The sequence below is a fragment of the Adelges cooleyi genome, unplaced genomic scaffold (genome assembly GCF_023614345.1).
Source record: "Adelges cooleyi isolate 19-005CV unplaced genomic scaffold, UGA_ACOO_1.1 ACOO_flye_CR_arks_rails_tigmint_CR_PRNA_1, whole genome shotgun sequence".
Lineage (NCBI taxonomy): Eukaryota > Metazoa > Arthropoda > Insecta > Hemiptera > Adelgidae > Adelges > Adelges cooleyi.
Genome location: NW_026095751.1, coordinates 407,381 through 479,469, shown reverse-complemented (window position 1 = coordinate 479,469; position 72,089 = coordinate 407,381). Strand labels below are relative to the sequence as shown.

General features: G+C 30.2%; 5 protein-coding genes across 9 annotated transcripts; 2 read left to right on the top strand and 3 right to left on the bottom strand.

Annotated features, from left to right (window-relative positions):
• Positions 1–466: 466 nt before the first annotated feature.
• On the bottom strand, positions 467–9,610 carry LOC126833228 (sphingomyelin phosphodiesterase-like). Its single transcript, XM_050564429.1, has 11 exons — positions 9,417–9,610; positions 7,501–7,590; positions 7,223–7,425; positions 6,263–6,580; positions 5,496–5,660; positions 5,194–5,421; positions 4,706–4,878; positions 4,251–4,619; positions 2,630–2,822; positions 1,545–1,729; positions 467–1,460 (listed from the first exon to the last, which is right to left on the bottom strand). Exons 2-11 carry the CDS (start codon positions 7,574–7,576, stop codon positions 1,340–1,342), a joined length of 2,031 nt encoding a protein of 676 aa, XP_050420386.1. The 5' UTR covers positions 7,577–7,590; positions 9,417–9,610; the 3' UTR covers positions 467–1,339.
• Positions 9,611–17,983: 8,373 nt separating this feature from the next.
• Positions 17,984–31,149, top strand: LOC126846796 (alpha-tocopherol transfer protein-like). Of its 4 annotated transcripts, XM_050586712.1 has the most exons (8): positions 25,009–25,238; positions 27,316–27,513; positions 28,248–28,448; positions 28,539–28,716; positions 29,371–29,623; positions 30,008–30,118; positions 30,180–30,285; positions 30,848–31,149. In XM_050586712.1, exons 3-8 carry the CDS (start codon positions 28,301–28,303, stop codon positions 31,003–31,005), a joined length of 954 nt encoding a protein of 317 aa, XP_050442669.1. In that variant the 5' UTR covers positions 25,009–25,238; positions 27,316–27,513; positions 28,248–28,300; the 3' UTR covers positions 31,006–31,149. The 4 variants fall into 4 exon arrangements, with proteins under 4 accessions (XP_050442756.1, XP_050442840.1, XP_050442669.1 ...); XM_050586799.1 differs by lacking the exons at positions 25,009–25,238; positions 27,316–27,513; positions 28,248–28,448 and adding exons at positions 17,984–18,152; positions 21,798–21,998; XM_050586627.1 differs by lacking the exon at positions 27,316–27,513.
• Positions 31,150–37,363: 6,214 nt separating this feature from the next.
• On the bottom strand, positions 37,364–39,469 carry LOC126835152 (uncharacterized). The gene is made up of 4 exons (XM_050567466.1): positions 39,327–39,469; positions 38,592–38,612; positions 38,316–38,469; positions 37,364–37,733 (listed from the first exon to the last, which is right to left on the bottom strand). The coding sequence occupies exons 1-4, from the start codon at positions 39,429–39,431 to the stop codon at positions 37,543–37,545; spliced, it is 471 nt and encodes a 156-aa protein (XP_050423423.1). The 5' UTR covers positions 39,432–39,469; the 3' UTR covers positions 37,364–37,542.
• A 4,461-nt stretch (positions 39,470–43,930) lies between these two features.
• On the top strand, positions 43,931–45,983 carry LOC126835536 (uncharacterized). The gene is made up of 4 exons (XM_050568200.1): positions 43,931–44,038; positions 44,895–44,915; positions 45,040–45,196; positions 45,778–45,983. Exons 1-4 carry the CDS (start codon positions 43,934–43,936, stop codon positions 45,981–45,983), a joined length of 489 nt encoding a protein of 162 aa, XP_050424157.1. The 5' UTR covers positions 43,931–43,933.
• Positions 45,984–49,584: 3,601 nt separating this feature from the next.
• LOC126847986 (uncharacterized) lies at positions 49,585–56,853 on the bottom strand. Of its 2 annotated transcripts, none has more exons than XM_050588473.1 (11): positions 56,743–56,853; positions 55,156–55,222; positions 54,878–54,928; positions 54,764–54,790; positions 54,008–54,058; positions 53,407–53,436; positions 53,271–53,294; positions 52,904–52,954; positions 51,857–51,889; positions 51,201–51,296; positions 49,585–49,951 (listed from the first exon to the last, which is right to left on the bottom strand). In XM_050588473.1, exons 2-11 carry the CDS (start codon positions 55,214–55,216, stop codon positions 49,716–49,718), a joined length of 660 nt encoding a protein of 219 aa, XP_050444430.1. In that variant the 5' UTR covers positions 55,217–55,222; positions 56,743–56,853; the 3' UTR covers positions 49,585–49,715. The 2 variants fall into 2 exon arrangements, with proteins under 2 accessions (XP_050444430.1, XP_050444438.1); XM_050588481.1 differs by having other exon boundaries at positions 51,201–51,290.
• Positions 56,854–72,089: the final 15,236 nt, after the last annotated feature.

Genomic DNA, 72,089 nt, shown 5'->3' with positions numbered 1-72,089 from the left:
AATTACTTTAAATAAATAAATAGAAAATAATAAATTTGTAAAAAAAACTGGTGTCTAAATTGGCCAAGAACCATTTTGTGTTTTTGCTAATTTCAATTTGTATCGAAAAATTTGCTAAAAAAATCACACAAGTGTTTTTTTATGTAAATATGCATCTTATACAGTGCCGCCTTACCTACTCGGCCACTCTTCCTCCTAATACTTAAATATGAAAAAAAAAATTGAAATCGGGTCGGTAGACACTTTAGAAAATGACTTTGCGTTTTAGTCTTTATTTGTACAACATTTGACGCTTTCCGTTCCTCCTAAGAAACATTTATAGCTATATTAAAAATTATAATTTGGTTTTGTTTTAAAAAAGTATTTAGAAAAAGAAAAAAATGTACTATACAATTGAATTAATAGCTTGAATTGTCATTTGAAAAATTGTTTATGTAAATACTAATTGTATTCTTTCTTGGAGACGTTATATTAAATTATTATAGTGCTAGTGTGTATCATAACGTGTACACGAAAGATAAACGTTTCCAAACTTTTTCTGTAAGATTTTTGTACATGCAATAATAAGAACGATCGGCGACTGCCGTTATACAACACACATATATATTAACTTTAATAATGAGCGGATTCAGAGTTTTTTTACAGCAGTTTTATAATGTAGTTATGACCGACGACTCCAAACCGCATCCTTATTTGCAATCACTATCAGTCACCAGTAATTTTATGATAATACTGCCGGCTAAATAGTGCTTGTGTGTTTTCTACCAAGCGATAAGAAATTTGTCTTTATGACACCTCCTATTTATGGCAATGACGCTAAATTGTTTGATTTAATATTAGTTTTAAATCAGAGAAATTCGCGGTTTATTTACGATCGTTACAATATAGTTGCTACGTCTATTGAATATTTAATCGAATAGTTAACTATTAGAATATATTATTAATAATATAACATATTTGTATACTCGTTTATACAATTTACATGTAGGGACATTTAAAACCTGAATTGGTTTGTAGGTGTATACAGATTATAATATTTGAACTTGCTGCTGAAAATTCTACATATTATCATAAATAATAAAAATAAAATAAACATTATAAAAACACATAAGTAAACTATTTTATAATTAACTTAAGAAGTCAACGGTCAAGCAGCATTTTCTACATAGTCCAGGTTCTGGAGGACTACTTCATTTAAATATGGGTTGTAAAATGAAAAAATGGGGGGCTGCATTTGATTAGTACACTGAATGTACCATTTTACCTATGTAAACGTCTTTCTCTAATGACGTTTATCTAATGAATTGAACTAACATAATGTATCGTGGTGGATCCGGGACTAGATTCCCTGGCACAAGGTTTCCCGGTCATGAGAGCGACCCGAACGGAGGTCGCATATCTTGCGCGTTCTGCACTCGGCGTTGCACTCGGGTCGGAACGGCGAGTTTTTATAATAGTGCCTGCAAAACAGAAACGGATATAAGGTTTAACATCGCCACACGTCCTTGTCAGTCATTGTCCACTTCTCCCGTGTCGTCGCTTACTTGTAGTACAAGTCGAACGTTTCCCGGTCGACGGCTAGCTTGTTGATGAACGCGTCCCAGTCTCGTGGCAACAGCGTTGGCAACTTGTACGCCGTCCGGGCCGAGTACAATTTCTGCCAGTGTGGATAATCGTATAGGTTCGCCTCTTTTAGATTCATCACCCACGTCTCGTGATCCAGCACTGTCTGTTTAACAGAAACATCGGTATTAGACGACCATCGGTGCAACTGGAGGGGGAGGGGTCTATGTGTAGATTAATAATGACTGAAAATCTATTTTTTTTTACTGTTAAATTTCAACCATATTGGAATGTTAATTATTATCAGTCGAGATGGTTGAGACTGATCGTATGTGGATCGGAAATCTGTTTGTGTTGAGAAATTGTTGTATTTTAATGAGGAATTATATAGTTTTTTCATTCAAAAATAACATTCAACAACAATTAAAAGTACATTGGTCTTAAAAGGCTGTTGTCAATGGATCAGTGATAAGGGATTAGTGAAAGACCGATTGGATCGATCAGAACACCATGGTGTAGTTTTAGGCGAGTATAAGAAGCCTTTCCCTTCGTAGTCCTTTTTTAGCTTCGATTCGAAGCTAAGTAGGTATTGTTTTTACAATAATGTTTTTACTTTAAATTTTTTAAATTTCTAATTTTGTGTATTTTCTAAGCCGCTGGTCCTTTTTTTTTGTGTAGCAACTCTACAGATCAAGAATCGTACCTGAAAGGTACTTCTTTGGTCAAAATTGTTAGTTCACCTCTCTCCTTCCTCAAAATTGAGAAAATCACCCTTCAAAATATTTTTTAACATAATGTTACAAAGCTCTGTAATTTTTTTAAAAACTTAGGAATTAGTTCCAAATTTTTATGGAATATTATTTGAACATAGTGCTACCAACAAACGTTTACAGACCAAAAAATATCAAAACGTCAAAATCTAGATTAAATCTAATCTCTTATCAAGTGTATGATGTGAAACATGTCTAAATTCGTGACGCAATTTTTTTTACTGACTCCCATTGGTCAAAAACTGATCTTAACTTATTAAAAAGAGCCAAGAGAAAGATACTTGTGTAATACATACCCTGGTAGATTGTTTTCGGTCGCCGTCCACGTAGTAAATCCGATAACCGGGATTCAAGTTCATATAGGTCGTGACGGACGGACCCACGTAAGCCACGCTCACTGGTCTGGTCAAGTTTTGCGTGTCGTAGAAAATTTCGAACTCGTCGTAGTGCGTGTGACCGAAGAACTGAGCGGTTATCGTACTTTCATATCTGTCACAAAATATAAAAAAAACATCCGTTGTGTTATTCAGTGGATTTCATGTTATAGTGTTTATCCTATCGGAATAATCGTTTCGGCTAAAACATAAATTCTAGTTAAGCCCTTAGTGACGTATGTCCTATAATGCGACCAAATTGGGGGAAGTGGGGTAGTGGGGTAGTAGTAAATGTGAATGAGATAGGGACGGGATGGCAAAAGGGGAAAATCGATAATTCCTATACTATAATTTCATATACCTCCGGTGTTAGCATTTCCGGGATTTTATTTTTTGGCATTCTGAAGGCCAAAATAAATTCCACGGACATGTGGCAAGTCATACATTGGACAAACCGGAAGGGCAATAGAGATACGAATAAAAAAACATGAAAGGGATGTAGACTATAAAAGGAAAGACAAATCTGCAGTAGCCGAAAACGCAGTGAACAGCGGGCATACCATCCAGTTTGACAAAGTTAAAACACTAGACAAAGAGGCTAACTTCGGAAAAAGAATATTTAAAGTAGCAATAAAAATCGAATAATGTGAACTACAATAGTGAAGATGGTTGGAAAATTTGTAGCACTCCTATTATTCAGAAAAAATGAAAGCAAAGAAAGAAATATCAACTGCAGATGCAGAAAAGGCAAACACAAATGTGAAGAATGCTAAAAAACATAAATAGTTAATACAGAACAACATGACTCATCATGATATGCGCAAAATGCGCACGACATCCATTGGTCGAAATAACACGGTCTCAAGGACACGAGTCGCATAATTAGCGGTAGGAAACGAGCGAGACGATCAGTACAGCCACGACAGCATGTCATTCGTAACTATCGCAGCCCTGAAGATGGACCAAAGAGTTCGAAACGTTGGTAACAACTATTGACACGGATATATCTGAAAGTCATCCACGTGATATTTCAACCCGTAAAAGCATCAACAGATTCGTTTTATTGTCGTTATTTATTATGGTAATTCGTATAATAGCTTTATGGTTTATACAGTCTACCATAACAACTTATTTAAAATTAAAAATTGTCCCGGAATTTGTGGTACTTCATCATATTTTGTTCTTGGACTAATTTATATTTGGTTATTTTTACCTTGACTCGTCAAATGGTTTAAGTCAGAACTTTTGCTTCCCTAGAAATTCCATTGAGTCATCAGACCATCCTCTCCCTTGGATCTGTTCTTCGGGTAGGTTATATTTGGTTAGGTTTGGTTAGGGTTAAACTAATTTAGATTGTTTAGTGAAGTTTTATCCCCACTTCCACGTGTTGTCAACTGGCAACAACCCTTGGTCGGGCTAAATGGTTAGGTACAGAGGTTAATTAAAGACTATCTGGAATTAGCTTTATGGCGATACTGGAAAGTGATGGGGGGGCGGAATAGATCAGGTTTTGTTGGGTCGCGTAAGCCTACGCTTTGGCTACCTGGAGATGATTGCGTAATAGTTGCGACTCCAGACTTTTAAACATTCCGAACTTCCCGGTGGTATGTGCCCGAGTACGTGTACTTTTTCACCGTTGAACTCTGCGTTCTGTAGCTCGTATATGAACCACTGGAGCTCATTGACAGGGTCGGTGCTGTTTAGGAGCAGCCACCAGTTTAAGTTGTTGCAATAGTTCATGTTAAGCGAGATAATCCGGAAACCAGGACGGACCAGGACGCTGTAGAACGCCCCTCGCTTGATGGTCCTGCTCGTCGAGTCCGGCAGCCATCGACGCCATTGCGTGTCCAGTTCGCTGTATAGCCAGTCGATACTGTATTCTGGAGTGTTCACCGCGGAACTAAACGGAAAGCTGGAATTCAATCACATACTATTATTACATATCACACAACAAGTACCGATTGCGGTGCCACCGTAGCTCTGTTGTCAGTCACTCGCCTGTTGACCGGAACCGATTCGTGATTGCCCAATGCCGGGAATATGGGCACTCCCGGGAACATGGTCATCATCTGCTGGACGGATTCCTTAAGTATCGCCAAGTTCCCCTCTTGCGTTTGGTTCCAGATGTCGTGAGCCGGCAAATCACCAGTCCATATAATGTAGTCGATGTCCTGTCGGGTCAAACGAGTCAAAGGTCAAGTTGGAAAAATCGCAGGTTATGTCCGCGGTTGAGTTCTTATCGCTAAACACATAAAATGACTCCACTACACGGAGACACGTAGAATCGTAAAATGAATATGTTTTTTCTTCTCGCCATGATCATCAAACGGTCTTCCAATCCCCTTCTTTTTCCACTCCCTGATCTATCCAATAGTCTTCTCCTAACCTCTTAATATCTGATCTCTTATTAGGAGCCATTACCGTATGTCTCTTTTTACCGATCTTTTATCATTTGTATGTTATCAGCTGTCAAAATCAACACTTACGGCGTGATTAGCTACGATGTGCTGCAGCATATTATCCACAGTGCGCTTGGGGGTGTCGCATTTCCCGTAGTCTCCCCATCTCCCAGCTTTGCTCTGGTTGTCGGCTGCCAGCCCATTGGTTAGTCGGCAGCACAGCGGTTCCTTGCAATCGGCGTTCGTTCCCTCCTCATAGTGAGGGTCGAAATGATTGTCGGACAGGTGCAACACTTTGAACTGAGGTATTGGTTCCTGTGTAGAAGTCGAAACACTCGTTACAAACATGTGTGGGCTAAGTTTGTAAGAAAAAATTATCTGGATGTTACTTTTGGAATTTTGATTTCGGTGGGAGTTGGTTTGGGCACCGGTGGGAACACCACATCCCAATCGTGAGTGGGGTCGTACTCGTCTCCGCAGACGTCTCCCATGACAAAACTGCATATTTGTTTGGGCTTCATCTTTGTTCTCATCAGAATATATACAACTTCACCCTGGGTTCAAGAAATAAGAATAGAATGCCCAAATAGTAACCAATTTCAAAAATATAAAACTATATGCGGTAAATTAAGTAGATGAATATCAGTATTTTGGATTACTTATGTTCAATGGAATGGAGGAATGAAAAGAGTCTAGGCTAGTGAAACAAATGATTATGGTGAAAGAAAATTCCATATGAGGTGGAAAAAAGAGACAAAAAGTGTCGTACTTCTGTAATGTGAATATAAGTGTGTTAGACATTGCCGATAGCTGGGAAAACAGGATTGTCTAGAATAAGAATAAGTTTAGGTTGGATGCTAGTTTGACTGACCGAGAGGACATGAAATCACTTGCCTACGAATTGTTTTGACATGAAAATAGCCTATAGCAGGGTCGTGCGTCAAAAATGTTCGTGATACAAAGGGGGAGAATAGTGATAAATGCAGATGGGATGGCGAAATAGTAATCTTGGATAGCTGATAAGACAAGAATGATAGTAGAATCAGCTGATCATAAGACACGTTTATAATCCAATGTCTTTCCTTCAAGGGAAGATTGAATTATTTTTTTAGTCACACGATGGATTTGGAATATTTTTTTATTTAACCACACTTACAACAAACATATCGGTGATGCCATCGCAGACACGAGGCGTCTGCATATTTAAACGTTTACAGAAGTCATTTGCCATTATCTTGATGTCATCAAGCGTCCTACCCTTACGTATGAAAAGCTGCAGCAGAGCGACGCCGCTTTGGCATGCTAAACACGGCACATCAAACATGCCTTTGGTCGGTCCCTGGAAGACTATTTGATTAATATTTAGGAGCTCAACTACTTTGCCTATGAAAGGCGGCAGTTCGGGCTGAGAAGCTCTGGCATCATCCATGTTTAACTTGTCGTCTGTCTTGTTGAAGTTCTTGCTGTAGTTTCCCTGCACACATAAATCAAACCTAAACCTTAGGACATAGATTTAAAATGCAAATAGTCTCTCGAATGAAACACAATGAATGATAAGCATATTTTAGGATTGGCTGATTTCCGTCCCTTGTCTATTTCAGTTGATTCTCAGTTAATTATTCAGTACTCTAGATTGCCTGCATTACACTTCGGTTCGACCAGTCTCTCTTTTTTACAGTTGACCATTGGCAACCTACTCTCATAATTTATAAGTAATTAGCATGATTTAAGGTAATGATATAAATAATAAATTGTGGTGATAAGTAACATTAAATGCATTTTTTCAAGTAGTGTGACCACAATTATTTACCAATTACCGTATAAAATTAGGATTTATGTAATGTGGTTGCACTGTAAAGAACAGGTACTTTCCGAAATTATTGACGAAACGATTTATCCATATTACACTATGGCCCCCACGCTTATTAGTATTAACGATGTGACATAAATTTGGGATAAAAAATCCAAATTTCCAATTTCAAAATTTGAACTTTGGGTTTCAAAATGCTAAGTTTTGTTTCTAAATCTGAAAATGAAATTGCTAAACCCGAGTACTCTGTTTACATAACTCAAAATTACGGTTTGAGTCGTGTATGAAAATAACCGGTGTGCGCACCTTCAAGTAACTGAGTTGTTTAAGCGTATCGTTTTCGATTTTTTCCATTTCCACGGCCGACATAATCTTTTTGTTGACTTTGACATTGAGCAATGGCAGGGTATTGGAGTTTGCGCTTAATGAAGCCACGTAGTCCCACGTGGACATATTGTGGGTATTCCATTTGGCATGCGTCGAATTCCTCGGGTTATCGAATGGAATTCCTGTAATGAATATAAAGTTGAAAAATTATAGTTTGAAAAAATTACCTTTAAATCAAATAACACCGCGATGCAAACCTGTTGTGCAAACTACTAAGATAGCGACATGTAAAATGATGAGATGCGACCATGTTGTCGACCTTCTGAACAGCATAATATGACTGAGATCTGTAAAATAAAAAAAGCAATATAGGTAAATACCGTAAATAAGTATTGGGTTTCCGATTTGTATAATTATTAGCGTTCATTAGGTAAACAGATTGATTTTTTAAACGTTTAACTTCGATTAAACATATTAAATACATTTTTTAAAATCATTAAATATTAATTTTTTTTTATTAAATAAACGTTGCATAAACATTAGTTGAACCAAATTAAAACATTTGGTTCAAAATATGTATACCAAATTAAATTAGAAAATACAAGTATTATGGTGCATAAATGGTAATAAATGGTAATTTTTAAAAGAGTCGAGTTGACATATACGTATAGAAGAATAATCAAAGCTAGCACGAACAAGAAATAGGAGTAGTACAATGTAGAAATAGCCCAAAAGAAGCCCAGAATTAGGAAAATAGTAAAGCACGGGTGCACACTGTCTCCATTCCTTTTTAACTTATATGTGCAAGAATAAAGGAAGAGAAGAAATTGAAGTAGGATTAAGAATAAACGGAGAAAGAATAGATATGCCAAAATTTGCAGATGACATAGTGGTAATAACAGACAATGGAGAGGACTTAAGAATATCTTAGAAATAATGAATTAAACAATGAAAAATAAATACAATATGAAAATAAACAAAGCAAAAACTAAAGTCCTTGTTTGTAGCCGTAACGAAGGAACCCAAACTCAAATAACACTAGATGGCGACACACTTGAGCAAATGGATGAATACAAATATCTGGGAAATAAGATAACCGAGGACGGCCGTAATGACAGGAAGATAATAAGCAGAACAAACCAGGCTGAATATGCATTTCAGAGCAAGAAAAATATGTTTATATCTAGAAATGTTTGGAGCGTAGCACTGCATGGAAGTGAGACATGGGCCATAGGTCAAATAGAAGAAAAATGATACCTAGCGTTTAAGACATGGTGTAACAGGAGAATGCTTAGAACAAGTTGGAAAGAACACATAACAAACGAAGAAGTTTATCGAAGAGCCGGAGAAACAAGAAGCTTTCTGAAGACCTTAAAAACAAGAAGAGCCAAGTTAATTGGACACATACTGCGCCATAACAGTCTACTTAGCAGAACAATATAGGGTGCCATTGAGTGGAATAATAGCAAAGGGCGACCACCACTGGAATATATTAGTCATATAGTTTGAGATATGGACTGCAGATCGTGTTGTCAACTTAAAATGAAGGCGGAGATGCGCCAGGAGTGGAAAATTGCTGCCAACCAGCCTTTTGGCTCTTAACAATAAAACAACAAATGGTAATATAAATAATTTATTATATTATATTATAATATTATTTATATTTATAATATTATCAATTATTGATAATAGAGCAATTAAAAAAATATATATATTTATTAGTTTTTTCCTAACGAATTGCTAACTACTTTTTTTAAGAGAATTACTAAGCCCACAATGTCGATATTATAAGTTATGAAGAACTTTATGTGTAGAACTTTAGGCACATAATTTACCTTCCTTAGCAAAGATTATTCCTATTCCCAGAGAAATGGTTTGGTTAATTACTTAATAATGATAAATGTATTTAACTTCATAGGTGCTATGCTCTGGAGATTTTGCAGTTTATTTTTATTTTGAACCCGTAAAAGATACATAATAAATTAAACATAAAGCAAGACAACATTTTACTTTTACCGAAAACTATAATAATAATAAAAATATGGTTTTCCGACAAATTGCCTCGTCGAGGGATGTCACCAAAAATAATAAATTTTTTTTTTACTTTTAGCAAGAAAATTTCAAAAATGCTTTCTAAATTATTACTGTTTAAAACGGAAAAATAATTACTTACTTACAGTCCAGAGTTGGGAGTTGATTTCGTACCTTTGGCAGCGGCTGTGGACACTAACTCATTCGGTGTGTAGTGTGAGTTTTAGTAATAAAGATGTAAAAGTGTAAGTACTACAGACAAATGTAACAGCCAAGATTACAATAATATTATCGTATATTTCGACAGTACTCTATAGAATATACAGATTACAATGTAACAAAGACGCCGGGCCGATAGCGGCTCCTGTATTTATATAGTTTGCTTATCGGACCGGACGTTAATTAGAGTTACCATACTGGTCCGACTGGGCAGTTTAAAAAATCATAATTGCCGATTGTAATAATAAACGCTGACACAAATACACGGTATTGATTAGAAAGTTAATTATTAATATTTACAACAACATGTTGAATATTAATGAAAAGAAGATACGTCAGCCGTCGTATTCCACAAGTGTGTAGCTCGAGCTACCGAATTTACACTGTTCCTAGCGAAAACGTATAAACTAGATCGGATGAAGTATAAAAAAGTGTGCAGCTCAACCTATCAAATTTTTAAATTTTATGACAAAAAAACAGATATTATATCGACTATCGTGTATAAAACTCTTTAGTTCGAACGATCTACTTTATGTTATTTTAGCGAAAACGGGAAAACTCGCTCGATTGTTGTATATCAAATTAAGGATATCAGACGATTGGTTTGGACATAGCTTAACATCATATCATACACATATTATTTTTATACTACGCGCTTATATATTTTTGTTTATTTCGAGAATTCTTATTTTACGTTATTTTATCAAAAGACGTTTAAACTCGATTTGCAGCAACACGTAAAAATACGTAACTCGACCTGCTGACTTTACTTTATCTTAAAGGAATAACGTCGATATTATAACATCTTCATAAACATTGCATTAATATTTAACATGTTCTTGTATATGATACAAACTAATTTTTTTTTATATTATAATAAGCACGGTTAATTACATTACGGTTGATAAAATAAATTGATATGTCTAATTATTTTCAAATGATCAGAGTGTATACTATAATATTATTTAGAGGGTTACGAAAACAATTGCAAATAAATACGAGTTTTCTAATTAAACCGTGTATTTTTGTCAGCACGCATTTTTGCAATCTTCAACCATGATTTTTCTAATGGTTTTTACTGATATTCAAAATATTTTACCTCATTTTTAGCTTGGATGCGGAGCAGCGATGCTATTGATTTATGTGGGCTTTTCTTGTGTCTGTATACAATGTAACTTTTTTAATACTGGACCAATTCCTTCGAGTAGCAACTCTATATACCATATACTTCATCTGGTTGGTACTTTGAGTACTATGTATTGCTGCAAATCGAATTTAAACGTTTTTTTGGTAAAATAACGTAAAACAAGAATTCTTGAAATAAAAAAAAAAACGTTTAGTTTGAGATCCTTAATTTTATACGCAACAATCGAGCAAGTTTTTATGTTTTTTCTAAAATAACATAAAGTAGGTCGTTTGCACTAAAGCATTTCGTATTCGATGGCCAATCTAATTTCGACGGTTTCGCTAAAAATAACGTAAACTCGATAGCTCGAGCTACACACTTTTAGTATAAGATGCCTGACCGAATTTATACGTTTATCGCTATAGTAACACGAATTCGATGGGTCGAGCCACACACTTTATACACACGACGGTCGAGTAAATTTCTTAATTGCTTAATGTAAAAATAACGTAAAGCCGCTGACTTTATTTTTTGCAAATTAAGTTTTATTGTTTTATAATGAGGTAAATCGATTTCTATATTTTGAATATCAGTAAAAACTATTAGAAAAATCATGATAGCCGATTGTAACAATACACGCAGACAAAAATACACGGTGAAAATAATTAAAACTTATATTTATTTGTAATTTATTTCGTAACAGTCTGAATAATATTATAACATGTACTCTCATAATTTGAAAGAAATTAGGCATATTTAATATTTTTATAAGCCGTAACTTGATTAATCGTGCTCATAATGATATAAAAAAAAGTTAGTTTGTATCATATACAAAAACATGTTAAATATTAATGCAAGTTTATGAAGATGTTATAATATCGACGTTATTCCTTTAAGATAAAGTAAAGTCAGCAGGTCGAGTTACATATTTTTACGTGTTGCTGCAAATCGAGTTTAAACGTTTTTTGATGAAATAACGTAAAGTAAGAATTCTCGAAATAAACAAAAATATATAAACGCGTAGCGTAAAAATAATATGTATATCTTAATGGCTACAATGTTAAACTACATCTAAACCAATAGTCTGATATCCTTAATTTTGTACACAACAATCGAGCGAGTTTTCCCGTTTTTACTAAAAACAACATAAAGTAGGTGATTCAAACTAAAGAGTTTTATTTTTGATAGTCGATATAATATCTGTTTTTTCGTCATAAAATTTAAAAATTTGATAGGTTGAACTGCACACTTTTGTATACTACATCCACGTTTCTACGTTTTCGCCAATAACAGCAGTGTAAATTCGGTAGCTCGAGCTACACACTTGTTGAATATGACGGCTGACCGAATTTATATGTTTATAGCTATAGTAACATAAAATCGGTATTTGAAACTGCACACTTTTTGCAAATTAAGTCGAGCTAATAAATTTACGTTATTTTTAGCGAAAATGTAGAAATTAGATCGGATGAAAAAAATATATTCGGTAGTTAAGAAAAAAAAAATGTATTATAATAATTAACTGATTGTCTAAAATGTCATTTGAAAATTTGTTTATGTGTATACTAATTGTATTCTTTCTAAGATACGCTATAAGGAGCATTACAGTGCTAGTGTATATCATAATGTGCACACGAAAGATTAACGTTTCCGAATTTCTCCTTTAAGATTTTTGTACATGCAATAAATAAGAACGACCGGTAACTGACGTTATACAACACACACAGACACACTCATTACCTATGATAATTGATAAGGAGTGGGTTTAATTTTTGTACGACAATTTTTCTTACTAAAAAAAGTGTTACTTAAAATACGAAATAATATACTAAAACAATTGTACACAGGCATAAGCCTTGAACATAAATTTTAAGTTTCACCACACATATTAGGTCTTCATCCCATTTGAAATGTTGTAAATCGCATTTAGAATCGTTGAGATGCCACCATTGAAGTCGTTTTATTTTTTATACTGCTCGTTACATATTGAATTGCATGTTAAATACACGTTCAAAATAATTGTATTCTACTAGATTACCAATTCAAACATTAGACAACGTCTCAACATATTGTAAATAATTTACAGGAAATAACGACTAAACAAAAAATACGTTTACTTATTATTTTTTTCTTTTCAATAAAGTTTATTTGTGAGTTTTACATCATTTAGTGCAAAAATATAAAATTATGTAAATAATCATAATCGGTTACTATTTTTTTTTATGTATAAAATAAAATACTTATATAAATTTCATATACCGTGTACCGCTAATTACCGCGAATTATCAAAGCTGAAATTATCAAATTGCTGTACATCGTTGTTGATGGTTAAGATTTACAGGTTTACCGCGAACGGGCTACTCGTGTGATGTGTACCGAAAACTAGAACGACGCGTTAAAACTGTTCGCCCACGTATAGCATATGCTAAACGTCTTCTTGAAACGTTTAATTTAATTACATTAAAAAGTCACGAGCAATTTTTTGTAATAAATCGATATATTGTGATACATAATAATTTAACGATTTTCGTCTTGATTTATTGCATTTTTTTTTTTTTTTTTTTTAATAACTAGTCTTGAACGATATATTTTATACGTCAATACCACGTCAGTAACGAGTGAGTTTGGAAACGTGTTATTTTCAAATCAACTGTAGTTCTCTTAAAACTAAATTAATAAAATAATAGCTAGCACGGTGGGGTGTGGACGGGGATGTCACAGGTTTACAGGAATTAGCACAACTGAAAGTGACAAAATCTCTTTCAAACCCTTCGATGCGAATCAATAGTTAGTATGTTCAAACCAAGCGCAGTACAAACCAGCAAAGTTAGAAAGTATTAAATTGAGGTAAATGTTTAATCTAACCGGAGGTTATCTATTGATATTTCGTGCCGTCTGTTAACATTATCAGAAATCTGAAATGCACACAATAATATTAATACTAGAGTAATTAATTCTTATTAATTAGTTGACTCATGAATAAGATATTATTAAGTATTATTACTTAATTATTAGTATTCACTGATTTAGTATTAAACTGCCAGCTAAATGTTAGGCATTTAGTACTCTAACTAAGTTAAATAGATTTAACTTAGTTATTACTTGAGAGCCAATTAGTTGCGTGCTCTCTCCTATAATCTTCAAACTGTTTTTTTTTTAATTTTTCTTGAATTACAAAAAAAAAATATAATATTTTCTAACCGTTTTCAAATGAAATCAAGATCTTGAAAATAAATTACATTTTCTTTTTTTAGTTTTGAACATATTTCCATTTTGGCGTTTCAGTGATTGCTAAATAAGTAATAATAATTTAAAAAAACAGAAAATTGTTTATTTTAAGATTTTATACTTACTTCGTTTTTTTCTAATGTCTTATATTAATCTCATGAATTATGATAAGGTTATAATATTATTATGGAAAATATATAATGATATTAGACTAAAAGTTTTGAGCTGATAAGTTTTTATTCTCTTGTAGTCTCCTGTAGATCATATTAATCATATTTTTCGAGTTGTTGCTACCTTGGTGTTTCTTTTTAACTCACGTACAATTTGCGTTGTAATACTGCTGAATTCCCAGTTGCTATAACATAAAATAGCCATGTATCGTTTGTTAATTTAAAAAAGTTTCACTACAGATTTCTGAGAAAATCGTCCATGCTAATTGGAATATTTTTAAAAAAAATTTATAGAGCGCTATAATTTGGAGTTGAAAAATAAATTATACATTTATTGGGTGTTTTTTTCTCAATTTTGAGGAGGAAGGGATAGACTTTCCTAGTTTTTGGACCAATGTGGGACGTTTGAGGTACGATGGATTTTTCGTCTTTAGACAGCACGAATAAATGCCGTTTAGGAGTATCTAGGAATTATATTTCATATATTTTGTATATAGCGCATACGTGTTCATTTATTATTCGTAAGTACGGCAGATTTTTTGTTCGAAATAATTTAAACTTAAGTCGTTACATTTCACAACGTTAAATATTGTGGAACACTTGTGTACACAAAAAAAAATGATTGTCTTTAATTTTTAATATCGAGAAAAACACCTAAAAAATGTACACATTTTTCCATTTGAAATAATTCATATTGTGCTCGGTCACCACCTTTCCACGTCACCACATTACTGGCTTTTTTAATTTTGCTTTTATGCAGATACAATATTAAAATTATGGGAAATTGGCAAATGATTAAAATTTTATTGCGTACATATTATAGTCATAAAATAAACATGTCATGAAGTCGTCATGTAAAAGGCGACTTGTACAAATTGCATATACTGTCGGGGGTTATCGACTAAAAAAAAAGGAACAACCATTTATAATTGTTATCACTTATCATGAAACCTGACCATCGGTGTTATAAAACTGCTGATTAGTTAGAATAACCTTAGATTTAAAATTGATACTATATATTGTTATATGTCTGTACCCACGGTATATTCTAAGCCACTGAACTGATATGTCCGGGTAGCAACTCAATATGTCTAAATTTGTACCTGTAAGGTACTTTTTTGGACCAAAAATTAAAAAATTTCATCCCCTCTTCTTAAAAATCAAGAAAAATCAGTGTGTAGCTTATGAATTTGGATAAATTAAATTTGTATTTTTCATTGTAGGTTTATAGCTTCATGAACATTTAACACGTCCAGGATCCTGTTCCTTGTATTTCACCAAATTCTGTGTTTATAACCCCGTTGATCTTGATTACACTTTCACCCCATTCTATTACTAATGGCCTCTCCGTTGCATCAACTCCTGGGACTTATTTGTCGGTCGATCAAGAGTGTATCACCTTTAAAGGTTAATTTACCTCTTCGTAAATTTCTGAAACTTTTTTAGCAATTAAAATGTGATACAAAGGAATGATAATTATTCGAACCCGAGGTTCATGACTCACCACCTGTAGTGCCATGGTTTTTTAACTGGTGTCTTTTATTATAATATATATTTAAATTTTTTACCACATTACAATTTTTCCAATCAACCAGTTTAAATGTTAAATAGATTAGTTTCAACAAAAAGTCAACGACACATTGCACACGGTTTTTTTAATGTCCATTACAAAGTCAAACAACACGAAAATTTCACCATCAAATAACCCATTTGTTTTGCAAATTTATATGTTACAAATCTTACCTAAAAGGTGCGTAACATGGACAAAAGTAAAATCAAATTTAACCTTTCCTCATCGGTCAAGAAAAATTTCACTACAAATTTAAAATGTAAAATCTCGTCACGCTATATCTTTTTTAAAAATTACTCAATTTGTTTCAAACTGTTAGGGATACTATTTTTCATAGTGCAACTGCTCTACACTAAAATATTATTATTACTATTATAACACAAAATATGTATAAATATGCTTATAGCTCAAAATTTGTTTAATGCATTTTTAGTCAGAAATCGTACACAACAGGTACTTGAAAGGACAAAAAAGCTTCACTTCTTACTTTTGGGTATTCTAGGATATTTTAGAATTTGTCAGTACAAAGAGACATTTTCGAGAGTGAGTTCACAAGAATTCTCGCTACGCTCAAAATCCCCCGGTATGATGTTAGAATACATTCCCAAACGATTTTCTATAATAATTGGTTAGAAAATCGGCTTTTACAATAATTATTTGTAGATAAAACTAATAATTATTGGACATTATAAAAAAAAAGTTTAGAAATTCAAGGCCCCTGGACACCGACCATTTTTAAGGAGTTTTGTTTAGGCAATATTTAAGTAAAAAATGTGGTTGATAACAGTGACAAGTTTTTTTTGTGATTTTTATATTAATTAGTACTACCGTTTTGTTGTTTATATCCTTGCGCGTTTAGTGCAGATAGTTTCCTTTTATGTCTTTGTACGTGCTGCGGCGTCTGCCAGTGTCGAAATTGGATATTTCACATCGAATTTAGCAAGTAAATTGTTGTCATTATACGTTCAGCTGTTTGCATATTTGGACTTTGAACTCCGTAGCGTGGGATAGATTGAGACGGCGAGCACAAAAAGAGAATGTTATCCATCGGTATGATAAATGTCGATTAATAACGGCGGGCAGGGGCCATGAGGAGGCAAAGCCAGTTTGGTTGCAGATACAGGAACATCAAGGAGCGCGAAACCAAAAGTGACATGCCCCGGTTGTGGAAAAACATATATTTCTCTAAATGGACATTTGGCTAAAGCCTCTGGAGAGTGTGCTCAAATAACAGTTCAAAGAATTATAGATGGCTTACCTACAGGCATTCGAGATAATACCCAACGACAGACAATGGATACGACCCCGGTAAATAATGTATTAAACTCTGTTGATAATGATATCTCCATTAATCAATTAATCCAAGAGGCAACACATTTTGATACGGAATTTATTAGATTCGTTCAACTACCACCTCAGGTGGAGACTGTAGAATTTTTCGAAATTCATGTAAAAACTGTGACCTCTCCGTCCCCACTATGCCCCGACCCCACTGTACTGGTTTTTTTAAAATTATTATTATAATTATATTACAGAAATCCTTGTACATATCCTCGTTATTATCACCAACCATTGTTTCAATTGCATGCTCCAATCCATCTAAAATAAAAAAATGAACATTTGGGCTATACTAAAATATTGAAATTAAATGGTATATTTTTAGATCGTAAAAATATGAGTAATTATATTGACCTATTTCTATGTTATCCGACTTTATAAATATATTCGAAAAAATAATAAAATCAAGACTAATTATTATCTAGAAAAAATAAACTGTTTTAGAAAAATCAATTCAGCTTTAGACCCTGCTTGGGTATTGAAGCTGCTCTATACGAGTATAAGGTAGTTTTTATATGAGGAACTATATAAAGGGAATAAAACGATTAGATTTTTCTTAGATGTAGCAAAAGCGTTTGGTACTATAAATCACGTTATTATAACACGTATATTATGGAATGAAGAAGAAGCTCTTACGAAAAGAACGATTTAACTGTAGGAGGTAGATCTGGAGCAAGTAAGATATTATATTTAAAATAATATACTTATATATTATACAGACGCTTTATTATATGTACCTAATTGTCAAGTTATTAGTAAATTAAAAAGTATTGTTTTTATCAATTGTTAACCAGAAGCGCACCAGTTATGTAGAACAGTGTACAGAGCAATATGATATATGCATAAACGGTTTATAATTATCTTATCGATAGAGAAGCGTTAAGTTAAATAGCTACTGCTCATTATACTTTGGTATTGTAAGTCTATAACCGTATCCTTAATTCCGATTGGTTCACATTTTTGTCAATCGGTAAAGTTATAATATAAAATTTGTATTGTATTTTTATATTATGTAATGCAGGTACATACCAAAGCCTACATAGGCTAGATATGCGAGATTGTGGAATTGGATGTTTACAAGCACTGCGGATCCTATTCGCCTGGAATCCATCGTATGTTCATACTTGAGCTTTCGTTGGGTGATATCATAACCACCTGCAGTTATTTGATTGGTCCATAAATATACGAACAAACACATTTACAAACAGAATAAAATAATAATTGCAGGTAACAGGCATCATACACGTTTTATAAAATATTTGATACCGTTAAATTGTAGAAATCAGGTAACAACTAGAATTACTAGGGGTATTATGAAATATAGTTATTCGAATAAATAATATTTTATAACGTTGTACTTAATACATTTGTAATATGTTATGTAATACTCATTAATCAATGGAAAAAGTGCTTATCTATTACAATAAAGAAATCGAGAAACTTATGCAAAATAGTGAACATGTACTATAATCTTAATAATTGTTATTACCTGATATAGACTAATGTTATACTTCTTTAAAATATAATACCTTCGTAACATTCGAATGTAACAACAGAATTATTATGCTTAAATTAGAATATCGAATTTATTAAGTTATATTCTAAAATATTGACTAAGGCCATTAAACAATATAAATTATATTTTATTATATTACATAACTATCTGCATATTTATAATAGGTATATGATTTAAAATAAAATCACGAATAACTAATGTGTATTGTGCAAGGTGAGTACTTTTTAAAATGATTTATTAATTACTCTTTAAACTATATTTTAAGATAGGATTCGATCAATCATAAATGTTACTTTAGTTTCAGCAATAATAATACCTAATTTTTGTAACCATGGATACAACATGAAATGTACCATTTAATTAAATTAATAAATAAAAAACTTTTTGTCTGAATCTACTATGTTACAACAATATTCCAATATTTGTATTATTTTTTTTCTTTCAAATATTTTACTAAAGAATTTTATGATTCCTGAAATAAAATATTATTTTACATTATGTCTTAAAACTCCTTAATTTAAATATATTTTAGAATTCAAATAATGCACAGTTGGCTAATGAAAAAAAATATTTGTCCATGAAACTGTTGAACATTTAAGGTTAAATTTTAAATATTAACTTTATCAATTGTGTAAAAAATGTTATTTTTAAGTTAAAAAGCCATTTTTCAGCCGAGTCTGCAACCACGATAGAACATTTTCATGTCTCGTTGAAGTACCGAATAAATTTAGATTAGTTGTGGAATTATAATTTAAAAAAAAAAAGTTACATGGAGCTTCCAGTTACAGCTTAAGGCCAAGGAGATTAAAAATTGATGTACAATCAAGTTTCTGGCTAAAATTGTAGTACCTGGAAGCTCCATGTAATTTTTTTTTTTAAAATTATAATTCCATAACTAATCTATATTTATTCGGTACTTCAACGGGACATGAAAATGCTCTTTCGTGGTTGCAGACTCGGCTAAAAAACTTTTCGTTACGCTTTTTTTTGGTTATGCACCACAGCTAATTCGCACTCCCAACCCCAATCCCATTCCCAACCCCCTACCTCATCTTCATCGCCATTTATTTTTTGGTAACGCATTTTTCGTTATGCTTTTTTGATAACGCTTTTTTCGGTTATGTGCCAGAGCTAAGACATGAAAATGTCAAAAAAAAAGTTATGTGTTATAAGAAGGTAGAATTATAAACATTAATACTTGATCAAAGAGTTGATTGTTATTTGTAAGTGAGTAAATGTGATATTTTTTCTCTTCACTTGTGTAAAATATTTATAATAAAGTATAAAGTCAATGTTTAAATTTGTTATATCGAATAATATGCAGAGAATTTTCAATATTTAATTAATGTAGTCAAATGTATTGTAATTTATGTAAATATAATTTAATGTAACCCAATGGCCTTTGCCGCCGAGGGAAATACTAATAAAAAAAAAAAATATGCAGAGATCTCCAAAGTTATTTATTATTTAATTCTTCTATTTCTCACTTATTGATTTATTTTAATACTAATTAAATATTTACAAGTAGTATGTATAATCAATGCTAATACCTACTTAATGAGTTACTACTACTTATTATACTAAAGGTATAATATTATATTAAGTTTAATTAATGTGTTATATTACAAAGTGTTATTAGCTGCGTTAGTAAAATTGTTAACAACTCATTAGCAAGTCAATATTTTCAAAATGAAACTTTTTAATTGATACAATTTTGATTACACTGAAAGCACTTACAAACTATTTAAATAATAATTTTTTTTAATTATTCGAATATTTTTTTATTCTCCAAGATAAAAATTTAATGTTTGCAATTTTTTTTTTTTTTACATTACAGTAAGATTTATATTTTTTATAGTAAAACATAATTCTGTAAATATATCTACTTTTAAATAAATAACCATCATGACTTGTGCCAATGGTCCAAGCTAATGGAACATATCTACATTACAAGACCATTAATACATGAAAATGGCAACAATACACACGTTCAAAATCATTTTGTCGAGACTTCAAAACTGTTCCGTTCAATTCTATTGGAAGGCCGGTACCATTTTTTCTTATACAAACATTAACATTATAAGTGTTAGAAAAATAATGGCTGAAACCAACGGCGTCAGAGATTCGTGCTTTATTAATTTTATTTGTTTAAACGTTTCCACGGCATGCACGTGCCGAGAATGATTGCATATTAACGGCAGTTAATATGAAATCCTACCTGTTTTTGTAGTTGATGAAGTGGTTGTACTTTGAACTGGCTAAAGGCTTCTTACCGATTGTAAAATTACATCGTCGACTTATCAGAGTTCAATCATTATTGAAAATGAAAATAGTTTTAAATAATTAAATTGCAAATTGCAATGTTATCACATTAGAAAAAAAGACAATTAGTTATCATAGATCTGGTAACAGAGTTTTGTGGAGTTGTTGGAATACAAGCAATTCCTTGATAAATGGATATAATGCTATAAGAATGTCAATATTCAGTTATACGTTAGGAGGAATTAAGAAAAACATAAATACACTAAAATGATCATTGTCGACCTTTTTGTCTTTGATTACGTTATTTAAAACTGCTTATCTAAATTGGTTTTATCATATCTATATGGATATCTAAGGCAGCCAAGTGAGCAGCGTCAAAAAGCTCATTAAACCTATTGACAATTAATTGATTTTCTTTTGTTTATTTTATATGAAAAAAACTCTTTATCTATGACAAAGGACTACCCTAAAATATATTTTGTATATATATATATTTATGTATTGTATTTTGTATAAAAAACCAAGATCAATACTTAGTTTTTACTATCTGAGTTATATTTGCAGTTAACTATATATTTTATGCTTGTTAGAGACCTAATTCAAAATTGAATAATTGAATTAATAAAAAGTAGTTAACATATGATGTATGCATTTGCAATTATCTATGCATTTCATTTTTATAGCACTAACTAAAAATATTATGTATAATAAAATGATTCTTGAATTACAATAACAATAATATATCTACGTATAAGTCTAATATCTAATTAAGCAATGTCGGCTACATGTGGCCGCTACAGAATATAAAATTAACCAAAAATATGAATAAAGTTTTTTATGAGAAATTATATTAAAATACTCATTGTAATACTTTTTTCTCACGAGATGCAAGGACGAGTACAATCAAATGAACAAACAATAAAGACGGCAATTAAATGTAAAAATGTTACTTGTTAACAAAAAAAAAAAAACAAATTCTAAAAACAATGTTAATTTATTTCTAGTTGTCGAATAAAATATAGCGTAGTGTTGTACTGCACTTCGCCAAGCGTGGATTGCGATTATAATTTTATGAAATGCTTTATTGTTAACAGCTAATACATAGGGCTAGTATAACACTCGAAGATTTTGTGCCACTTCAATAGCAATGGAGGTCAAAGCGTTAATATTACCAAAGCAGAGCGCAATCGATCAAATGTACAGCGAATTGGGTACGTCCGAGGCTAAAATCGCTATCGACTTGAAAATTCTCAAGGAATGGATGCGAAAACAGCCTCACCTTCCGAACCCAGACGGTAAAATACAGTATTATCATTTTTTAGTAGAATATTTTTTTTAACAAGGGTTTTTCCTTATTACCGACAAAAAAAAAACCCCCATATTATTGAGTAGACGGCGAAAAGACAGTCGACGAAAAGCGGATCAAAATGTTTTTGATCTTGTGCAAAAACAGTATGGAGAAAACCAAAGTAAAGTTGGACCAGCATTACACCGTAAAACCCTCAGCGCCAGAATACTTCTCCAAGTGGGATCCGACTTTGCCGGAGTTGATTCAATCAATGAAACTATCGTCAGTATACATGTGTCTATTATATATATTATACAAGGGGGAAATTCTCTATCGTGGGCCACTCATTATCTCACTGGGCTCGATAAATAGTTTAATTTGTTTTCATAGTGTTTTTATACAACGCGATCTCGATTTTCCCATAAGTCCTATGATCCTATCCACCTAGCAAATTAGTTCTTTCGATATCGTTTTTTGAAACTCAAATGGTAATGTTGATATATTATATTAACTTTTAAATTAAGAATATTTCACTAAACAAATTGACTGGTTGATGACAAAAAAAATACTACAATTCACCTTTTCTATTGCCCTGAACTTGAAACTTCAATAACAACATAAATAATTATCCAAAACTGGTTACCGACCGGTCAACATTTTTCGTACATTACTCGCGATTTAAAAAAAAATTAATAAAATGCATCAGTTTCAGACAATCATGCTGTAAAAAATAACTATTTTCGTAACGCTTTTTATTTGTTTTTATTAAAGCCTTTTTGCAGGTCTTATTCAACGAAGCAGTATTCTATTAAAATATTTTAGAAAACATTTCAGTTGTTAAATTTGATTATTAAATTGATCATAAATTCATGAAAATGCGCTCTTAAATATTTTGAAAAATGTATTAATGCTTCGTTAACCGTTGTAATTTATAATGGTTTTTCAGTCTTTTCGTCCCATTACCAAACCCTACACACGAGGGTCACAGAGTTGTCCTATATAGTGCTAGGACTACAGAAGATGTCGATAAATTTGTATATAATGATTTTATTAAACTATGCTTTATGACTTATGATCTGAGAATCGCTCAATTGGACGCCTGTAAGACAGATATATACATATTGGACTTGAACAATTTCACAATGAATCACGTGACTACGTTTTTACTAAATGTGAAGAAAGCCGTTGAATGTACATTTGTAAGTAGTTTTTAAAACTCGTATTAAACTTAAACAAGAGTATATTAATTCATTTTTTAAATGTGTACTTGTTATTTCACCAGTAAACCATAGGTAGGTAATATTATAAAAGTATACTGAGAAAATTACACCGTGATGATTACATTATGTATGTAAAAATACATAATATTTCCAATATGTATACTATTGTAAGACTGTCAAACTATAAAATTAAAATTTTTAAAATTGGTTACAAGGTCAACATTTAAAAACAAATTTTCCCTTTTAAAGATTTAAAAAAAAATTATATACATATTACAGGCTTATATAAATTTATAATAATTATAGATTACTATAGATTTTCAGACAGGGAAGGGGCGAACTTTTTAAATTTTTGCCCTTATATAGCACCTTTCAGATGTAATTTTTGATTAATGGAGTAACTACTTGAAGAACTCGGTTCAGGCTTCGGCTGCTAAGAAGATACAGTGGGTCAAGACACAAAATTAAAATACATCATTTTACAAACATTATCTTTTCGGTTACGCAACGAAGCTAGGTAATAATGTTTTATTTGTTTTATGTATTTTTTATTTTATTTAGGAGGCATATCCAATGCGGATACATGAAATTCACATGGTTAATGTAAAAAGTTTCATACAGCCATTGATGAATATAGTAATAAGTCTTATGAAAAAAAAAATCTCCAACAGGGTAAATCATTCATGTTTTGAAAGTTATTCAAAATTACTGAAGTTTAATATTTATATTATAGATTTTTAATCACAACTCCATTGAAGAACTGAAAAATTACATCGGTCCTAGTATTCTCCCACTTAACTACGGAGGAAGTTATCCAAAGACATCCGACGAAGTGATAGGTAATAGTGATAGTAGTCATTTTGGAACATAGTAGAATGAATAGATAATTAAAATTTAAATAAAAAAACTAAGGTTAATATTTAGTTTTCATTACTTAAGTTCTGTATATAATATATATATATATATATATATTTATATATATTTTTTTTTGGAATATATAATTTATTTTTTGTTTGTTCGAAACATAATTAAAAACTGAATATTTTATATACTGAAATGTAAATGACTCATGGGTTATAATATATACGAATGTTGTTAGTAGCTTATACGTCTGATTTAATAATAATAAATATATATTTTAATTGCAGACGAGTGGTACGATGAATTGACGAAGCACCGAGAATGGCTTATAGCCCAAGAGTCAATTGTTGCAGATAAAAGTAAACGACCAAAAAACTGCAATACTAACTTGGATAGTTTTGGAACCGCAACCGAAGGCTCTTTTAGGAAACTAGAAGTCGACTAGTAGAGATTCATTGCCAGTTGACATAAATAAGCTAATTGGTCAAGAATCTATCACGCATTATTTTACATAGGTATTATACATATTAGTGCATATTTTAATTTGACGGTTTTATGTAATATTTTCCACTTAATTTTATGGTTGAAATTACTTTAAACGGTTTTTTCTCGAATCCTATTCTGTTACTATGTGGTTTATATTATGATATTGCAAAAAAAAAAAACTATGCAGTATTGGGTTATTTATTTTATTCTGTTGTAATTTTAAATCGAGAAACAATGTTATTTCTTTGAAATATACTATAATACGGTTTAAGTAGCATATTTATTATGTGCGTTTAGTTTGTTTTAAAAATACTGTTTATTTGTAATCAGTGATGCACCGCGTGCGGCCGTCGTCGAACTACAGATAATCGGAATAACATTAACAACTGAATTACATAGGTCGCCTTTGCTGATAAGCTGCGATGGGGTTTTGCTTAATGGGCAATTGGCGGTCCGGGTAACTGGTCAGACCGTGTCAACATTAATATGTTGTTCGTTTTGACAAAATAAGAAGCAAATACGTCTTACAAGATAGTGCGAATAGTTTTTAAAAGTGTATAATTTTCTTATAATATAATAATATACCTTACACGTTTGGTTATAGTCCCTAAGTTTAGTTCTATCTTCAGTTTTATTTCGGCGTTTTCAAAGGAAACACAGGCTAAAAGACCGGCCGACAGGTAATAATATTTACTCAAGTTATAATACATTTATGCACGATTGTCAACCGAATCCGAGTAATTAGAAGTTTTAGCTGAGAGATTTGGCAAATTGTTTTATTTTATAATCATTTCTGTATTCAACTCTGTACAATTTAGGGTGGTCCTGTTTAGTGTTTTAATTTTTCTACCATAAATTTTGTATTATTCAAAAATACTATCTAAATGTTGTGTTATACAAAAAAAAAATATTACGCTGATTCAATTTAGAATATTATTTAAAATCAAAAATATTAAAAAATACGGTTTTCGAAACAATTTTTGTTAGATAAAATAAATAAAACTGTTTTTTAATTGACAAATGTTTGCAATCGTACAGAACATTTATGAAAGGAATTTTAGTGGTCCAGACATTTAATAATTTAAACTTTTCTCCTTTAGAATTTAGAAAAACAACCAAAAAGTGTACATATTTTTTAACTTGAACTTGCAGCGCGTTATAACTAATTTAAATATAGTATACTTTCCAAATTTGTACTTTATTTTGTTCAGTTATAGTTGTTAATACTATTATCGATATACAATGACAACCCCAAAAAAATACCTTAAAATTTTTCCCCTAGATGGGATAAAAAGTAAACATTTTTTCTTTATTTCCCTGTTTTAAGTGACTTAATTTTATCTGGAAAATTGGCTAAAGGTATATTTGGCTACCGTGATCTTATTCAAAATTCTTCAGGCAAACTTTTTTTTTATGAAGTAAAAATCAGAAAAGAGCACAGGACGACAAACGGTTAAATAAAATATCTTAAAGTTTTTAGATCTAGACAGTTATATAGTAATAATACTCAGTGCATCAAATACCTATAATATTTGACTGTTGTATAAACGTATTCCTTACTTATCCACAGCCATATTTTATATAATGGATAGATTGGTATACATTCATATTGTTTTAAGTAAACCAATTTAAGGTATAAATCCATATATTGATTTTTTTTTAGACGGCTAACCAAAAATTCATCCTACTAAATGATAATAATTACAAATTTTAAAATAATTTTATATTTCATTATTCAATAGAGTAATGTCAATTTCAAAAAATATTACAAAATCTATAGTTGCTCCAGTTGTATAAAACTAAAAATGTATTGTTTTTAGTTTTGAACAATTATATATTTTTTATCATTACATATATTATTATTTCAATAACAATAAAATGTTTTGAATTAATCCATGTAATAATGTTGTTTTTAAATAGGTAAATAACTATTTTTCTACTAAATAATTAAAAATGATACTTTAAAAAAAAAATGTATCTGAAAAGTGAAATCACTTACAGGATTGAAAAAGTAAAATATATAATATGTGTATCAATTTCAAAAAATATTATAAAACAAACCATAGTTACAACTTTTAAGACAACCATTAGGTAGATTTTTTTTTTATTGTGAATTACTGATATCTATATAGCTTACCTGCAATAACTAAGTTTTACAGTCATGCTTAAGTTAAAATATTAAAACCACAAATTATGTTAAGAAAGAAATAGAAAACCCCAAATTGATATGTTCTTTATGGTGATCATATATACCTATATACCTGTACATACATAATAATAAGTTATAATAGTTGTAGACAACTGGCGAAAATAATCATTTGGTAGATATAAGTAGGGAGGAGCGAATACTTATAAATATTTCATGTGTATAAATATTATAACACACATATTATAGCTGTAGTACTAATAGGTTTAAAATGTATTGTTCTGATTTGGGCAATTTTTATTCAGTGCTATGTATTTTAACTATTTTAAAAAGAATTTGTGATAAGTACAAATTTTTTAAACATATATGTAAGTATTACCTATTTATTTAAAAACGAATTGTCCACATTCATATGATAATAAATACATGTGGTTTTTAGCTTATAATTCTGATTTATCAGTAATATAAATATGTTAATTGCAAATGACTTGTACGATGAATTGACGAAGCACCGAGAATGGTTTATAGCCCAAGAGCCAATTGTTACAGATAAAGTAAACGCCCAAAAAACTCCAAAACTAACTTGGACAGTTTTGAAAACGCAACCGAAGGCCCATTTAGGAAATTAGAAGCCCACTAGTAAAGTGATTTATTGCCAGTTAACATAAATTAGCATATTGGTCAAGAATGGTAAAAAAGATCACCAATACAATATTATACAGCAAATGGAAAAGAGGCTAAATCGTGTACGACAAACCTGCATGTGCTAACATATTACAATATCGTTTATAGAATTTCGATAGCCCAAGGTATAATTTGTGTGCACTAACTAATATGTTATACAGAGTGATTATTTTATCATGGGCCACTCAAAATCTCACTGGGTTTAATAAATAATTTAATTTTTTTTTCATAGGGTTTTTATAAAACGTGATCTGAATTTTCCAAAAACCATTATGTTCCTATCCCCCTACAACATTTTTTTTTGATAGCATCTTTTTAAACTGAAATATTAAAAGTTAGGAAGGGCGGGGAAGTGCGCGCAGATAAAATAAATACCACACTCTACCTTTCCTCCTGGCCTAAACTTGAAACTTCAATAACTTCAAAAATAGTTATTCAAGACTGGTTAAAAATATATATACTTTAGAATTTAAGTTTGAAAAGTTGCTATAAAAAAATCACTTTGGTAGGGAGGTAGAATAATAACAACTTGTGTAAAAATTAGATCACATTATATAAAAACATTATGAGAAAATTAAATAATTGTTTTATTACAGTTAGATAATGAGTGGCTCATGATAAAAGAATCACCCTGTATTGTGATATTATGTATAATAACGAATATTCTTGAATTACAATAACAATAATATATCTACGTATAAGTTTAATTTCCAAAAAAGCAAGATCGGCAACACGTGCACTATTATGTACAAATGCACTGATATGTAATTCCCGTTAAATATAACGTAGTGTTGTACTGTTCTTCGTCAAGCGTAGACTGTGATTATTGTTTTTTAATTAAATTTTTTATTGTTAACAGCTAACTCATAGGGCAAGTACAACACTCGAAGACTTTGTGCAGCTTCAATAGCGATGGAAGTAAAAGCGTTAATATTACCAAAGCAGAGCGCAATCGATCAAATGTACAACAAATTGGGTACGTCCGAGGCTAAAATCGCTATCGACGTGAAAATTCTCAAGGAATGGATGCGAAAACAGCCTCACCTTCCGAACCCAGACGGTAAAATACAGTATTATCATTTTTTAGTAGAATATAACAAGGGTTTATCCTAATAACCGACAAAAAAAAACCCCCCATATTATTGAGTAGACGGCGAAAAGACAGTCGACGAAAAGCGGATCAAAATGTTTTTGATCTTGTGCAAAAACAGTATGGAGAAAACCAAAGTAAAGTTGGACCAGCATTACACCGTAAAACGCTCAGCGCCAGAATACTTCTCCAAGTGGGATCCGACTTCGCCGGAGTTGATTCAATCAATGAAACTATCGTCAGTATACATGTGTCTATTATATCTATTATACAAGGGGGAAATTCTCTATCGTGGGCCACTCATTATCTCACTGGGCTCGATAAATAATTTTATTTATTTTCATAGTGTTTTTATACAACGCGATCTCGATTTTCCCATAAGTCCTATGATCCTATCCACCTAGCAAATTAGTTCTTTCGATATCGTTTTTTGAAACTCAAATGGTAATGTTGATATATTTTATTAACTTTTAAATTAAGAATATTTCAATAAAAAAATTGACTGGTTGATGACAAAAAAAATACTACAATTCAACTTTTCTATTGCCCTGAACTTGAAACTTCAATAACAACATAAATAATTATCCAAAACTGGTTACCGACCGGTCAACATTTTTCGTACATTATTCGCGATTTAAAAATAAATTAATAAAATGCAACAGTTTCAGACAATCATGCTGTAAAAAATAACTATTTTCTTAACGCTTTTTATTAAAGCCTTTTTGCAGGTCTTATTCAACGAAGCAGTATTCTATTAAAATATTTTAGAAAACATTTCAGTTGTTAAATTTGATTATTAAATTGATGATAAATTCATGAAAATATGCTCCTAAATATTTTGAAAATTGTATTAATGCTTCGGTAACCGTTGTAATTTATAATGGTTTTTCAGTTTTTTCGTCCCATTACCAAACCCTACACACGAGGGTCACAGAGTTGTCCTATATAGTGCTAGGACTGCAGAAGATGTCGATAAATTTGTATATGATGATTTCATTAAATCATGCTTTATAACTTATGATCTGAGAATCGCTCATTTGGACACCTGTAAAAAAGATATCTACATATTAGACACGATCAATTTGTCAATGAATCACATGACTGTATTTTTACTAAATGTGAAGAAAACTATTGAATGCATGTTTGTAAGTATTATTTAAAATTCGTATGAAAACAGAAAAATACTTTAGAAACTCATTGTAGAAATGTGTACCAGTAAAACCAAATTATGTATGATACAGGCTAACGTGTAAAATTAAACATACCTATATATATTATAGATCTACCTCCAGTCTGCTTTTCAGACAGGGAAGGGATGAACTTTTCAATTTTTGCTCATTTAAAATACTTTTTTGGTGCGATTTCTGATCTATTTCTGAACTAGGTTCAACTACTAAGAAGATATTGTGGGTCCAGACAAACAAAACTAAACTTACATAATTTTACAAACAATGTATTTTCGGTTACGCAACGAATTAACGAAGGTTAATAATGTCTTATTTGTTTTATGTATTTTTTATTTTATTTAGGCGGCATATCCAACGCGGATACACGAAATTCACATAGTTAACAAAAAAAGCTTTTTACAGCCATTGTTAAATATAGTAATAAGGCTTTTGAAAAAAAAAATCTCCAACAGGGTAAACCATTCATGTTTTGAAAGTTATTCAAAATTACTGAAGTTTAATATTTATATTATAGATTTTTAATCACAACTCCATTGAAGAACTGAAAAATTACATCGATCCTAGTATTCTCCCACTTAACTACGGAGGAAGTTATCCAAAGACATCCGACGAAGTGATAGGTTAGTAGCAATTGTTTCAAAAAATTATACATTTTTTTTTTTTACAATTATTAGGTACTCTAAGAAAGGGACAGATAATGTGTACATTTAGTCATTTATCGACTGACTCCGAAAAACAAAACGTTTAAAGTAACTTTGGATATGACAATTATTTTATGTTCTGTAAAAATTAAATAAACAAAGACATATTTGTACATTTTTCAGTGCATTATTTAGGACTCTTTGTTGATATACGCTAGCAATATTATTTTAATTTTATAACATTTAATATATGAGCTGTCTTGTTAGCAACTAAACTCCAGACTTTTAGAACGTGATAGTATGAATTGACAATTAATTATTAAAAAATAAAACCAAGGTTAATATTCAGTTGTTATCAATTATATTATGATTATTTTATTTAAACTTGTAATTCATTTAGATTTGTTTGACACCAAATTAAAAAATTAATAATCTTATTAATAATAAAAAGTAATAATTGACACATGGGTTATAGAATATACGAATGTTGTTTGCAGCTTATATGTCTGATCTATTAATAATAAATATATTTTAATTGCAGATGAGTGGTATGTTGAATTAACGAAGCACCGAGAATGGCTTATAGCCCAAGAGTCAATTGTTGCAGATAAAAGTAAACGCCCAAAAAACTCCAATACTAACTTGGATAGTTTTAAAAACGCAACCGAAGGTTCATTCAGGAAATTAGAAGTCGACTAGCAAAGATACATTACCGGTTGACATAAATTATCTATTATGCATTATTTTACATATTTTACATAATATTAGTGCATGTAAATGCACTAATATGCATAATAACGCATGATGGTTTCTTGTTTTATTCTGTACTTAATTTTAAATTGTCCGTATTAAATTTGTTTAACTGTTTTTTTCTCGAATCCTACAATTATACTATGTGGTGTATTGAAAAAAGGAAAACTATGCAGTATTGGGTTATTTTATTTTATTTTATTATAATTTAAATTTGAGAAATAATGTTACTTCTTCGAAATATACTAAATGGTTTATTTAGCATATTATGTGAGTATAGTTTGTTGTAACCTTCTTAGAAAATATATTATTTCGTGTGGGAGTACAAGAACAATATGTTCGATCAGTTTTACATTAAATCGAAAATCATTAATACAAAAAAATGTATTGTTCCGGGTTGTATATCCCCATTATTTTTACTAATAGTATAATATATAATTGTAGGTTTACCCTTTTTCGTTTTTGGTTACATCTACTTTAAGTCTAATTTTAATTCCTAAACCTCGGTTAGGAAAAAAAACAAATAAAGAAAAATGTTCAGCCACTTTTATGGAAAAAGATCAATTAATCCTACTTTTTTCAAAACAAATATGCTTTGCTTAAAAATTAATTTAATATAATATAAGTCAGCGCTCAATTATAAAAATGTAATCTATTATATATATATATATATATATATATTTTTTTTTTTTAAAAGTTCAGAGCATATTAGGGAGTAATCACCATTCCCACGCCAACCCCATCACCGTGTGATAACGCTTCTTTCGTTTTAAATTTTCGTCATTAGTTTTTCGTTATGCTTTTTTCGGTTATGTGCCAGAGCTAAGACATGAAAAAGTCAATATGTTCATCTGAACTTAAAAACTGAAGTAGATACTTGTTGAGATGCATCAATTATTGGCCTCTAGACTTAGCTACAACTAAGTCACTAGCATTATGTTTAGAGTCACCGTTGTTTAAAAATCTATACATGTTTTTTATTTTTTGTGTTTAATTATTTTTCTTGATACACACCCACACACATAATAGATTATACAATCTCTGACAGTCAGCTCGCATTTGCCACCAGGATCACTGTCAGGCAATACATCACTTGTCTCCCACTCATTCTTATTTATAAGATTGCCTAATTTGTTTTTTAATTTTTCAATTTGTTTTACTCTTTCTGATGATATCTTCGGATAATCAGAATTAGTTACTGTACAAGTTGGGGTGGTTAAATGGTCGTTGGGAAAATTTTTTACTTATAAGTTCTAATTCTAAAAACTAACCATGAACAAATTTTGTGTATGTGTACACTGTACAAAGATATATATAATATAAAAAGTAGGGTAAGCGACTTGGATTTTTGTTTTTTTTGGTATCTGGAAACATTTGCACGGGTAAATTATTTTCTAACGTGTACATAACATTTTATCCAAAACGCCCAAGTTTAGGTTTTCAATTGATAATGTGTTAGGTTATATTTTTTACACTAAATTTTCGTTGTAAGTAACGCGCTAGTAAATTATAAAAAAACAATAGTGTGTAAACGGTTAGAAAAATATACTTTTCGGTTATATTTACCTTACATTGGTATCGATATGAAGAACATATTATGAGCAACCAAAATACTTAATAATAGTCTATGTGTCCGGATTTTTCGTACTATTTAATACGTTAGTACATAAAATACCTTGAATTGTTGCGTGTAAAAACACAATTTTTTTTTACCATTGTTTTTAGTGTCTTATTTTTATAAGTATTTTTCGGATCGGTGTGAACAACATTTGATCAGCATCTCTTAAAAATCACTTCTCTAAATCAATATACAACGACAAAAACAATTTTACAAGTTTGGTATTCAGCACACATTAATGTGTTGGTACATAATATTTGAAATCCACATGGTTTTCAATATAAAATATGTAGATTAATTTTTGTATCGCGAATTATTCTTATATGTAATTATTATTACATTTGTTTTTTCCCTCCCTCTGTGGTTACACCCCCCCCCTCCCCCCCAATAAACGTACTCACGACCATACCAAATAACCTACGGTGTTCGCTTTCTTCTTTTTTTTTCGTCTACAGCTTTACAACACATCTCTCTCTGTCCTTTTTTTAGGCTAGCGATATTTTTATCCCACCTAACTCACTAGTCACATGGCTAAAGACCCGGATGGCCTATTTAATTCATTAGTCAATTCTCTGTTCTTCCAACCTCTCCAATTCCTTATAAATTTATACCAATGGCTCTGTTTCCTTCAATTCAGCAGATTTTCCTTTTTTTTTACCAATAAACTTAATTTCTGTTATTCCGAAAAATTAATTTCTTATGCTTCCTCTTTTAGAGCTGAATGTTACGCTATTATTAGTTCCCTTCAACACCTATTTTCTATTGACTTCAGCCGTTGTTTTATTGTTTCTGACTCCCAGTCTTCCTCCTGGCTTTGTCGTCCAACCCTTTCAATTTCACATTATCTTCCCTTATTCTCCTTATTAAATCCCTTAACTATAGCCTATTTCTGGATGGTAAAAAAGTAGGCAATTTCTCTGGGTGCCCGGGCGTTCGGGTATCTTTGGTAATGAATTTACAGGTGACCTCCTTTCGAATTCCACAAACAAATGTCGGAAAAAAATGTCTTTATTTGTTTCTTAACCGTAGTTTTTGGAATTGTAGTGTATATCTATTGCATGTAAAACTGTTTTTTATTTATTCTAATAGAAAAATTTTTTTTTGGGACAAAAAATACTGCGAAACCGTAAAAACAACAGTACACAAAATGGTATATAAGCAAATAATAGTATATCGACTAATACCGAACAAAAATATTAATTTTTTTTTTTATATTTTCGTACTTGAGAGATTGGTACAAATAATAACTATTAAAATAACAGAAATCACAAAAACAATTTTGTTTTACCGGCAAATGAATAGATTTACCTACGCGTTGATAAAATATCTGTTTATAATTTTACTATATAACAAAAATTGAGAAAAAATGTACAAAAATACCAGCCATAATAATAAAAGAGAAAAAATTATTCACTTTGATTTGAAATACATAAGCGTAGAGAAAGTAGCGAAATTTAGAGTTTTGGATTTAATACTAACTGTTTTTTGACTATCACTTCAAAAAAGTATTTTAAAATAATGAACAAAACAAAATTTGAGTTAGGGAAAAATATAATTTTCCCTTTGGAGAAATCGGCCTTTATCGCCCTTTGTAGGGGCGCAGAAGGAATTCGAATACTATTTAAAAAAACCAAAGCAGTGTTCGTACGATTCCGGAAGAGCTGATCGAAGAAGGTGTACAATGGGTATTCTCCCCGCCCTACACTCCACACTTCGGTGGTCTCTGGGAATCAGCAGTAAAGTCGTTTAAACATCATTTTGTGCAAGCTGTTTGCTGCTAAACCTCAACTTTGAAGAGTTGGCTACCCTATTTACACAGATAGAAGTATGCCTCAATTCTGGCCCTTAGTTGCTTTGTTTTCGGTTGCTGCGGACCCTTAAACCATACTATTAAAAAATTATTACACAAAGAAATAGTATTTAAATGATAGATTTTGTATACAATTAACAACTTTTGCATAAACATTAAAAAATTCAGTAAAAAGACGAGAATCAATACCAAATAGACATTATCAAAATAAATAAATAACATTAAAAAACATAGGTGAATAAATAAGAAACCCCAAATAAAATATACAATTCAAAAAGGTTTAAAAAGCCATTTAAGGGGCAAGCGGTGGGGGTTGTAAAAAGTTTAAAAATAATACTACCTGACCAGATGTTTGAAAATGATGAACAACTTTTTTCCCACCAAAAAATAATTATCAATTAAGTGATTTGTTGGAATAATTTTCCGAAAAAAAACTTGATAGTTCAATTTCAAGAAATAACGAAATTTCTGGACATAGTTCCGGTGGGGGCCTTTCCCTAATTTAAAAATACAAAATTGCATTTTATATTTTTATCTTTGATAAAATTGTAAATTCCAAATTGAATATATGCAAAAAATAATTTTACTTGCTCGCTTTCCTTTTTCATGTGCTTTCCTACTGCGCCGCTATGTCCAACACGTTGCATGTATGTCGTCGGGGGTGCAAATTCAGTTGCCTATCTAGACCGATTCGGGAGCAGCCCAATTTTTTGTTGTTGAGCTCATTTCATATTTTGGTCATTCCATTGTTTTTTTCTTGTCTTTTTCGTATACAAGTATAGAATATAAAGTAAGATGATTTGCCGAAACTTATAGTTAAAACTCCTAATTAACCAAATTCGATTAACAAACATCTTAAAAAAAAAAAAATTAAAAGAAAAACAACGTAATTTAAGTATTTCAAAGTTAAACATTCTCGTGTTATACAATCACGCATAAATATATAAGTATTTAGTACAAAGTATAATTACCTGTTAACTGGTCTTTTTAGACCGTTTTCTTTGCTAATGCCGAAAAAAAACTAAAGGAAACTAAAATTAGGCACTATAGCCGGACTAAAATATACAAAAAGTACAACTGTATAAGAAAATTATACACTTTTAAAAACTGTTCAAACTACCCTATGAGTATTTACTTCTTCTGGTGTCAATATAATGAACATTTATTTTATGAAAAATCATTTAAAGTTTACTTAGAGTTTTTAAGATGTCAAATTAATACATAGACTGCGTTTAAAGTAACAAAATCTATCTTGACATAATTAAGACGCCTCTACACCAGTGTATTTTCTATCGAAAACCGCTCTGTCTAAATTTAACCGTACTCTGAAACTGGTAATACGGCAATAATTCTGGTATACAATTTTAATACTTTAAGCTTCGATGCGAAGCAACGATGCTATTGGTTTTACAAAGATTTGGGTTTTTTTTTGTGTCTGTACACAATGTAACTGTGTTAACACTGGACTAATCCTAACGAGTAATGTACGGTAGTTTCAAGAGGACCGCATAGGATTTTTATAAAATGCAACACGCAAATTAAAAATATGGAAACTATTATATGCAAATGTTCTTACTCACTGGCCAGCTTGATAAAGGTCATAGCTAATAGGTGTATAATTTAACAACTAATATGTATTATACAATCATGCAAATCAACTAATTATGTGTATTTACAATGCTACAACTCCAGGTGCGTAGTAGTAGTAGTAGAAGTAGTAGTTTTTGTAAAACGGTCAGTGGTGGCAAGCACAGGCGGTGGTGTGGGGAGCGGCAGTCAGAATAAAGCTCAAACATACCGCTTTGATTCCATTATGCCTATACTCTACTTAATTAGTCCTCTCGGATAAAATCATTTTAAAATTAACACTTGAGCTTATTTGTAAATACAGGACCTCAATTTAATACGTTCCAACTTTGCTGATCTACACTGTGCTTGGTTTGGACCGTACTGGCTTGAAAACACTAACTACTGATCTGCAACGAAGCGTTTATTTGGAAGATATTTTATCACTTTCAGATTTAAAAATTTCAGTAAACCATTGACCTCGCCGTCCCCACTATGCCCCGACACCACCATGGTCCGTCCCCACTTATATATGGTTATAAACAAATTAAATTATCTTAAGAGGGCGCCACACACCCGTTATTTTCTTAAAAAAACCCACCTTGTAATCAAAACTACATTGTCTTTGTTCGACCGTTGCCCTTTTTTTAATATTTCAACCAGTTAATTAATAATTAATTAATTAAGAAAGGACGTTTTTGACTTTCTTAAAATATATGTACTTTTTTAAGCAGATGATTTTGTCATAAATAATATGTTTGAATTTCTTTCATTCACTATACATGAAGCCTGAGAAAAATTAATCCACATAAAACTCAACTCGACAGAAATTTTTTTTTAAGCCGCTGTCAAGGATGCTGTGATAGTCCGAAAAATAATTTAACTACTGAAAAAAGGGTCCTAACTACTGAACTCATAGTTACATATCGCAGTTTAACCGTTCAGTTAATATTTTGTAAAAAGTTCACTATACTTCACTCCTTAAAAATTGGCAGTGTGGCATCCTCTTAATATTTGATAAAACATATTATATTATATATTTGAATATTTGACTATGAACCATTGTAATTTAATAATTTGTATGATATATAAATGAATTAGTCACATGATAGTGACTACTGAGCATTGTACATCTGGGAGCGGAAGGGTCTTTTTAAAACTCACAGCAGTTTTTTTTATGATTTATTATTTACTTCTGATACATAGCAGGTATGGTTACACTCATATTTTTTATAATAACACTTATTTTTATATTCGTTAAGAACTATGAAATCAATTATTTTTAAATACATTTATGTTTGAAGCACATTTATTACAGTATACTATTGAATGTTATTTTTTGTCAAATTTACAAACTTAAAAACATTTAAAAATCAGTTTATAAGTGGATGAAAACAGCATTATGTCAATTTTCCATAATATAATATGTATAAATTACACATAACTCAAAAAACGTGTACTATATACTACCAGTAGTAACAGTACTGCTACTTTAGGTACTACTATTAGCAGGACTAATATTCCCAAACGGAAAACTAAAATTGAAATCTCCTGTTAAATTTTTTCTTCTTCGTAGATCTTGTAACTGCACACTTGTGAAGACTAGTGCATTCTCCTGTGCGGTTGGGCTTACTCTGTTTAATTCTGGCATCAGAATCTTAAATAGATTAATGTTTACTTTTTCTAAAACAAATATTTTTTTTAAATTTTAAATCAATTTTTGATATACAACATATCAGCTATACACTTCACATCTGTCCGGACAAATTAAAAAAGCGCCGAAATTAAAAAAATAAATCTACCTTCTTTTAATTTTCACACCTAACAACATTAGTAAAATAACTCCTAAAAACTAATGCAACGCATTAAGTTATAAAAAAAAAAAGAAAAACACAAATTCTATTCTATTTGGGTCTATAACATTTAAAGACAAAAAAATATATAGCTAATTTATTGTTATAGGGGAAATATAATATTCATTTTACAATATGATACTCAAAACTTAGCTTAATATTGAATAATTAGTTAATTTATAAAATAACTATTTACTCAAATATAGGTTAGTACATTTTTTTAAGATGTTTCTTATACGCGTGTAATATACAATTGCTTGTTGTTATTTTATAATAAGTATTTTTGCTATTAATCCAGCACGAATCGAGTAAAGCGAAATCTGTATAGTTAAAATTCGAGATAGAAAAAAAATTGTACATGATGTCAGCTAAAAATGTTTTTTTTTATTGAATATCGAAGTAATTATAATACTTGTGTTTTGTCTCCCCGTTCTGTTTAGGTAACTTTGTACAGCATCAGTATTTGAGTCACCCACAAATTCCATAAATTGCTCAATTGTAAGTTCATCATACTCGTGTAAACCATATATATAAGTTTTAATGTGGTTATACATGTTTTCCAACGCCTGAAATTGGTTTTAACTTGTTTTATTTTACTTCGTCATATAAAAAAACTGATTATACAATAAAAATTGCGTTTCGACTGAAAAAATTTAAATATTTGTTTAAAAATATAACGAATTAATACCTCATTAGATCCGGCAACCAACTAAAAAAAAAGTCATTCCATTATTCATTCATTCGTTTAATTATGACGAAGTTAATATTTTAGTCATTAATAATTTATTTATCATTCATGATTATTGTAAATATTAACACGAATAATATAATATACAATATACATGATTAGGTATTATTAAACTATTCTAATTAAACTAATTTCATGTTTGAGTGTAATCATATATATATATATATTTAAATATATATTATGCAATAGTAAAGTATGTGTACATACACTTTAAAAACATAAATTGTCTAAGTATCGAATGCGAATTTAAGATAGAATTAATACAAATTTTAATTAACATTATTTATATCATGTAATAAATATTAAACATCAATACGATCAATATAATATATAATACACATAATCGACTATAAGAAAATCTACATATTTTTTAGATTTATTTTTAACATTAGTTAAGTAGACAATATCACTTGTTATACTTCTTGCTGTATACATTTTAAAAACGGATAATTTTTATTTATAAATAATTTTCTTTACAAGAAAATTAAATTTTTTTATTTTCAATATATTTTTTTTATACTAGAGCACTTAACCACTAGCAATACCATATAATATAAATACCTGTAAACCGATACAAATAAGACAAAACGTATAAAAGTCATTACAGAAGTAAAACTTTGACCAACGTATTAGAATTATTCAATCGAGTTTTATAGAAAATATGCATATAATTACCTCACTTAGAGACGTTGTTATATCTTTGCCCACACGAGTTTTTGGTCCCACTACAGGGTTTGCAATTAAGACAGTAGCTGCTATTAACAAAATAATGAAGTGCATTTTGTTGTATTTTTATCAACAGTGAATTACAGTTTAACTCGGATAGAAAACGAATGATTAGTTCTCATTTGTTCATTATGCAATTTATACATTCTGCGGTGACCTAAAAAACTAAGACATTTATTACATATTTGCTCAGACGTTTTTATTCTGTGTAAATTGGATTCTGTGTGTATTGCAAAACTATATTACAACGCTATATCGCTGTGGAACGATTTGGGTTATTTATTTAGTTTTATTATTTTGTTAAAATGTTTATAAGTTGAAAATGCATCACTTAATAAATCGTAGCTCGTTCGCCAATAACCCTTTATATACAGGGTGATCCAACTTGCGCAAGACACTCATTTTCTCGGTTAATATGAATATTTGGAAAATTATTTTTTTTCTATTCTTTTTGGTATAAGTTTTACTATATTTTTCAATATCGTGGACATTTTTGACTTTATCCATTCTACGTTCAAAGATCATGTACTTCACTTTTTCAAATGGCAACACCTATTTTGAATTCGATATATGTGTAGTAAAATATGAAATGCTATTATTGTCGTTTGAATTTTTAATTTTCATCAATCAGTTCGTTACTATTATTACATTGTAAAGATTTGAAATTATGATCATTCAAACTTTATACATCAATATATTTATCGACTCTGTCAGCAATTCAAAAATTCAAAATTCAGTCGCTATTATTTTCAAAAAAAAAAAATTGTCCACCTAAATATTTATGGAATGAAAAACATATATTCCCAATTGAAAAAACGAGTTTTGAACATCTTTACCGTATAAGGGTTGGAGATAAAACATTTCTAAGTATAGTAAGATATGTACCTAAAAGCTTAGGAAAAAAAAATTGCCAAATATTCATATTTTCAGAGAAAATGAGTGTTTTACGCTAGTTGTATAAGCCCAGTACATTTCCCCCTAAATATGGGTTCTAAAAGATTCTATTTATTTCAGTGATTGAAGGACAACTTTATGCTTTGATTCTGAAAATTATGCCGATGGCGTTAAATCTCATTTATAACATATCCTATCCGTACCCGTATAATATAAAAAAAATGGTTACATATATTTTATTTGAAGTCATTTTTTTGACATTTGGTTATAGTAATAATTTCTAACGATCTGTGCACTGACTCAGCAAAGGGATAAATAAAGAATTAGGTATCTTTTAGGATAATCATTTTAAACAGAGTTAAAAATCTCTAATAATAATTTTTGCATTTCGTTTTTACTTCTCTCATGACAAACATCTTACAAATCTAATTGACTTGCATTTATAATAATAATACTTTGATTTCCAAATTAGTTTTTTTTAACTTTTTCGTCCGATGGTTATTTATTTGTAATTCAATTGTATTTTGTATGTAATTTTAATTCAATAAAAATGGATAATTGCGATTCGTGTAAGATTCGGTTAATTTAGAATACATACACTCTTCTATGTATAATTTAGAATTAAAAGGTATTGGAGCCTCTTTTTATTGCATATGGGGCCATCTTTGGGATAAACAGCCACTGATTATAACTTTGGCACTATTGTACGGGATCCCTGAAGCCAAGATCAAATACCTATAGTATAGGATTTTTAGGCCCTAAGATAATTATTTAAATCGACGGCTTCACAATGACGCACAAACCACAGAAACATATTTGCTTAATGTGGTGTTTTTTTCTGTAAAAAACGATATAAATCATTAAAGCACAATTTGGTTTTCTGTTGCTTGCTCGCAAAACTCATGGTAATGAGGTCACATATGTTGTACAACAGTATTCAACATTTTATCTTTATAAAATATACGAAATAATTTATTTATTTTGCATATTATGACTATCGGCTGGGTTGAGTTAACATAAAGGTAATACAAATTGTACTAGTGATAATGATAATAATAATAAAGCATAAAATAATAATAATAACAAGACAGGCGTACCCTTGGCTTTTGTGGTTCACCCCGAAGGGTTCCCCGACCATGGACCGACAACTAAAATTTCGGGTACCTATGTATTCTGGTATGAATTTTAGGTAAAAAGTTAACTACATGAGGTCCAGCGACATCACACAGACTAGTGTAACGGTTGCTTCTTTTACTGAAAATGGCAGAATCATATTATATACCAATAATAATTGTGTTTAGTTTGAAATTCAGACTATAAGCTCTACGTAAAGCTTTTATATTTATAATAATTGACCTTTATACCAAATTCAAATACTTATATTTTCAATACAAATTTTCTTGCAAAGATTTACTCGTTGCACTATTTTTACAGCTAGTTAAAATGTATACAATTTTTTTTTTGTCCAATTAGTATACGGTTTTTGTTGGGTGTTAATAGAAATTACAACAAAATACAAATATCGGTCACTAAAGGATACTTAGAAATAATAAAAAAGTATGAAATATATTTAACTGTATATTACATATTTTAAAAACCACTCGTGAAGGGTCGATTTATATTAAAAAAAATCAAAATGGGCGTATGGGTGCCTTTCAGTCTAAGTTGTAGTACATAAGTAGAAAAATATTTTGTGAATGTATTGTTTAAATAATAACATGTTTTCGTATTAAACTAAAAAAAAAAAGTAGGTTACATATGTACGAATTTTATCGAATTTGAAAAAAACTATAAGCAACAGATATTATGTTTCAAGTACACATTTTATAAAAGCGATACCAAATTAGCTGATTTAAAAAGACTTTGTAAATTCTTCTTGATAGGATACTAACAAATAAATATGTTTTTATTAAACATCATAACTATTAAACTATCATACAATTATTTTTTTTAATCAACACATTTTGTAGTAATAAGAAATAATGTAAATTTAGCTTCGCAAAATGTTAAATCCCTGGCTAAATAAAAATGAAATGTCTTACTAACCAAAATTGAATTACAAATTAAAAAAATAATTTGTCTGTTGTAAATTTATGACACAAGTGTCCATATTATTACCTAAAATGTTATTCTGAGAATGAAAATGATGTGATTATTAAAGGTTTTTTGTAATATTTTAGGAAAACTAAACAAACAAATCACTAAATAGCTGGTTACTTACAAATTTTAAGTGGTAGAATGCATGAGTAATGGATTGGATACACAACTCTATTATCAGTCGTATCAGCCTTATAGTTTTATGGGCTTGGGGCTCTAGTATAATAGAGCACAAGCACAATAATTCTGTTTAAAAACATGCATTATTAAAATGTTGTTTTCATCATTACAATATGATTTGAAAATATAATTAAAAATTTACTACAAACTATGCATAAAAAAAGCAAATACAGTGGGGTCGGATCATAGTGGAGACGGGGAGGTCACAGGTCTACAGGAATTATTATTAATGAAAGTGATAAAACCACTTTCAAATTAAAGCTTTGACCACTCCCCCCTCCCCAAAGTATCTACTAGATGAAGTTGCTTAGAGTTGCTACTCGGTAGAATTGGTCCAGTATTAAAAAAGTTACAGCGTATACAGACACAAAAAAAGCCCACATCATTGTAAAACCAGTAGCAACGCTGCTTCGCATAGAAGCTAAAAGTATTGAAAATTGTATACCAGAATTATTGTTGTTTTACGCGTTTCAGAGTACGGTTAAAATTAGAAAGAGTTGTTTTTAGACTACCTCAACATTAGAACGCCTAATATTCGCATGTTCTTGATAACCTCCTTTCTTTCGTAGACCTTTCATCAGCACCATTGTGAAGATAACTGCATTCAACTATAGTGGCTTCTTCAACAGCAAACTCCGCAGACAGCCAGTTGAAATGAACAACGTTGTACACTTTAATAATGAACAGAAAACGTTAACAATAAAACCTATACCGAATGTACGAACTAATAAGAATTAATTCCTAACCTTCCGAACTCAGACTAAAAGAGAGTAACACGATTTTTTTGTACAATAATTATCTCAACAAGGGTTTTTCCTTATTACCAAAATAAAAAACCGATATTATTAAATAGACGGCGAAAAGACAGTCGACGAAAAGCGGATCACAATGTGTTTGATCTTGTGCGAAAACAGTTTGGAAAAAACCAAAGTAAAGTTGGACCAGCAGTACGAATGTGATTTTTTATAAATGTGATTTAACGCCTTCGGCGTAATTTTCAAAAACAGGATTATAAGAGAACGATCTCCCATTTATTAAGTGACGTATTTATCGTTGAAAAACACTTAAACAAAAAAAAAAAAAAAACTAAATAAATAACCTATATCGTTTCACAACGGTATACCGTTAAAATGTAGTTTTGCAATACACATTCTCATTTACACAGACTAAAAACGTCTTAAGCAAACATGTTATCGTGAAAAATATATGATTCCTTTTTTTTTAAGTCACCCTACAATGTTTATTTATTTATTTAAATTTAACGGGTCTGACAACCCAATTACATGTGTAATATTTACAGCGTTTAGTTGAAATTGTAGAGTGAACAAATCATTCTTTTCCATCCGAGCTAAACTGTTATTCACTGTTGATTAAAATACAACAAAATGCACTTCATTATTTTGTTAATAGCAGCTACTGTCTTATTTGTATACCCTGTAGTAGGACCAACCACTCGTGGGGGCAAAAATGTAACAGCGTCTATAAGAGCGGTAATTATATACATATTTTCTATAAAACTTGATTGAATAATTCTAATACGTTGGTCAAAGTTTTACTTCTGTAATGACTTTTATACGTTTTGTCTTATTTTTATCGGTTAACAGGTATTTATAATATATGGTATTGCTAGTGGTTAAGTACTCTAGTATAAAAAAAATATATTGAAAATAAAAAAATTTAATTTTCTTGTAAAGAAAATAATAAATAAATAAAAATTATCCGTTTTTAAATGTATAAAGAAAGGGTATTTTTTTTTACAACTAGTTAGCAAGTGATATTGTAAGCTTAACTAATATTAAAAAAAAAATCAATAAAAAATATAGATATTTTAATAGTTAATTATGTATATTGTATATTATGTTGATCGTATTGATGTTTAATATATATTTCATAATATAAATAATGTTATAATAAAAAAATTGTTTATTAATTCTATCTTAAATCTGCATTAGAATTAAGTTTTTAAAGAATATAATGACATAAAAATGATCGGGATTATATCCCTTAGTCACATTAACTCCCAACAATTTTTTTAGTTACCAAAAAAAATGTTTTTATGTGCAGAAAATTATCCGGACCAATAATATATATTTATACATGTATATATATAAATATACCATGATTAATCAAACCTCAAACATAAAAAACATAAACATGAAAAAAATACTTAGAATAATTGAATTATGTATCGTGTATCGAATCATGTATCTTGTAAATCATATTATTCGTGTTAATATTTAATATTTATAATAAGTATGGATGATAATGTATCAATTATTAATGAAAAAAAATTAACTTCGTCATAATTCAACGAATTACCGAATAATGGAATTAATTTTTTTTTAGATGAACGCCGGATCTGATAAGGTATTAATTCGTTAGTTTTTTAAATAAGCATATGAGTATTTTTTGGGTCCAAACACATTTTTTATTGTATAATCAGGTTTTTTATATGACGAAGTAAAATAAAATAAGTTAAAACCAATTTCAGGCGTTGAATAACATGTATGACTACATTAAAACTAAAATATTTGGTTTACAAGACGTGTCTAATGAACTTGCTATTCATCAGTTTTTGGAATTTGTGGGTGACTCAAATACTGCTGCTGTAGAAAGTTATCTAAGCAGAACGGATCAAAAATACATAAGTATTATAGTTACTTCGATATTCAATAAAACAAGCATTTTTAGCTGACGTCATTTACAATTTTTTTTTATCTCAAATTATAACTAAACAGATTTCGCTTTACTCGATCTGTGCTGGATTAATAGCAAAAATACTTATTATAAAATAACAACAAGTAATTGTGTATTACATGCGTATAAAAAACATCTTAAAAAAATGTACTAACCTATATTTGAGTAAATAGTTCTTTTATAAATAATTTAATTATTCAATATTAAGCTAAGTTTTGAGTATCATATTGTAAAATGAATATTATATTTCCCCTATAACAATAAATTAGCTATATATTTTTTTGTCTTTAAATGTTATAGACCCAAATAGAATAGAATTTGTGTTTTTCTTTTTTTTTTTTATAACTTAATGCGTTGCATTAGTTTTTAGGAGTTATTTTACTAATGTTGTTAGGTGTGAAAATTAAAAGAAGGTAGATTTATTTTTTTAATTTCGGCGCTTTTTTAATTTGTCCGGACAGATGTGAAGTGTATAGCTGATATGTTGTATATCAAAAATTGATTTAAAATTAAAAGAAAATGTTTGTTATAGCAAAAGTAAACATTGGTCTATTTAAGATTCTGATGCCAGAATTAAACAAAACAAGCCTGAACCCACAGGCGAATGCACTAGTCTTCACAATGATGCAGATACAAGATCTACGAAGAAGAACAGGTTATGATGACGATGGCAATATTCGTGATGCTATTAGGAATAGTCCTGCTAATAGTAGTAACAATGCTGTTACTACTATATAGTTTACGTTTTATGAGTTAAGTGTAATTTATGCATTATACATTATGGAAAATTGACGTAATACTGGTTTCATCCACTAATAAACTATTATTTAAATGTTTTTAAGTTTGTAAATTGACAAATGTTAACCTTCAACAGAATAAAACAATAAAATGTGTTCCAAACATGAATCTATTGATAAATATTTTATTTTATACTTCAAAATAATGATAAAAATCGGTGTTGTTATAACAAATATGAGAGCAACTATACCTGCTATGTATCAAAAGTAAATCATAGCATAAAAACAACTTAAAAAACTTTTGAAAATTTCATATGTATTCTAAGCTCAGCTTAGAATGTTGTTTGGATCGTATCAAAAAGCCTTTGTATATTTAAATCAGCTAATTAGGTATAGCTTTTATAAAATGTGTACTAGAAACATAATATCTGTTGTTTTTTTTAAACAGATAAATTCGTACATAGGTAAGTAACCTTCATATGTTTTCTAGTTTAATATGGAAACATGTTATTATTTGAACAATACACGCACAAAATATATTTCTGCTTGTGTATTACAATTTAGACTGCGAGGCAGCCTTACGCCAATTTTGTATGTGTATAATATAGTTCGATTCCTTTTACGAGTCGTTTTAAAAATCTATTATATCCGATTTCATTTATTTCATACTTTTTAAAATTTCTAAATACCCCTTATCGACCGATCTCTGTATTTTGTTGTAATTTCTATTAACACCCAACAAAAACCGTATTTGTTTTTGTAATTTAAAAGCTAATAATATTAATTAGACAAAAAAAAAATGTATACATTTTAGCTAGCTGTAAAAATAGTACAACGAGTAAATCTTTGTAAGAAAATTTGTATTGAAAATTTAAGTTTTTAATTATGGTATAAAGATTGTCGTAAATATAAAAGCTTTACGTAGAGCTTATAGTCTGAATTTCAAACTAAGAACAATTATTATTGGTAGATTATATGATTCTGCCATTTTCAGTAAAATTACATTACACTAGTCCCTAATTGATTTTTTTAATATATATCGACTCTTTACGAGTCGTTTTAAAAATATGTAATATACAGTTCAATATATTTCATACTTTTTTATTATTTCTAAATATCCTTTGGCGACCGATCTTTGTATTTTGTTGTAATTTCTATTAATACCCAACAAAAACCGTATACTAATTGGACAAAAAAAAAATTGTATACATTTTAACTAGCTGTAAAAATAGTGCAACGAGTAAATCTTTGCAAGAAAATTTGGATTGAAAATATAAGTTTTCGAATTTGGTATAAAGGTCAATTATTATAAGTATAAAAGCTTTACGTAAAGCTTATAGTCTGAATTTCAAACTAAACACAATTATTATTGGTATATAATATGATTCTGCCATTTTCAGTAAAAGAAGCAACCGTTACACTAGTCTGTGTGATGTCGCTGGACCTCATGTAGTTTACTTTATACCTAAAATTCATACCAGAATACATAGGTACCCGAAATTTTAGTTATCAATTAATTACAGTAAATGCAGGTAGGTATCCGTGAAAGTTTTAATTATGGTTAATAAATGTCAATATGTTATACTGTGGCAAAGAAAAAAAAAAAAACAACTACACGTCATGCAGCTAGAATTTCTATCGAAAGTAATTTTATGTTTCAATATAAAGTTTACAAAAAAAAAAATCCTTGTTCTATAGAACTTGGTCAATTGATATATCTACTTAAAGATTTTTTAGTTTTTTTCCTGGAGCTCTATAAACTTTAGAAATTTAAAAGTCAACGTATGCGATGATTCAACTTTTTTAATTAAGAATTATTTGTTGAGAGAGTAGAATGGTCGAAAACAATTTTAAGATAATCACTTTTAAACGTATTGCAGTTTAAAATGCATGACGGGATGTGGAGATCGTTGAGTAATGTAAAAAACATTAACTAAAGTGTATTTCAATTTATAGAAAGCCTATAAATTTTAAATTATTTTAAGAAAAAGTAAGTATTTTCTCCTTAATCAATCTCCCATTACGCTTTTTTTTTAAAAAAATACTATAATTTGTTTCCTCTGACATTTGCTCCCACTGCCAGTTCCTTTCCATATAAGCAATATAGAAAGGAACTGGAAGTGAGAAATTAAAAAGAAGTTTAAAAGTATAATATCTACTATTCGAATATAAGGCATATAGCTATAGTGGTTCACATTGTGTTCAGTAAATTATGAGATTATGTTGGTCGTTGGAGATAGTGTGATCTCGTGTTAAGCTGAACATCTTGTATAATTGAAAATTTTTTATAAATTTATAATTCGTAGAAAAAACCTTGACGGAGTAAAAATGTTTCAGAAAATATTCTATTATGAGTGTCAATGTTTTATTTCATGTTCAGAAATAGAGTACAACATACCCTCCCCTTTCTACTACCATTATTGAGCGGGCTCAATAAAATGTACTAGATAATAACTAGAAAATCATTGTGCTAAGACTACTAAGAAGCCTGCTAAGAAAATTTCATAAAATATTAATAATACAATTTTTTTTATATTAAAATTGCAAATAAAATATAACCTATGATGACTCTTATTTTATATATTTTATGAAGATAAAATTTTGAATATTATTGGACAACGTATGTAACCTCATTACCGTAATCTTTGCGAGCAAGCAACAAAAAACAAAATGTGTTTTAATGATTTATATCATAGTTCAATTGGAAATGTTTAATTACAAAATACATTTATTTTTTTTTTTTTAAGTTCAACTTGAACTAGACGTTGAATAGTATAGCCGTATGTGTCGTTTAATGGAAGTATTCAATAGTATAAGACACCCAGATTTATATTTAAAATTTTCTGAGGTTAGTGGTTTGGATATTTGCAACCTAACTGTTGTGACAGTGTTTTTAAATACAGATCCTTTAACGGCTATATTTGGCTAGTAGATGCCAATCAAGTAGATAATAAAACTAAAACTAAATTATTGATCATAATAAACAGTTTTGCTTACAAATACAAACATTTTTATTGCTCTGTGTTCAGTGTTGAGTTATATTGAAATGGAATAATTTATAAAACATAATATGCTTAAATTAAAAATAAATATAAATAAATTTAAAAAAAAATCTTAAAAATATTTACTAGAACAAAAGTTATTTCATTCGTCGGACCCCCAAATTTTGTTAGATCATCATTTCTTTTTAAATATTGTTGTCATAGTAGAACTTCTTAGAATTTAGGCGTTAACCACTTTTAATTTAAGTCATTACAAACACAGTTATTGCACATATTACATTAAAACCAGATGGTGCTACACTTGGTCATATACGGATAACCGAAACTCTTTTTCTACTCAGTGTGACCACGTGCTAGAAACGTAACAAATGTACACAATATAGCTAAATTTAATAGACACAGTTCACAAAGTTATTTGAAAAACGTAAAGAACGTTGTTTAAATTTTTTTTTTTTTGCTCTGAAATAAGTATTTTGCTCAATTGTCTCATAACATTTGGCTTTCATTGGCTTTTCAATATAGTTACACGTGAGTAGGCGGGAACCAGACTAAAGGGCTATCCGATGAACATATTGAGAAAACATTGTATTTTTTATGCAGTAAAATTGTTTATTACAATTTGTGAAATAGAACAGATAACAATATTAGTACACGAAGTGCACCCAAAAAGTTTATTTAACGTATTAGCGTATTAAAAATAAAATAAAACGTTCGCAATTGTGTAGGTAAGCTTAAACTAGCTCAACACCAAGTTTGAGACCTTGACTACCACTAATTGGGTGTAATACATGGACTCCATCGTGATACTGCTTAAAATATGATGTACTGCCTGTTACAATAACAATTGTACAACAACCTTCACTGTCGAATTTAGCAACCGTTACTCGTTCACGAGGGACCATTGAACTTTTCAACAATGCTACTAGATAACACACCTTTTGACCGTCAAGCTTTAATAATTCTCCTTCTAAAAATAAAAAATAATTATTAGACAGCGCATTATCAAACATTGTTTGTAGTTAGTTTTAAACTAGAAGTGAGGAATAATAATTTGTAAAACATCACGAAAGTCAACAATTATGAAATAATACATTTTTCGATTAAAATAAATACTTGAGAGAATAATACAATACGCCATTATATGCCATTCGTCGACATTTTATAAAATAAAAAAAAGTAGCTATTTTTTATACAGAGATTTAATAGAAAACTCGATGCTTTAATATTTTAAATCAAATTCGATAGAAATTAAAAATTGGCCTTGCTCTATATCACAGGCACTCAGCGGTGGTAACTATCAGGGGCGAATAAAGTGGGGCTATAGGGGCTTCATTGACGTACCTAGTGAGGGAAGGGACTGAGGAAGTTCGGACCTGTTAAAAAACTTACTTGGGGACTGTGCCTGACATTGTTTGAAAGCCTCAACGAGTTTGAGAAGGATCTTAACTTCCCCAGCCCCTTCCCCCTCTGGTCACGCCAATGGGGGGCTTCCTTACGTACTTAAACTTTATTAAAAGAATAATTTTACATTAGTTTTTTTTTTTAAATAATTATATTAGAATATTTTTTTTACTATGTAAACTTTCTAAACTACTAAAAATTGCAGGAAAAGTAATATATTAACCACCAAATTACAATGGATGTATGGAATATAAATACTAACTTCATCAGTTATTTGCCCAATTTTCAAGAAAGGGGACCCAATTAAAGTCGATAATTATCGAGGTATTTTGCTATTATACACAATGTATAAGGCGCTTTCAATAGCTATCTCACGAAAGATAGAAGCATACGCAAATGACATAGTAGGAAAATATCAAAACGGATTATAAGAATAGTCTAATGAGACAAATACTCGTCTCTAAACTAAATAAAATGCACCCCAGAGGAAGACCACGTCAGCGTTGGCTAGATCGGGTTAAAGGATTAAATTTAAATCAAGTATATGAAACGGCAATAATCGAAGGAGGAAGGAATTTGATAAATGCAGCAAAAACCCTTAATGGCTTGTAAGAGCTTTTTTTAAAAAAAAAGGAATGTAAACTTGATGACTATATTATAATATGCTACCTTTATTGTACCTATTAAACACTTTATTGCTTGTATGTAGTTGAAGTGAATTTTCATTCTAAACTCCCCTCCTCCTTTTTTTGTTTTTAGATCCACCCTTGGCAACTACATACAAATGATATGGTTTTGTTAATAAAAATACGTACTTTCAACTTTAACGAGTATACGTTTTAAAGATGGGTAAATTAAATCTCTTCTATCGTCCCCGAAATGTTTCAACTCCTTTTTATAAATATCTGTAACTATAAACATTTTTTAATTACTAGTGTTAATCAATACTAGCAACGATTAATTTTTCGTTTGAGCTTCGATGCGAAGATTTTAATTTTCAATTTGATTTTGACATTTTTATGTCGGCTTTGGCACATGAACTGAAAAATATATGTTGTATTCACAACGTTCGAAATAGAAATGAATAATAAATTTAACAATTTGAGGGGCCAAATTCTCTATGAATTGTTTTAGGCTAGATGTTATGAAAACACTAAATTGTTAGCCAGAAACTTGATGTGTTTACTAGCAACCTTAGATACATAAAAATGTATCTCTTGGTGTTGCGGACTCGTACGCAAGCTGTTAAAACATAATATGTAAAACTGATACTTAAAGTTTAAATTTAAATCATAAGTTGAATTTTTAAATAAAATTGGAAACTACTATTTTTTTTTTTTATAATTTTAACAATTCTTTTTTAAATTCTTTTGGATCTACGTTAATTAATGGACCTGCGTGTGACGGAAAGTTTCGCATCGAAGCGTTTTCGGAAAACACTTTATAATTAATTTAATAATTTCTATAATACTTAAGTCCGTGGTTGAAGGTTCATGAATATTATCTGTAACACAAATAAATTACGAAATATTAAAACTAAACAATAAATCAAAAAGAAGAATAAGTTTTCTGGTTGAATGATTTTTAGCATTTATTTTAAAGTAGCTGTATCGTTTTTACAATGAAATGTTTAATTTTTTTTTTATCTTTTTGTATATATTAAACCGTTGTACAGATTTCCTCATTTAGCAACTCTATTAATAAGAAATCGTACATGAAAGGTACTTTATTAAGCCAAAAACTTTAAAAGTTCACCTCTTCCCTTTTTAAATACAAGAAAAACGCCCATAAAATGTACATATTTTTCTACTTAATATTACAGCTTGCTATAACTTTTTTAATACTAGCCATATCAGTCTCAAATTGGTATGGAATATTTTTTTGATAACGTACTATAGATAAACATTGACAAACCAAAAACGCTTGCCAAGTTGGGGTCGGTATATAACCTTTCTTGATGTTAAACTTTTGGTGAATTTTATAAAAAATAAACTTTATGTTTATATATATGTTTTATTTAATTTGTTATAATTTAATACATATATGTTAGTTATTTATTTATTTATGATATCCAACTTCAAAGCTCTATATTGAATGAACTATATCAGATAAAGTTCTTAAACGTTTCACCGCACTTCTAATATTCAATTAATTAATTTATTTTTAATTCTTATTTTCTGTGTTTGACGATTTTTTTAATTGTAAAATCTTAAATTAAATTTTTATTTCATATTTTGCATCCCCTCAACAAGTTATTTTTAATGAGCTTAAAATAATTTTCCTATCTCTTAAAGTTTAACAGCAAATCCACCCAAATACTATAAAATATGCTTATATGTTAGTATAATATCACATTTAACGGTAGAGAGACACCTAGATCAACACTTTTACCTCTGTGCTGTCTGGGTTTCTATTTTTTGCAGCCTATATCTCAGTGATCTAAGTTGTAGGGGATCTAGGTAGTACGTTACCAATCAAATGTATGGTGGTTTATAATTTATTTAGTTCACATTTTTACCGTATTTGGTTTTTATTACATTGCGAAATATTCTCTCGATATCTATGCTAGCTGAAAAAAATTCAATAGATATTCAATAAATGTCATATAGTTAATTTATTCAGATTATTCTACCTAGTATGACCATAGCGATCATACTTTCTATACTTTCTTAATTAATGTTAACGTTTAAATTTCTATAAAACTATTTCAGTTATTCTTATATAGCATGTGTGCTAAGACTCCTGTACAAGCGTGTTTAGGTTATTTACCTTCAGTGAGGCGGTCAATGTAATTTAAGTAAATTAATAAATTTTAGTTAAAACAAAATTCGTAATTAAGTTCTACTTTTCTATGAATAATAAATACTAATTTTAAAAATCATTACTTTTATAATCTTCGTTACAGTAGTCTGAAATGTCAATAATATTTTTTTTAATATTATAGTTAGTATTAGTCAAGTGTATATGTTCAAACACTTCCATGAAATATAATATCTATGATAATAATTATTGGATTATTACCTGGTGCAGCCAACAATATAACCATTTTATCTGAAATGAATACAGTATATAATATAGTAATACAGTATAAGTAAACAAGATAACACTCGACATTATTATGATGAGGACAGGCAAGCCATGAGTAATATCAACTCAAAATTAATATATCCAGTCCTACGACAGGAATATAAATTCCTAAAAATCTAGTAAAATCGTATTGAATCCATTAAAACGGAGATTCAGGTCTAGTTAGCAGATACAGATAATAGCATCAAAACCTTGGAAAATGTAATCTCTCCGGTGGTCTTTAACCTGGCGATGGAAAAACTAGTACGAGAAAGATGAAACAGAAATTGATGGCACTTATTAATCGACATGATGTTAAAAGCCTGAACAAAAACAATATTGGTAGAGCTGTACTAAAACATGTAACAAATAGTCTAGATTGTAGCAGACACCGATTATTTCTTGGCCGAGTGCTATTAATAAAAATTTAGAAGGAGGCAAGCATTGAAAAATTTAAATTAAAAAATTAATTATACATGTTTATATGAGTTTGAGTGTACAAATAAGTTTATACTAATAAATAAGATGTTGCTTTTAATATACAAGATGCACTTACCAATTGGTAAAGTTGAATACAATAAATGTACAATTAATTCGTCCAATTTACCTGGAAAAACACACTTTTGTAAATGTATATATTATGTATAAATAGTCTAATGTATCATATTAAATTGATGAAATACAATTTATTTCATTAATATCATAACAAAGCTAGCAAAATGGGGTCGGGTGAGTTACAGTTAATTTTATTATTACGGAAAGTGATAAAATAATTTTGGATTAAACGATTTATTTTACTATCTGTAGATTAACACCGAAGACCTACATATAGATGGTAAAATGTAATAAACGTATAAGGTTTTCTTCGGTAGTAAAAAAATTATCTACAAATTTTACTCGAAGACATTTCCTAATACTACTAAAAATAAAATAAAATCCACTCCTTCAATATTAATGTTCGGTTAGAATGGTCGAAAGCGATTGGGACTTATAAAAATCTATTTGTTGTTTAAAAAATCCTAATTTTTAAGTAGTTTGAAGATTTTTTCCAGATTAATTTTCCCGGCCCAATTGTGCTCAATCGTTTCGACCCTTAATCACAAATTGTGCTTATGTCGTTTTACCGAATTTTATGAATGTTCTTTTTGCTTAAACGGAATTAACTATAGCTTGCGTCACTACTTATAAAATTAAAGAACAGTGCACTTCATATGTATACTTACAATTGTAAAACAAAAATTAAATCAAGTATCAAAAAGAACATAAAAAAAACACATTTATCAATTTTTTTTTATTTTGCAAAATATTTTACTTTCTTCGAATAGTCTGAGTTGGTAGTCTGTAATTGAAATCATAAACCAATGTAAGAACGGTATTTAACAATTTTTACAAAAAAAATCAATGAATAATTTATTTGGGTACTCACTTGTAATGTGCATTTCCTTCATGTAATTAATTCTATTAATATGTATATTGTCTGTAAAAAATACAAATTTAATTAAATAACCATTGCAAGTATCGAATTTATAAAACGATTTGACGAATTAATTAAAAAAACGATTTGTATCAATTGATGAGGGAAAAAAATAAAAAATAAAATTATCCTATAAAACACAAAGAGTACCTAACCGAGTAAGTTTTATGGACCGTGAAACTATACATGCTCTTTAAATCTCAAGTATTCAAAAAAACGGCGATAGTTACCTTGTTCTAATGCCGAAACATTTAAAAATGCAAATAATAACAAGACACAGACGAGTTTCATTTTTATCTGAAAAATAAAAATTAATTTCTTTTAAATACAGTTGTTCATCTGTTGTATTTTATGTAAAGAAAAGGTCTGAAAGCACAATATTTAAACCACGCAGTAGCTTTCTGGCCTTTAGTTTTTATTTTCATACCAATACCAAACCCATCGTTTGTTAGAGTAGTGGTGGAATTATAGATAATGATATAGTATATTAACAAGCGGTAACAAGCTAGTATATTAAAATATCAAGTTTCTGACTAATATTGTAGTGTTTAATACTTGGCTTAAAACAATTCATAAAGAATTTGGGCACTTAAACTATTTTGAATTTATCATTTAGTACTAATTTGAACGTTGAACGTACAACATATCTCTTAACTCTTATCTCCTATACCTTACTCCTATCCCCTACCTACTATCTCCCACCCCTATCTCTCACCCCCATCTCCCACCCCTATATACTACCCCCATTTCCGTGTGGTAACGTTTTTTTCGTTACGCTTTTTTTGGTTATGCGCCAGAGCAAAGACATGAAAATGTCAAAATGTTATTGGTAACTACATAAGTAACCAAACGGTTAATTTTGAGTGAAATCTAAATAATTACAAAGAGGGTAGCCACTTTTTTTACCGTCCTGACTTGTAGGTGGTCGTGGAGTTGATTATTAGCTGTTATGTACCAGTGAGGTTTTGTCAACCGATTCCTCGTCTGGGGAACTTGGTGAAAAAGGACACGATAAACGTTTTTTTAGATGTAATTTTTTTTTTTGTGAACACTCAGACCTTATATGTCTTATAACATATAACACATGTATGATATTTTAAAACTCGAAAATCAATGGAGCTAAATAAACGTGCGCACACTGCACACATAGTGAGTGAATAGTACAAGAATAATGCAATAACTTAATCATTTTCAGACGTAGAGAGTCGGATTGTTCCGCTAAAATTACTTGTTACTTATTGGCTATGTAATACTATTAATTTACTTAATACTTGCTCATTACTTGTAACGTTTTTACCAAAAACAACCGACTATTTTAATTTGTATTTTACAACTAGTCGAGTACAATCGCCGGGTTATAGTTAATAGTCTACAACTGAAAACTTAAAAATACCAACTAGGGTCCGGATAAAATTCACATTTTAATTTTCAACTAAAAATACAAAAAGTTTTAAATAAATATCATTTCCAAAACTGGACATTTACATAATACATTGCAAATAAAACAAAACGTTTGAAGCATTTTTTTTTAAAGAGTTTTTTTTTCCCAACAATATCAAAAGTGCCTAAAAGAAAAACACGATTATAAAAAAAAAATTGTCTTAACTCTATTTTTTTATATAATTATAATAATAATATTAATTGGGTGTTTGATGGGTTTCATTTTAAATAATATAATATACCATTTTATAAGTTTGCGAAAACATTATATGGCTTACAGTACCTCGTATTATTAATAAAAATAATAGTAATCATTAGAGTTGTAATTATTATTATTGAGTAATAGATTTTTTTTAAAGTCTTATAAAAAAACTTACCTAAACTGCTTGACGTTTGCGATGGAAACCAGTTCGGTTAACTTGTAAGATAAACCAAGATCAGAGTTTTCGGGTGCGGCCCTGTAGCGGTCTTGTCGATGTGCCTATATGCGATCAAGTATATAATTATTTCATATTTCGTACGGTGGCATAAGAAAATGATGTACAATGTTTGTTTTAATGATATTTGCGTTGCTAAAACCGTTTCGCACAAAGGCCTATATTTTAGACGTTCAAACCAACAGCAGTTCTATCAATAATGGAAACATAAAAAAAAAAAATAATAAATTTCGTCGTTCATCTAACGTCGAGGCGTTTGACAAGAAATGAATTTATTCCAACGTAAAATGTTTAAAAATCTTTTACTAAAACTGTAGGTATATTATAATATTTGATCGTAATACGATTTGAACTTATAATATTATTATTGTACTTTTGCTATAATGTCTTTGACAAAATACCGTAGAAAAAAATGTACTTGAACGAAATCCGTTTGAAAGAATTTTCATCGAGAGTTCAAAACAATTGTTACAGACGCTGTTAATATAATTTTATTTAAAAAAAAGGCCAGTACACTGTGTGGACGGTGGAGGTCACAGATCTACAGAAATTACTATAACTGAAAGTCATTAAATCACTTTTAATAATAAATACTTCCATGCAAATCTGTAATGGTGATAAAACCATTGTAACGACATGATGCGCATAAAACTGTATTTTCAGTATTGGGGTGGATAAGGCTAGAGTTAGTCTGTATGTCTAGAAAAATTGATTGCCTTCATTACCCATATATCATAATTAAAATTAAAGTTTTCTCAAATCCTATTGACTGTTGATTTACTCATATAAAATTACCTAGACCTTTGACTGCGGTCAAAGTGTAATTTTTAAATACTTTTGGTTTTTACTGAAAAAAAAAAGAAAAGTTGACTCCAGATTTGGAAAAACCCGTTTATGTTATAGCCCCATTCTAGATTAAGTTTAATTTTGTAGGTCGAGTCCTAAAAGTTTGCCGGAAAACAGTTTCTCCCCTTTCTAGGGGAAGAGGTTTTTGATATTTTCTTGATTTTTCAATAGTAATTCATCTGAAGAATATTCCACATAAAATTGGAATCAATTCGACTATTTAAAAAAAAAAAACTTATAAAGCGCATTAATTTTAAGTTGAAAAGTATGTACATTTTTGGGGGGGGTTTTCTCGATTTTGAAGGGGAAGTGGTGAACTTTTCAAACGTCTGATCCTATCAAGTACCTTATAGGGGTGAAGGGAGGGTAGAGGCTATGAGAGTTAGCAAAATCTTAATCATCAATACAGTAATTAATATTAAGCGAACACCTATTCCCGCCGTAATTTTTTTTTTTTGTGAGAATAATACAACGTTTGTAGGTTATTTTTCGGTAAAAAATTAAAGTTCAACAAATCATAATGTGTAACATATACATTATTGACGGAATTTGTGTTCATTACTTTTGCTGTAATAAAAACGTTCATAAAAACAGTTATAAAAAATTTAGGCGTTCCCGACAATAATATTTCACCATAAGTCGCTCGCAAAAACAATTTAAAATTTCTGTACACTTAAAATAAAAAAATAAAATAATATTTCATAAACAAGTGTTCAATTGACGTATGAAACAATTTTTTTTTTCACTTTTCTGCTTTCAAAAGTCTGTTTAAAATGCAACCTGTTAACTGCGTATTTTTTTCATTTCGGTTGCCATACTTACTCGAATTTTAAAAATCAAATAAGTAAAATAATTACACGCTTAAAAATTAAGTTTTGATAGCCTGCTTCCATAATTTACTCATCGGGATGAGTACAGTTTCAGATAATATTATCAGCTTAAATCATTGTGGGGTCATCCCATGCCAAATCACCAATGTGTGTGCGGGTAGATTTTTGAAACGACTCAAACTTATATATCCTATGCAAATAGTTCCATAAAACCAAAAAAGTGAAGACAACATTTTTTCAAATTTTTTTTGGACTTAGGCGATGCTATATTCCGGAAATTTGTTGTGAAAACACCTTAAGTCCACGATCACGTTACTTATTGACTAATTATGATATCGTAATGGAACTATCCCCAAAACAATTTTAATTTAAGTGTTCTTTTTCATAATATACTTAAACAATTTTTTTTCAAATATTTAAGTAATTAAAAACTGAATAACAAAATCAAAATTGTATGAATTTCATTCAATTTTTTCACTGACATATGGTCAAAATTTTAAAACTTTTTTTTTATACTGATACATCATAATATACTTGTTTGATTCATAACATTTTTTTTTTCGATGTATAGGTCACCTTATAGTTTAGCATTTTACTAAAAAGTGATATATTAAGAGCCTATAACTTTTTATCACATACTTATATACGCACTTACTTATATATAATATGTAGAACATGTAATAAGTTTTGAAATGGAGTTTTTATTTTACCAGGAGCTGTGAGACTTTTGTGAATTAAAAAAAAAAAATGTCTTCACTTTTTTGGTTTTATGGAACTATTTGCGTAGGCTATATAAGTTCGAGGCATTTCATAAATCCACTCGCAAACACGCTAGGTGATTTGGCATGGATGGACCTATCACCAATTACTTAATAACTAAATAATTATTAAGTATTAGGTATTTATATGAAAATTTTTTAGAGTTGTGGTGGTTATGCGGACCCGTAATGCTAAAATAAATTTGTTAAAATTTGTAACCCGGAGTAACAGGATCCTATGTTTGCTTTGCAGGGTGATCCGTCTGACGTAAGACACACGTTTTTCGGAATATATAAATATATATATTTTTTCTTATACTACTAGGTGCATATTTTACTATATTTTTCAAAATTTCAAAATTGTTCAACATTGTCTTTTATACGTAATGAAAATATTAACTTTGTTTTTCCAAACGCAAACACATATTTTGTAAGTCGATAACTGGGTAGTGAAAAATTAAACTTGGATATTGTCATGTTTGTTGTGGAAGTACCTTTTTCTTTTGCACACGGGCCCATCTTGATAATAACTTTGACATTATTGTAGGGTCCCCGAAGCCCAGATCAAATACCTATAGAATAGGATTTTAAGACCCACGATAATAGTATTCAGAACAGCGACCTCGCAATGGCAGTAGAAACATATTTTCTCACTGTAGTTTTATTTATTTTTTGTAAATTACGATATAAGTCGTTAAAATACATTTAGTTTTTTCGTTGCTTGTTTGCATAGCTTATGGCAATGAGGTTACATACGTGTTACGATAGTATTTGTAATTTTATTATGAAAAAAAAATCATATTATCACAATATCTTAATGTCTTATGATATTTTGTTTAAAGTAGTTTTAGCAAAATGTTTTTCCTAACTGTTCTTATCTAATATACTTTAAAGGACCCGCTCGATAATTGGGGATAGGGGGAGGCGAGGGTATGGTCTACTTTACTAAGTAAACTTAAATCACTTAACTTTATAAAATAATAATAGGTAATTTACTGAACACTTTGTTTCGTCAATAACCTTTTTTGGATTTTTAATTTTAAAGTTGGTAAAGTTCAAAATTTTTGAGCGGGAGGAAAGGTGGAGAGTAGTATTTTTTTTCACGCATTACTCTACCGCATTCAACCTCCCATCATAAAGTTTAAACTGCAATAACTTAAAAAGTTATTCTTAATTTCATTAGTTAATTAAATGTATACGTTACTGACTAAAAGTGGAAAGCGCTCTTGAAACTACCGACGTAGCTAAATAATTTGTAATTTTATAATGTCAATCAAAAACAATATCATATAATCATCAAGGAAAGAAAAATGTGCTTATACATAGTATTTTATTAAAGTATGAGTAGGGAAATTTTTGTTTGTTTGTACAATATAGTACACTGTATAGTACTGTGGCTTCTGTAACATTTTCATTGACCACATACACCTTTAAAAAGTGCAAGTTACTATAGAAATATTTCTGTGTTTTAGCCTGAAACATTGAATGTAACTATTTTACAGACAACGTTAAACACATTTTCTTCGCATAAATAATTGCAGTATGGTTTTTCAGTACTTATTCCGTTTGCATACTGCCAAACCCAGCTTCTTCCGGGTTTGGGCATTTTTACAGGGTAGATAACAACAACAACAAGTGAACAAAAAAACGTGTGATACATTTTTTATGGGTCCGTACCTACATAAAATATAGTCGTTTGTGTGTTACTCGATCGTCGAATGATCGTAGCAATAATAATTAGGTATAATAATAATGTGGCGACATAGGTAATATATTATAGTATTAATACAAGTACGATAATTAATATACTAGATTTTTATAATTGTATAGTATGTATTAACACTTCCATTGTCATTCACACCCTTCTATCGCGAATATATATTTTTTTTTTTTACAAAATGTATTATGGTTATATTTTTCTGCACCTTTGAAGCCGTCACAGGTGGTTATTTTTCTGGTAATGTACATAACCGAAACAAAAAAAAAAAACTTTGCTATGGCCTGGCTATAGTATATTATCCTATGTGAGGGTAGTATCATTCCCCCCTTCTTGTCAGTGATTTCTCCTCTTATCATTGATTTTTCTTTGTCACTCGTTGTCTTGCGCTAATGAAATATTTAGAAAACTGGTATCCATGTCTAGTTTGACGGTATCTACCAAAGAGGAACAGTCGTAACTCGAACTATGAATATTTCAAAGTTTTTTGATAAAAAACATTGTGTTAATACTCAATATTTAACATTTCACAAACAGTCAAAGTAATTTACATTTCATACTGCATATTTGAAAATATAACATAATATATGAGTGGATGATTGACGATTTTTTTAGTACAGCACTATATTAATAAATAAATTATACTAAATATAAATAATCTTATATTCTGAACAAGTTAATAATCGCTCAACAAATAACGCATTGAATTATTAACTGCCGTCAAAAAATCTAGTACGCTTGTATTATTTTTTTCACAAATTGTTCTCACGATGTCATCAATTAGATCTGGATATATAGTGTCTAAAAAAAAACCTTACATAAACATTAAGTATTTCATTTAAAAATTATAACATGTTATATATTTATATTATTTTCGACTAGTTTTTACATTTTCCAGATCACAATTATAGGAAATTGTACTTATTTATTTTATATGGATAGATTATATTATAGTTCATTATCATCATTAATAGATATAATAGATTATTATGGTATGCCGTTTTATGATAAATATCTATGACGTTTTAGGAAAAAGAAGTAAAGGATATACGTTTCACTTTTTTTTAAAGCGAATGAGAATAGTTACCTCCTTAAACCAACCAACTCACATCTTCACATTTAATTTTTAGATATCTTGAAAATAACTATTACATAATAAATTAAGTATACTTGGTTACCTTGGTTTACTGCTGCTAACGGGTTATTCTTAAAATACTCGAAAATTGTATTTTTATTAGTGTCACCCAAAACACATAATAATTGACTAAAAGTAAGGTTACTGTTAGGTTGAAGGTTGAAACGTTTAATAGCTAGATCGTACAAAGTTTGTACAGCCTGAAAATATTGAAGCATATTATTTAACAACTTTAGGTTGCTTTAACATAAAAAATTCAAAAGTACATTAATTTAAACGTCATAGTTGTTAGTTGTGATATGATTACGATATAAAATATACTGAAGCTTTTTGCCTTAAAACTTCTGAAATAAAAATGTATTCTGGCTCATCGTAGATGAAATACCCTGTATGTTACTACTATAAAGTTGTTCAACTAAAAAAGTCTTCGAATAATTTGAAAAAAAATGTTCACTGAAGTATTCCTAAGAAATTTAAGAGTTTTAAGATATTACCATGTGTGAATACCACATTAAATAATAAATTATTGTTAATTTTTTTTTTAATTTTTATTTTATCCCTTTAGTCCCCCTATTTGCACATCAAACATATCAAAGTCATTTGGCTACCGTTGGCGATATATATATATATATAAATTACTTTAGTACAACATTTGGAGCTGGTTGATAGCCAACGTGGAATTAAAAAAGAACATAGGTTTGTCTATAATAACACAACATATTACCTAGATTTAGATAAAACAAAAAAAAATAAGAAAACCCTACATTACTATCTTATTTAAATAATCAAAAAAATAAAATAGATAACATTTAGATTGGCTATAAAAACAAAGATATCCAAAAACTAACAAAGAATTACCAATCTTTCTTGCTTCGTTCTTTGACGTATTTCCTCTACGGACGCAACTTTCTGAATCACTAGGTAAATAATTACAAAACATAATAATATAAGTGTTTTATATTTACTTTTTAGTTTTTGAAATTCTTGTAATTTTATTAAAATTTAGATATGAGTAGGTAATCTTCTGGGACCTAGAATGTTACCTAATAACACTAAGTATCTTAATACTACAAGTATTTTTAATACATTTAAGTGACCTACTGTTTAGTCCTTGCATGTCCTTTTTTCCTGTGAATTTTACTACTAATTCATTAGCGAACCGTAATGGATTCTTTCCAGTTCCAAAGCTAATTGCTCTTATAAGGCGCGTAAATAGAAATACATCAATATTGTCTACAAATACAAAACAAATGTGTCTCATTTAAAAATAATAAATCGATGGGTAGAATAATAAATTGTTAGAATATAAACAGCAGATGCACAAAACACAATAGCCAAAGAAAATTAAAACAAGCAACGAATATTTACAAAAATAATACACTTTTTTTTTTGCTCCAACTTAACTTTATTTTCAAAATTAATTCCTTTGCAGTGATTTATTTTTTGTGAATAATAGGCCGAACGAAGCAAATTATGCCAAGAACTAGTTGCAATATTAGTATTAAAAGTAAAAAAAATACAATCTGTATAAGATACTATATAATAAGTACTTAAGATAATATAATATAATATATACTCATTACTTGTAAAAAATAAAAAATAAAATAAATAACACGTGTATTCGACAAATTGTTTTGCTAGATGTCTTAAGAAGCTAAACGATTATAATTAAATGATAAATGGAGTATAATTATTGATGGTTACCTTGTTTTTGCCTTTCCGTTGGATAAAGTGTGAAGTACCCATTAATTAAATTTATATGAGTAATAGAAGGACCCACAAATGCCAACAAATGAGTCAGTGTCATATTACTATTTTCTTTATCTGGCTGTATTCCAAGAAAATCTGTCAGGTATAAATACACAGCATCTAGAAGCTGTCATTTGTTTTTAACAATATTGTTAACAATATTCTTTTAAAATAATTGCAGTTTTTCTTTTTGGATACGCTTTAATTTAGTTATTCTAAAATGTTTGACAATATTTAGAGGATTATTTTGTTTCTAGAGTTTTATTAAATATTAAAACCTAAACGATGACGTATATATTTATTCAACTTTTTAGAGCAGTTTGCTAAAAATTTAGACTGATCTATAACCGGTATTCGATCATTTATCTTAAAGTTACTAATGTTAAGAATTTAGGACGGTTAGGTTAGGTAGTATGGTAAAGTATACCAACATATTTCTAATCCCATGATCAATTTTTTCATTTGAGAATAATATTTAACTAATTATCTACAGATTTTTGTACAAAAATTGTAATTTATACATAATGAATAAATGTACAATTTTTATTTGTTAATCATTTTATTTACGGAAAAAGGTAATAATTTATTGTTAGCTATTACTGAAAGTTGTTAATTTTTTTTTTGTGTACTAATTTTTACCAAAGCACCTGGCTGATAGATACATTCTACCAGAACACCATCCATAACATAATATAATTGTATACCACTTACATATTATAAGGTAAAACTTAGTTTACAAATATTACTATTACTTGAGAAAATATAAAACATTTACCTCGTTATCGGTAAATCGTGGGAGCGAATTCGGCGGTGCACCTAGTACATTGATAGTAAACAATAAATATGATAATAATAAAGTAATGAACTTGAAGTGCATTTTATTATTAGATCTGCTTTAGATTAAAGTCTAACTCAGATACAAAATTAATAATTTGTTCTTGCCTTAGACTAAATTATACAGTGAATTAAAAAAGCAAAATGTAAATCGTTTTTACAGTGTTATAAATCAAACAGCAAATTTGAAAAAAAAAAATGTTTCTTTTGTTTAATTTGTTGTAAAGACAGCAGATAATTAATTAGTTTTACAAATGAGTGGTTAGAAATTGTGTCACCCAAAAAATTTTTTCTTTGTTTGTTTAACGTTTTTTTAATTTTATATTATAGTTCATTTTTTGAAAATATGAAATATTTATCAATTTCCAGATTTTTGAAAATCACTTCTATATAACAGATGAAGGTGAAAAAACAATTACATTTTTTAAAAACTTAAAAATACACTCCATTGGGGGACTGAGGATAAAAATGTCTGAAAATTATGATTCCAGTAAGTTATTTGTAAAACTATCAATATTTCTAGAGGTTTCATGATTTTATAGGGGCAGTGGAGGTATCTTTTAACTATGTAACATTTTATTTTGAACTCAATAATATAGCTTTGTTAAAAAATTGAATACTTAAGTAAATTTTAAATTGACAATATTATCGTACAATGACATTTTTAGGATTTTCGCACGCACGTGTTTAATTTTTTTTGAACCGCGAAATTATTTAATTAAATAATATATACAGACAATAATAATTATGCTTAGTGTAATTTATACACTTAAGATTGTTAAAATTTAAGTATATTTGTGTTGTGGCTATGTGTATTTATTGAAATTTAAAACATTTGTGTTTATATTATTTCTACACGTGACAAAATAATGGTCGTTGGAATAAAGTTTTAAAAAAAATAATGAAATAAAATATTATAATACAATAATCAGGTTTTGGTATTTTTTTTAAAGGCTACCTATAGATTTTACATCGTTTCATTAAAATATGTGATCATTGATGGATGCGAAGTGTCTCGTTATAATTCTGTGAATTTTTAAGTATAAAATATTTTGTAAAGGAATTGGCGTTAAAACCAATTTTTCTACCAATTAATAGGTGAGAGATGGGGCTAGAGACGCAGCAGGAGCTAAAGTTGGAGCTGGATATGGAGATGGAAATAGAGATCAAACTTCAGATAGAAATGGAGCAAAAACTAAAGATGGAGATGGAGTTGGAGCTCAATCTGGAGCTGTTGAAGGAACTGAAGATGGAGATGGAGATGGAGCATAAGGTGGCGCTGGAGCTTTTTTTTTTGTTAATTACAAAACCAATGAGGGGGAACTGTTTTCCACATGACTTCCCCTCATTAGCCGTCATCGTTTTTTCACATATGTACATATATAAATACTGTTATTTGTAAAAAAATCCCCTATACCCCTGCGGGTGGGGGGGGGGGGGGCTCACATTTACATTTACATGCTCGGTTTTATACAATTATTACGCTATTATGTCACTCTTCCTCTAAGGAGTCGCTCTCGTTCTCTTCCGTCATTTGTTTTCGCATCCATTATCGAGCCCACTATGCTCACGAATGCTATCTGCGATTTGTCAGACCCTTTCACGTTTGTGCCACACAGCAGATCTTCCACATCTTTCGGATTTGGTGGTCTTCTGAAGAGTTGTTGAAGTACTGTACTACAATGGGCCCAATGCTCGCAGTAGAACACTGTATGCTCTACATTATCCATCAGATCCTGACAGTACACACATTGTGGACTCTGGGCTATTTTCCTCTTCCACAAGTACTCTTGGAAGCACCCATGACCTGTCAACACTTGTGTTAGGTGAAACGTGACTACAGGGTTCTGTCTCTCTATTCATCAGGCCAGACTCGGCAAGATCCGTCTAATCCAGCTAGCTTTAGGTGAAGCGCTCCACTTTTCCTGCCACTCACTAATTGTTTTAGCCCTTTCCTCCGTTTTAATGATAAAAGGTTGGGTAGTACCTTCTACCTTTCGAAACCTAACCCTCTCTCTCTCTTGGGTTAATAAGTCCGCTGGTAGCATGCAGGTCAAAATCAGGGCCGCATCGTCAGACATGGTCCGGTAGGCTCTAGTTACACGTAGGGCTCCTCGACGTTAGACTTTGATACACACCTTCCAATTTTTGGCCGTCTTGAATGCAAGTTTCGCCCATGTTGGTGATACGTGGAACATTTTGGAGTTTACGTCGTTAGCAATAATCTTTTCGATTGGGACGGTCCGCCGATAATTAGCATGAGTCTTCCAATTGAATTCGTTGATTTCCAGCTTCCATAGTAGCTTTATTTATATGTTCATTAAAACTTAGTCTTTTGTCCAGTTGAAAATCAAGCTTCAAATAGAAATGGATCAAAAGCTGAAGATGAAGGTGGAGTTGGAGTTTGAGATGGAGTTGGAGATGAAGTTGAAGTTGAAGTTGAAGTTGAAGTTGAAGTTGAAGTTGAAGTTGAAAATGAAGTTGGAGTTGAAGTTAAAGTTGAAGTTGAAGTTGAAGTTGAAGTTGAAAATGAAGTTGAAGTTGAAGTTGAAAATGAAGTTGAAGTTGAAAATGAAGTTGGAGTTGGAGTTGGAGTTGGAGTTGGAGTTGAAGTTCAAATTGAAGTTGAAGTTGAAGTTGAAGTTGAAGTTGAAGTTGAAAATGAAGTTGAAGTTGAAGTTGAAGTTGAAGTTGAAGTTGAAGTTGAAGTTAAAAATGAAGTTGAAGTTGAAGTTGAAGTTAAAGTTGAAAATGAAGTTGAAGTTGAAGTTGAAGTTGAAGTTGAAGTTAAAAATGAAGTTGAAGTTGGAGTTGGAATTGGAGTTGGAGTTGGAGTTGAAAATGAAGTTGAAAATGAAGTTGGAGTTGAAAATGAAGTTGGAGTTGGAGTTGGAGTTGGAGTTGTAGTTGGAGTTGAGTTGAGTTAAAGTAGAAGTTGGAGTTGGAGTTGGAGTTGAAGTTGAAGTTGAAGTTGAAAATGAAGTTGAAGTTGAAGTTGAAGTTGAAGTTGAAGTTGAAAATGAAGTTGAAGTTGAAGTTGAGAGTTGAAGTTGAAGTTGAAGTTGAAAATGAAGTTGGAGTTGGAGTTGGAGTTGGAGTTGTAGTTGGAGTTAAAGTAGAAGTTGGAGTTGGAGTTGGAGTTGGAGTTGAAGTTGAAGTTGAAAATGAAGTTGAAGTTGAAGTTGAAGTTGAAGTTGAAAATGAAGTTGAAGTTGAAGTTGAAGTTAAAAATGAAGTTGAAGTTGAAGTTGAAGTTGAAGTTGAAGTTGAAGTTGAAAATGAAGTTGGAGTTGAAGTTGAAGTTGAAGTTGAAGTTGAAAATGAAAATGAAGTTGAAGTTGAAAATGAAGTTGAAGTTGAAAATGAAGTTGGAGTTGGAGTTGGAGTTGGAGTTGGAGTTGAAGTTGAAGTTGAAGTTGAAGTTGAAAATGAAGTTGGAGTTGGAGTTGGAGTTGGAGTTGGAGTTGAAGTTGAAATTGAAGTTAAAGTTGAGTTGAAGTTGAAGTTGAAGTTGAAAATGAAGTTGGAGTTGGAGTTGAAGTTGAAGTTGAAGTTGAAGTTGAAGTTGAAGTTGAAATTGAAGTTGAAGTTGAAAATGAAGTTGGAGTTGGAGTTGGAGTTGGAGTTGGAGTTGGAGTTGGAGTTGAAGTTAAAAATGAAGTTGAAGTTGAAGTTGAAGTTGAAGTTGAAGTTGAAGTTAAAAATGAAGTTGAAGTTGAAGTTGAAGTTGAAGTTGAAGTTGAAGTTGAAGTTGAAAATGAAGTTGAAGTTGAAGTTGAAGTTGAAGTTGAAGTTGAAAATGAAGTTGGAGTTGGAGTTGGAGTTAAAGTAGAAGTTGGAGTTGGAGTTGAAGTTGAAGTTGGAGTTGAAGTTCAAATTGAAGTTGAAGTTGAAGTTGAAGTTGAAGTTGAAAATGAAGTTGAAGTTGAAGTTGAAGTTGAAGTTGAAGTTGAAGTTGAAGTTGGAGTTGGAGTTGAAGTTGAAGTTGAAGTTGAAGTTGAAGTTGAAGTTGAAGTTGAAGTTGAAGTTGAAGTTGAAGTTGAAGTTGAAGTTGGAGTTGGAGTTGGAGTTGGAGTTGGAGTTGAAGTTGAAGTTGAAGTTGAAGTTGAAGTTGAAGTTGAAGTTGGAGTTGGAGTTGGAGTTGGAGTTGAAGTTGAAGTTGAAGTTGAAGTTGGAGTTGAAGTTGAAGTTGAGTTGGAGTTGGAGTTGAAGTTGGAGTTGGAGTTGGAGTTGAAGTTGAAGTTGAAGTTGAAAATGAAGTTGAAGTTGAAGTTGAAGTTGAAAATGAAGTTGAAGTTGAAGTTGAAGTTGAAGTTGAAGTTGGAGTTGGAGTTGAAGTTGGAGTTGGAGTTGAAGTTGGAGTTGGAGTTGGAGTTGGAGTTGTAGTTGGAGTTGAAAGTAGAAGTTGGAGTTGGAGTTGAAGTTGGAGTTGAAGTTGAAGTTGAAAATGAAGTTGAAGTTGAAGTTGAAGTTGAAGTTGAAGTTGAAGTTGGAGTTGAAGTTGAAGTTGGAGTTGAAGTTGGAGTTGAGTTGAAGTTGAAGTTGAAGTTGAAAATGAAGTTGAAGTTGAAGTTGAAGTTGAAGTTGAAGTTAATGAAGTTGAAGTTGAAGTTGAAGTTGAAGTTGAAGTTGAAGTTGAAGTTGAAGTTGAAAATGAAGTTGAAGTTGAAGTTGAAGTTGGAGTTGGAGTTGAAGTTGAAATTGAAGTTGAAGTTGAAGTTGAAGTTGAAAATGAAGTTGAAATTGAAGTTGAAGTTGAAGTTGAAGTTGGAGTTGAAATTGAAGTTGAAAATGAAGTTGAAATTGGAGTTGTTGTTGAAATTGAAGTTAAAGTTGAAGTTGAAATGAAGTTGAAGTTGAAGTTGAAGTTGAAAATGAAGTTGGAGTTGAAGTTGAAGTTGAAGTTGAAGTTGAAAATGAAGTTGAAATTGAAGTTGAAGTTGGAGTTGAAGTTGGATTTGGAGTTGGAGTTGGAGTTGGAGTTGAAGTTGAAGTTGAAGTTGAAAATGAAGTTGAAGTTGAAGTTGAAGTTGAAAATGAAGTTGAAGTTGAAGTTGGAGTTGGAGTTGGAGTTGGAGTTGGAGTTAGAGTTGGAGTGGAAAATGAAGTTGAAATTGAAGTTGAAGTTGAAGTTGAAGTTGAAATTGAAGTTGAAAATGAAGTTGAAGTTGAAGTTGAAGTTGAAGTTGGAGTTGGAGTTGGATTTGGAGTTGGAGTTGGAGTTGAAATTGAAGTTGAAAATGAAGTTGAAGTTGAAGTTTGAGTTGGAGTTGGAGTTGGAGTTGGAGTTGAAAATGAAGTTGAAGTTGAAGTTGAAGTTGGAGTTGGAATTAGAGTTAGATTTGGAGTTGGAGTTGGAGTTGGATTTGGAGTAGGAGTTAAAAATGAAGTTGAAGTTGAAAATGAAGTTGAAGTTGAAGTTGAAGTTGAAAATGAAGTTGAAGTTGAAGTTGAAGTTGAAGTTGGAGTTGGAGTTGGAGTTGGAGTTGGAGTTGAAATTGAAGTTGAAAATGAAGTTGAAGTTGAAGTTTGAGTTGGAGTTGGAGTTGGAGTTGGAGTTGAAAATGAAGTTGAAATTGAAGTTGAAGTTGAAATTGAAGTTGAAATTAAAGTTGAAGTTGAAGTTGAAGTTGAAGTTGGAGTTGAAATTGAAGTTGAAGTTGAAGTTGAAAATGAAGTTGAAGTTGAAAATGAAGTTGAAGTTGAAGTTCAAATTGAAGTTGAAGTTGAAGTTGTAAATGAAGTTGAAGTTGAAGTTGAAGTTGAAATTGAAGTTGAAAATGAAGTTGAAGTTGAAGTTGAAGTTGGAGTTGGAGTTGAAGTTGAAATTGAAGTTGAAGTTGAAGTTGAAGTTGAAAATGAAGTTGAAATTGAAGTTGAAGTTGAAGTTGAAGTTGGAGTTGAAATTGAAGTTGAAAATGAAGTTGAAATTGGAGTTGTTGTTGAAAATGAAGTTAAAGTTGAAGTTGAAAATGAAGTTGAAGTTGAAGTTGAAGTTGAAAATGAAGTTGGAGTTGAAGTTGAAGTTGAAGTTGAAGTTGAAAATGAAGTTGAAATTGAAGTTGAAGTTGGAGTTGAAGTTGGATTTGGAGTTGGAGTTGGAGTTGGAGTTGAAGTTGAAGTTGAAGTTGAAGTTGAAGTTGGAGTTGAAAATGAAGTTGAAGTTCAAATTGAAGTTGAAGTTGAAGTTGTAAATGAAGTTGAAGTTGAAGTTGAAGTTGAAATTGAAGTTGAAAATGAAGTTGAAGTTGAAGTTGAAGTTGGAGTTGGAGTTGAAGTTGAAATTGAAGTTGAAGTTGAAGTTGAAGTTGAAAATGAAGTTGAAATTGAAGTTGAAGTTGAAGTTGAAGTTGGAGTTGAAATTGAAGTTGAAAATGAAGTTGAAATTGGAGTTGTTGTTGAAAATGAAGTTAAAGTTGAAGTTGAAAATGAAGTTGAAGTTGAAGTTGAAGTTGAAAATGAAGTTGGAGTTGAAGTTGAAGTTGAAGTTGAAGTTGAAAATGAAGTTGAAATTGAAGTTGAAGTTGGAGTTGAAGTTGGATTTGGAGTTGGAGTTGGAGTTGGAGTTGAAGTTGAAGTTGAAGTTGAAGTTGAAGTTGGAGTTGAAAATGAAGTTGAAGTTGAAGTTGAAGTTGAAGTTGGAGTTGGAGTTGGAGTTGGTAGTCGGAGTCGGAGACGGAGTCGGAGTCGGAGTCGAAGTTGAAGTTGAAGTTGAAGTTGAAGTTGAAGTTGAAGTTGAAGTTGAAGTTGAAGTTGAAGTTGTAAATGAAGTTGAAGTTGAAGTTGGAGTTGGAGTTGGAGTCGGAGTTGGAGTTGGAGTTGAAGTTGAAGTTGAAGTTGGAGTTGGAGTTGAAGTTGAAATTGGAGTTGTAGTTGAAAATGAAGTTGAAGTTGAAGTTGAAAATGAAGTTGAAGTTGAAAATGAAGTTGAAATTGAAGTTGAAGTTGGAGTTGAAGTTGGATTTGGAGTTGGAGTTGGAGTTGGAGTTGAAGTTGAAGTTGAAGTTGAAGTTGAAGTTGGAGTTGAAAATGAAGTTGAAGTTGAAGTTGAAGTTGAAGTTGGAGTTGGAGTTGGAGTTGAAATTGAAGTTGAAGTTGAAGTTGAAGTTGAAAATGAAGTTGAAATTGAAGTTGAAGTTGAAGTTGAAGTTGAAGTTGAAATTGAAGTTGAAGTTGAAGTTGAAGTTGAAGTTGAAATTGGAGTTGTAGTTGAAAATGAAGTTAAAGTTGAAGTTGAAAATGAAGTTGAAGTTGAAGTTGAAGTTGAAAATGAAGTTGAAGTTGAAGTTGGAGTTGGAGTTGGAGTTGGAGTTGGAGTTAGAGTTGGAGTGGAAAATGAAGTTGAAATTGAAGTTGAAGTTGAAGTTGAAGTTGAAATTGAAGTTGAAAATGAAGTTGAAGTTGAAGTTGAAGTTGAA

What these genes read in the sequence shown, in the direction of transcription:
- LOC126833228 (XM_050564429.1), bottom strand. Translation starts at nt 7,576, where the DNA reads ATGCTGTTCAGAAGGTCGACAACATGGTCGCATCTCATCATTTTACAT. An exon ending in AACAACTCAGTTACTTGAAG is followed by an intron (nt 6,581 to 7,222) that starts GTGCGCACACCG and finishes TTATGTGTGCAG; the next exon opens with GGAAACTACAGCAAGAACTT. An exon ending in CCGAAATCAAAATTCCAAAA is followed by an intron (nt 5,422 to 5,495) that starts GTAACATCCAGA and finishes ACTTCTACACAG; the next exon opens with GAACCAATACCTCAGTTCAA.
- LOC126846796 (XM_050586799.1), top strand. Translation starts at nt 21,851, where the DNA reads ATGGAGGTCAAAGCGTTAATATTACCAAAGCAGAGCGCAATCGATCAA. An exon ending in TCACCTTCCGAACCCAGACG is followed by an intron (nt 21,999 to 28,538) that starts GTAAAATACAGT and finishes ATTATTGAGTAG; the next exon opens with ACGGCGAAAAGACAGTCGAC. An exon ending in AAAAAAAAATCTCCAACAGG is followed by an intron (nt 30,119 to 30,179) that starts GTAAACCATTCA and finishes TTTATATTATAG; the next exon opens with ATTTTTAATCACAACTCCAT.
- LOC126835152 (XM_050567466.1), bottom strand. Translation starts at nt 39,431, where the DNA reads ATGCACTTCATTATTTTGTTAATAGCAGCTACTGTCTTAATTGCAAAC. An exon ending in TGGTTGCCGGATCTAATGAG is followed by an intron (nt 38,470 to 38,591) that starts GTATTAATTCGT and finishes AACCAATTTCAG; the next exon opens with GCGTTGGAAAACATGTATAA. An exon ending in AACGGGGAGACAAAACACAA is followed by an intron (nt 37,734 to 38,315) that starts GTATTATAATTA and finishes TATTTGTTTTAG; the next exon opens with AAAAAGTAAACATTAATCTA.
- LOC126835536 (XM_050568200.1), top strand. Translation starts at nt 43,934, where the DNA reads ATGCACTTCATTATTTTGTTAATAGCAGCTACTGTCTTATTTGTATAC. An exon ending in TAACAGCGTCTATAAGAGCG is followed by an intron (nt 44,039 to 44,894) that starts GTAATTATATAC and finishes ATTTTTTTTTAG; the next exon opens with ATGAACGCCGGATCTGATAA. An exon ending in TGAACGCCGGATCTGATAAG is followed by an intron (nt 44,916 to 45,039) that starts GTATTAATTCGT and finishes AACCAATTTCAG; the next exon opens with GCGTTGAATAACATGTATGA.
- LOC126847986 (XM_050588473.1), bottom strand. Translation starts at nt 55,216, where the DNA reads ATGAAACTCGTCTGTGTCTTGTTATTATTTGCATTTTTAAATGTTTCG. An exon ending in ACTCAGACTATTCGAAGAAA is followed by an intron (nt 54,059 to 54,763) that starts GTAAAATATTTT and finishes GTGTTTTTCCAG; the next exon opens with GTAAATTGGACGAATTAATT. An exon ending in ACCTTCAACCACGGACTTAA is followed by an intron (nt 51,297 to 51,856) that starts GTATTATAGAAA and finishes AAATGTTTATAG; the next exon opens with TTACAGATATTTATAAAAAG.